The sequence below is a fragment of the Strigops habroptila genome, chromosome 3 (assembly GCF_004027225.2).
Source record: "Strigops habroptila isolate Jane chromosome 3, bStrHab1.2.pri, whole genome shotgun sequence".
Classification (NCBI taxonomy): domain Eukaryota; kingdom Metazoa; phylum Chordata; class Aves; order Psittaciformes; family Psittacidae; genus Strigops; species Strigops habroptila.
The window spans coordinates 44,335,951-44,402,263 of record NC_044279.2 but is presented as its reverse complement, the minus strand read 5'-3'; the positions used below and the strand labels follow the sequence as shown (position 1 = coordinate 44,402,263).

At 39.1% G+C, this 66,313-nt stretch overlaps 1 protein-coding gene across 7 annotated transcripts; it reads left to right on the top strand.

Moving 5' to 3' along the window:
- Positions 1–6,414: 6,414 nt before the first annotated feature.
- SLC6A15 (solute carrier family 6 member 15) lies at positions 6,415–44,772 on the top strand. Of its 7 annotated transcripts, XM_030480093.1 has the most exons (13): positions 6,474–6,681; positions 17,869–18,349; positions 20,281–20,376; positions 27,305–27,462; positions 27,932–28,058; positions 29,760–29,941; positions 31,223–31,333; positions 34,473–34,714; positions 34,802–34,994; positions 36,268–36,460; positions 39,188–39,347; positions 41,797–41,959; positions 43,400–44,771. In XM_030480093.1, the coding sequence occupies exons 2-13, from the start codon at positions 18,061–18,063 to the stop codon at positions 43,769–43,771; spliced, it is 2,286 nt and encodes a 761-aa protein (XP_030335953.1). In that variant the 5' UTR covers positions 6,474–6,681; positions 17,869–18,060; the 3' UTR covers positions 43,772–44,771. The 7 variants fall into 7 exon arrangements, with proteins under 7 accessions (XP_030335947.1, XP_030335953.1, XP_030335948.1 ...); XM_030480087.1 differs by lacking the exon at positions 20,281–20,376 and having other exon boundaries at positions 6,415–6,681; XM_030480088.1 differs by lacking the exon at positions 20,281–20,376 and having other exon boundaries at positions 6,475–6,691; positions 43,400–44,772.
- Positions 44,773–66,313: the final 21,541 nt, after the last annotated feature.

The window sequence follows — 66,313 nt, the reverse complement described above, 5'->3', positions numbered from 1 at the left end:
GAATACACATTTCAAAACGTAACTACCCAAACCCTCAACTCAGTGTTTCTAGAACTGAATTTTTTAATCTCTGTACATGCCCTGGTCTTGCAATGCACTTTGATTTGCCCCAGCCTGGGGAGAAGAAGGTACCTTCCTAATTATCTCCAGAAAACCAAAAACAGTATGTCCAAAGGGATGATCCATGTCCCCCCAAAGGAAAAGGAAAAACCTTCTGAATCCTGACCAGACACCATCTCCTAGAGAACAAAGAAAAGCTGGCACGTGCTGCAATAAAAAGTCATTGTGACTTGTCAGTGGTTCTGTGCCATTCAGCTGGTGCTCCTCAACATGTTTATTATTAAAAAAAAAAAAAAAAAAAAAAAAAAAAAAAAAAACATTGAAAGTAAGCAACATAAAAAAAAAAAGAGAGGGTAAAAATGTTTTATGTAATCCTTCTGCTACTGTTGGAGACAAAGTGTATTTTTAATTCCATAAATAGATCACGAAAGTTGTTAACTGAACAGGCTACATTTAAAATGAATTTTTTAAGTTGAAAATGGTCATAAGAGATTTAGAATTACTGGATCATGAGGCTTTTTAGAAAATACGGAAAAAAATAGGAATGTCAGCTTCTTGAAAACTGTATTTAAGATTCCAATGTATAAAGTGTTCAGAGTTCACATTTTAGCTTTATCCAGGATCAGTGTTTTGTAGTTGTGGTTAATATTTGCATAGCCTATTTTACTTTTTTACTTGCTGTGCATTTGCTGGGGGGTTTCTTAGCTCCTTTATCCGTAGCCTCATTCTCAACCCACTCCACCATATTATTTTTAAAAGTTTGGTGTCTTGAAATTTGATTCATATAAACATAAATTTGTGCAGTTATTTTATCTGTTATTTTATATTCAAGAAAAGATGTAGCCGGGTGGCTGCTAGCTTTTTACATTGCTGTCATCAACCTAATTTTGGTGGTTTCTAAATTATCAAAGATACAGAGAATAGCTTCATTATCAGAATTACATCTTCATTTTCCACATTTTCAGAAGTAGTGTAACAATCTTTTTTAGATAATAACTACTAAAATATGACTTTATTTATGACAGTTTTCCTTGGTTTGAATGCTAATTTAATATATGTTTTACCTGTAATGAAACATGTGGTGCTCTGAGCATCTGTGATTTGCATATGCTTCCAATGATCTGTTTTATCACTCATTGTTTCACATTTGGAAATATTTGTGATGCTTTTTTTCAATTCACTGGGTGAGAGAAGGGCACATTTATTCTGGCCAGATTTCTACAACAGCTCATCACTACCGGCACTTCATTTCTCATGTTAATCTCTACTAGACTGAGGTATGCTACAACTTGCTAAATCATAGAATCATAGAATAGTAAGGGTTGGAAAGGACCTTAAGATCATCTAGTTCCAACCCCCCTGCCATGGGCAGGGACACCTTGCCCTAAACCATGTGGTCCAAGGCTCTGTCCAACCTGGCCTTGAACACCGCCAGGGATGGAGCATCCACAACCTCCCTGGGCAACCCACTCCAGTGCTTCACCACCCTCACTGTAAAGAACTTCTTCCTTATATCTAATCTAAACTTCCCCTGTTTAAGTTTGAAGCCATTACCCCTTGTCCTACCACTACAGTCCCTAAGGAAGAGTCCCTCCCCAGCATCCTTATAGACCCCCTTCAGATACTGGAAGGCTGCTATGAGGTCTCCACGCAGCCTTCTGTTCTCCAGGCTGAACAGCCCCAACTCTCTCAGCCTGTCTTCATACGGGAGGTGCTCCAGCCCTCTTATCATCCTCGTGGCCCTCTCTGGACTCGCTCCAACAGCTCCATGTCCTTTTTATGTTGAGGGCACCAGAACTGTATGCAGTACTCCAAGTGAGGTCTCACAAGAGCAGAGTAGAGGGGCAGGATCACCTCCTTTGACCTGCTGGTCAAATCAGCTGCCAGAGTTGCCTAAATACAAATAATGTGTATATATTTAGGAGACAAAGCCTGAAGGCAAGATTTAACTTTTAGGACATTCCTCTCTCAGCATGGTACACACAGCAATGATGGCAGGAATCACATCAGCCACTGTCTTACTCTGCTATACTCATGTAGCAAGGCCACACAAGACCATGGCTGAGAGATTATTAGCATGCTGTTATTATAAGCAACAGAAACTGCTACAACCACTTTTTCCTGCAGTGCCCTTGTAAAGTTACAGAAATCCTATGCACTGAAATCTGCATGCAACTTCCATCCAAAAACACTGAGAGTGGGAATATGAGATCAGTATCTAATCTTAGATACTCCTTGCCCTGTCACTATGGTTGAATGTGCCACTGGTATACTCAGAGGATTTTTCAACTGATTTTTCACCTTATGTTGCCTAGTTGTTAGTCACTTCTGTGTGCAATTATAAAAACGTTTCAGTCATCTTCTCAAGAGACTCCTTTATATATTGCAATGAAGTTATACGCAGAGTAACAGACGATCTACATTTTTGACATGGAAAAAGACGTGTCTTTCAACAAAGCCAGCAAAAAATAGCAAATCTCTTACATCCATTAATATTTTAGAAAATATTTAGAGATGAAAATGTAAAACACTGAAGAAGCATAGCCACACTTCAAGGGCTCCATCACTACTGCAAAATGTAGGAGCAACTACTGTGGCTTACAGGTGTTCACAGTACTTGGCGATACGTCAGCAGATCACTTGCTATATAACCATTGCCTGATATTTCTTAAATCACAATGGATTCTCACCTGATCCAAGTAGCTCATCACTCATCAAAGAACCACACTGAAGTCTGCAATATTTTTTGTAGATTTGGTAAGAACACTTAGGAATACAACTATTACGCTTGTTTGCTTGAAGGAAGTCTGCTTATGCCATCAGGTTGTTTTACAGTGAGAAGCACTGCAGGGGCAGACTGAACTGTTGCCCTGCCTGAAATTTTCTCATTTTTGAAGGATAAACTAAGTTAGATAAAAAAGTCCAAGATTGTTCTCTCTCTTCGACGCAGCAGCTCCCACTAATGCACTCAGAAATGCGAGCACAATCATTTGGACACATTTTAACAAGCTGAAAAGCTATTCAATTGTCCAGAACTGGAGTTCCAAAGCTAGTTGAGAGTTTCTTCTGATAATTGCAAACCTGAAGTGCACATACACAGACCAAATTATGAGCAGGTTGCACTAAGTTAGGTCCTGAACCAAAAATCACCCAAGGTGGAAAATCTAACAATTTTCTATTTTGACAGCACACTATCGGGTGATGCCATCGAAAACCGAGGTTGGCATTGACAATGGCATTGACATGTTCTATCAACAAAGTCAAGCATATTTTCTTGTTCAGCTTCTAAAAAAGTTTGAAACTAACACAGGGTCAACATTCAGGCTGAATATGACCTGTAGAACAATCTTTTTGCTGTGTAAGCACAAAACTCTGGACTTGCTATTGACAACATATACCTTACTTATTGAGGGGTTTTGTGTGTAGCATCTGCATGATTACTGTGCCTCAAATCATAGTTTAACATCTGTAAAAATAAAGTATTGGTGCAGAGCAGTCTTCCAGAGACTTAGGTCGTCATGGTACAGCTGTAACACAGTGGTCAAATAGCATAGTTGATAATTACTGACGTAACTCAGCTTACCATCCACAATATTCTGAATCGCAATAGCTAAAACTAAAATTCAGTGCTGAGCTAATATGGAAACAAAGAGAGAACATAAACAATAGTGACAGATTCAAAAAGTGCAAGATGCAATACTATCTAATTTCACATTCAGCCAGCATGTGAAAAAGTGCCATTTACATGCACTGAAACATTAACAATACTTTTATACAAAAGACCTATTTAACAAGAAATTGTCATTTTTTATTGAAGCGCTATGCAAGAGATTTTATGAAGTCCAAAACACTAAATGGTTCTGTCCTGGAAGTTCAAGCCCTGGACTATTTACCTAAGGTATGATTTTTAACCAGTAATAATGACAATTCTTTATAATTGTTTCCATTCAAATTAACTAGGGTATACTGACTCATATTTATCCCTGTGTTGGTATGTGCTTGTCTACTTCATTATAGTTACAAGAATGTTATTCCTAACTTTCACCTATTACTGAATGGCACACCATCAATCTAAGGAATACAAAGAGTTCACGCCAGAAGAGACTTTTAAGGAACTCAATACATTATTAAGGTTGCAGTTATTCAATAGTTAAAAGAGGTATAAAAGTATTTTTATTAAGTGGCTTATTTTATACATGTTTACTTCCAGCAAAACTATGAAATAATGTGTTCATTTAAAATCTCTATGCAAGCGACAAGACAGTAAAACCTAGCAGAAAAGTAAACCTGGCATAACTGCTACCAAAAACATTTTCTTCCAGTGTACACTCATTTTCTCTGTGCACTTTTTAATCTAAAGTTTTGACAAGGTAGAGGTTTTATACCTCAGCATCTCAGCTTTCCTTTAGGATGTTTGTTCTCATGCTGGCATTTCCTGCTTTCCACTTAGATTGTTTCTCTCTGTCCTCAAACGTTCTGAGTCACAAGCACAGCCACACTTAAGAGTCTGATCTGCAAATGAGGCTTTCAGTGTGTGTGCATATAGGCCCATAACTCAGCTTAGAGAATGATAGCTCAATCTTATAACAGATAAATCACAAACCTTGTGTCCACCAATGGTTACTTGTTTTTTTGTTGTTTTAAGGCAAAAATTACTTAGTTATTTTTCCATCATATCTTTGTCATTTGTACCCAGAAACAAAAGCGGAAATCCTTACACACTGGAAGTGGAATTGCTTTAACAGTTTTGAAGCTGAAGTGTCTGCACTTTGAAGATTAAACCAATATGGATTTTTAAGATGGTTATTTTAAATACCAATAAACCTAATTAGAAAAGTTTAGAAAGGTTTAGGAAGGTGACTGCAAGCACTGGAGTAAAAGATACAAGAGCTGCAGTAAAAATACCCTAGTCCACCTATTCCGAATGGAGATTGCCTGTTTGCAGAAAGTCTGAAGGGAAGATTGCTACTGGATGGTTACCAATGTGGTATTTTACATTGTACTTGAGGAACTGCAAATTTCTCAAGGAACTGCAAAAAGCTGTAAGTATCTGATGACATGTTTGGCGGACATTCAAAGTTGCATGATACCTTTCCTATGTTAAAATTAGAGGCAGCAAATAATCGAGAACACAATTACAGATCTATGCTCATCAATAACTGTACACATAATTCGAAGAAATCCAGGAATTACCTTTTCCTGTGTCAATTAACTATGCAGTCATGTGACAACATTATTAGTTAATTTACTAAATAAAAGTATCACTCATGACCTGGCAATAGAAAGTTTAAATTCTTCCTCTCATTAGTACTTACTATAAAAGAAGTTCAGTTCACAATTAGAAACTTACTCAAGCTCATTTCAACTGAGCTGCAAATAATACTCACTATGTGCAAAATTAGCTAGTTACAGTACCGTTTTTACACATAACTGAAATACATTGTGGAAATTTTTAAGTCTACTATTAATGAGAAATTCACAATACTATGTTAAGTTGCTTTTGATAATGAAGTAGAAATACGAAAGTAAGTTTGCATCACAGCTTTCTCAGTGAAATATAAAGGAAATGCAAACCAGCTAGGCAGACTAACTTCGTAACTCTCTGAAGAAGAATCTCTCCATGATTCACGTGGTTTAAGAAAGTTATGTATTTTTATTTGGCATGTGTTGAGATAGAAGCTGTTGCAATAATTATTCACAGCATGAGCATTAAAACCGTTCACTCCGTTCCATCTTTCCAACTTTCACCAAAACCAGCGTGCCCTTCCTGCCTGCCTGCCTGCCTGCCGCCGGTTCGAACAGCTTACTCCCTCATCTTTACTACAAGCCTTCCTCCCTAGCCAGGATCCATCTGCCTTTTTTTGTTACAGAAAAATGCCAGTAAAATAAAAACCCGGTAAAAGGGCACCGGACAGACTTCATGACAGAAAGTTTAGGGGAGTTGTTAAAGCGAAACATCATCTTCACGCGGTTGCAGCAGCAGCTGAGGTCTGGCCCACAAGACTTGTGCCCCATCACCACGGGTACAGGTCGGTGCCCTTCATCCCCCTCACAGTTGCCCTCCACCCTTTCAGTCTCTACGGTGCCCGTCACCAGCGCGCCGCTGGCAGCACACAGCCCACGTTCACGGCACACGGGGCCCGGGGACACGGTGACGGCCACGCGTCTTGGCAGCGGGCAGGCGGGCGGGAGGGAGGGAGGGAGGGAGGGAGGCGGCTGGGGACGGGGCACCCTCTGCGTCGGAGCGCAACCGCAGAGCTTTTGGAGCGGCGGCGGCCACTCCACACCCCTCCTCCCGCTGCCGCCCCTGCCTCCTCCGCGCCCGCAGGCGATGCTGCCAGTGCTGCAGGCGGGGGGCGGGAGCGCTCCTCCCTGCGTCGGGAGGTGCGGCTCCCCCGGCCCGACGCTGCCATCCCCTTTCCTCCCCCCCGCCTCTTTTATGTCTGTCTTTAAACGCTGTCGCAGCGAGGGTTGGGCACATGTTTCTGCTGCCGCCTGCCCGCCGCTGAGCCCTGCATCCGTACGGCCCCGCTTCCCGCTCCGCGCCCCGGAGGGCACCCAGCCCCCCCTCTTCCTTATTTCCTTCCCGCAGCTGGCGCCCGGCGACCCCCGCGGGCGGAGGTAAGGCGAGGTGAGGCTGGTGACCGCCGAGACCCGCGCTTCCCCAGCCCGGCTGCGCGGCGGGGAAAGCACGGCCGGCCCGGCGCCTCGCGTGTATCACCAGGCGGGAAGGGACAGCATGGGCCGGGCGCGCGAGGTCCCTTTCCGCCCGGTGTCCGCTGCTTTCCTGCGGGGTGGCTTCCGTAGCTCCCTCACGGGAGGCTGCCTTCGCCCCGGCAAGGAGGGAGCGGCCCCTGGGAGACAATAGCGAGCGCCCGCTGGAAGCTGCCCATGTGTTTTAATTCGGCGGTAGGTTAAAAGCATGTACGGGGCTGTTTTTATAATAATTAGAATTACTGAGGGGAGGTGGGGAACTTACATCCTTTTGCTACCACGAGTGGCAGAAGATTCATTCATTTCCCGCGTGTTGCGTGAGACACCTTGGATGTACGGAAAACGCGTGTTTCAGGGGGAGCGCCGTTCTCATGCTCCTCCTAGCGCGGAGGACTCCGGGCTCGCCGGGAGGAGGGCTCGGCCCGCCGCTCCGGCAGATGAGAGAGCAGGAGTATCGCCAGTCAGGTCTGGAGCGGCCCCCGGGCGCCGTGTGCTGGGGAGGACAGAGCCGCAGCAGGGCGAGGGCTGTGGTGGCCCTGCCTCCGGGCGGAGGCGCAGGAGGTGGGTGCGGGAGACAAGCGGCCGGCCGGCGCTGCCTTGTTGCTGCGGGGGGTGGGAGTCGCCCGGCGGGTGCCGCCGGTGTCTCCCCTCTCGCCCCTGGTACCTCCCTTTCTCTCCCCTCCTCTCTCGCCGCCACCGCATCCCTCGCCCCGCGCAGGCTGAAGCAGCCCCATTGGGCTGGTGGCTGGTGCACCCTGGTGTCAGCCATGTTTGGGTGGGTATGATAATGAAGACCTGCTCTGAACCTTTGTGCGTCTTGGATTTATTTTCTGGTCAGGATTTTAATGGTTGCAGAGCTCTGTGTACTACGGCGTATATGCCGGGTTGATTGACACCTACAGTTTTCTCCCAGTGTTTCTTCCCCCACCCCCCTTTCAGTTTTCTTACTAATTCTTCTTATTTACCATGCCGATATTGGCAGGTATTGCTCAGATTTTGCTAGTATTAAAGTGAACTGGAATTTCTTTGCAAGGGTCTGATGATGGAAAGGGAGATGATTGAAATATGTCTGCACAGTCACACTGACCTGCCATATGAGAGGTTGCTATTGGAATTGTTCTGTTGTAGTGAATTGCACTTTGTTTTATTTGTAAAAGATGTAGTCAAGACCTCATCCTCATCAGCCATTTTATTTTCTGTGTGGTATTGCTACATAAAAAGCTCATTGCTGTAGTATTGATTTCTAAGAGAAGCCTAATTATTTTTAAATAGCATGTCACCATCAGTGTATCACTGTGACATGCTATAGGACAGGGATCCAAATCTCTTATTTCCCCCTCCAAAGAAAAGTATAAATGAGTCTGATGTCACGTACATGTGCGTTGGATGTATCGTGCAGACAGCTTATTCCACTTGATTAAAACATGATGGCAACATACTATCTTTTTTTCCTTCTGTTTAGTAGTGTGTTTTCCGTTACCATCATCTCATTAAAATGCAAACTTTAAAAAATGCCTAGGAAAGATTGCTTAATTTTGTCTTAGTTAATCTATAAGATCTTACGGTTTACACATAGACCATATTAAGATAACAATAGCATTACAGCCTGCATTCAGTGCATATGAGACACTCCCTTTGAGCTCAGCTCTGCACTTCAAATTCAAGAACAAAAAATTCCATTGGTTTTGATCTGTGCATGAAAAAACCAAACCATTTCATAGCTGTTCAGATGTACCACCAGTAGTGAAACCGAGTAAGTGAAACTGCTAAGGCATCTTTAAATGAGTTTTGCAGCACAAGCTGATTCCTTTTGACCTTTAGTATCTTGTCGTTCTTGTAGTTTCTTTTTTCTTACAGGCAAGCAAGCGAAAAAGTAATGGTGCAGATGAGAACCACATAGATTGAACAACTCTCTGCTGTATATTGCAAAAGCCTGTACACACATGACTTTTAAAATGCTGAAGTTCTCAGAAAAGAAAAAAATATCACAGGTTATTCAGAAACACAATCTACTAATTGCAGCTATTCCTTTAGGTATAAATTGCATTGTTAAGATATACTGGAGTAGTTGCTGCTCACATGGTATGGAATTACATTACTTGAGAAGTATTAGTGATAGGAATCTTTTGTGGAAGGCAGATATTTTTTTTTTCTTTCTGAAATTCTCTTGTATGCAACCAGAAGCGTTCACAACACCAAGGATACATTCATCTGTGTCCCCTGCTACTTACCATTGTGCTGACTGCTTTACTCATATCAAGGAATAATGCTCAAAAGAGAAAGTATCTCTTGATTTTTGGAAGAACAGTTTTGGGTTCTTTGCTCATGTAGTTTATGGATTGTCATGGCAATGGATTGTAAAAAATGGAAATACCAGTAGCAGCTTTTCCATATGACTTTAAAGATCTGTGAGTTCTTGGTTACAGAATAACTTTGACAGGTGGCATCTCAAAACTTAAGCAACTCCCTTCTTTCTTGAGATTTGATTCAAAGTAACCTTGCCGTTACAGATAAAATGTTCTCTAATAATTTAGGAAAAAAAATTATCATCGATAAATAATAACTGAGCACTATTCTACTGAAGAGCTGATGCAAAAAACCTGCAAAAAACCTGACAAGCCCATAGAAAGTAGTGTAAAAGAGCAATGGTAACTGCCAGAACAGTTGCTTTAGGTAATGGCAATAACTGGGCTGAGCTTCAGAAGCCTACACTGAAGTAGATATCTTCATTCTTATCCTTAACTTTTAAGACTAAGGGTTCCATATTTTTGATGTAGGAGAAATACAAGAAAAGTTGCATAATGCAGTGTAGAACAATGCCTTGAATCTAAGTCACGGTGCCAGTAGCCTATTTCCCACTTTGAGAAAATATTTTTTTGCAGCTGGCAAGTGATCCTATTTTTCGTATTTCAAGTGTCAGAAATGGTACTGCAGTGCTAATGAGTCAGCATGCTCTTCTTAAGGCAAAATGGAGAAGGGATGGGAAACTGTTATAGGACATTTACCATGTTGGATTTTCTACAGCGGAATTGGTATTACTCATTTTGTTTTTAAAGACATAGGATTTACTGTAACATAACTTGAAAGCATGATTTATATAATGAAATAATTAGATTTGAGGGGAAGCAAAATTTCTGCTAACCTGTCTACAAACAGTTCAGCTTCTTTGCTTATGTATAAAAACCAGGCAACAAAGTAATCAGGTAACTTCTTCGCAAGGACAGCTTGATTTACTTACTAATCCAAAACACAGAGGGCAGAGAATTCAAATCTCCGCGCAACTATACATCTGGTAATGTCTAACTTTCAGTGCTTGATTTTGCAACTTAAATAACTTCAGTACTTTAATGAAATATATAATATAGTTTTATATTCTCTCACTTCTTAGAGGTGTAATAAGATTTTGTAATACAGTGTGGTCCTGTTGTAGTTTATGTGGTGAACTTAGAAAATGGAGATTTTGCTTCAAGTTGCCAGCAGTTAGGCCTTTTGAGCTTGACCAATCAACTATTGTCAGTATTGCTGAGATTACTTCATCAGCTTCAGCTGAAGGAGTGGTAACTACTGAATTTGTTCTTTCAATAAAGTACATGTAAGAAAAGACCGGTTTTCTCCATCTAAATTGGAAATTACAGTTAGCACATCATGTAAGTCTGTGAAGTATTTCAGTGAGGTTGATTTGTGAGAAGAAAATACTAGGAAACCTGTGAATGCAGGTGAGAAACTACAGTAAGGCTGATAAAGTCTTTAGAGATTACATGCAATGAAAAGAAAGAAACTAACATGTCTAGGTTGTAACATTCTCTTAGATATTTCTGTCGGGCCAGTGATTTGGAAGAAATCACACAAGATCAAATCTATTGACAATGAACAAATCTGAGAAAGAAATCTTACTGGTTTTGTCAAATCATTCTGTTTGTCTTACAACAGTAGAAAGTATTCTCCTGTAACTAAAATTTAAGGAGACTAATCTGGGAGAGACATTGTCAGCATTTGAGACTGTGCAGGGCCTTGATGTTAGATAAAGCCAGGAAGAACATTTTGTAGGAACTGAGAACAAATTTCCCAGCAATATGAAACAGGTGCAGTGTCACTGAAGTCTGTATAACTACTACCTCTACTTGCAGCAGGTGTGAATTTAGTCTTGTCTCTCTTGTTTTGCTATAGTCTAAATGATTTAAATGTATAGTGACACCAGAATCAAAAACATTCACTTTTTCTAATGCTTTCAAGTGTCCCATAGCTCTTACTGTTTTACAGTGTAATGTACTATGTGTAACATGCATTAGCATGTCTCTAATAGCATCACTGAAGAATGCAGAGAAATGTGAGTTTAATTGGGTAGAATATAATTATCTTTCACTATTGAGTTAAGTACCTATTGAGTAGATACCTGTTACTGACAGGCTGTATTAAACTAGCCAGGGCAAAATGCTAGATCATGTAGTCCATGCTGAAGAGCAGTATAGTGGCTGCTTCAGTAGATAGATAAAAGTGGGCTTGACTAGGCAAAAAGGCTATGGTGCATATTCTTATTTCCGCCAAAGAACACAATGCTGCATTGCAGCAGTAATTCAGTCTGTGCAGTGAGTACTGTTACACAGTGTAATTCTTGCTGAAATAATTATCTTTACACAGGTTTCCCCCAATGGTAGCCATTCTTCACAATAACAGTACTCCCACGAAACCTGGTTTGCTCCTGCAGTCTTCTTTCTTTCTCACTCAGATATGACAGCCATTAGCTATTCCCCCATCCTGCCTTCACCAGTTGCCTGATTCCTTTATGCAGGCTCACAGTAGTCCTTTACTCCTAATTTTGGTGTTCCTTTTTCTGTATTGGTTGTTTCCATCATGCTTTCTTCTGCCTAGCTCTAATAGGTTTGTATTTGAGATGCATTTCATAGGCTTCCTTCAAGGTGTAAAAGCTCCTCTTCACTTTTCCATATAATTCTCATCCAGTGATTTCATAGGGACTGAAACCTTTGGCATGAATATCAGTCAGGATGTTTTACAAACATACGCCATGGGGAGAATCCTGACTTTTAGTTGTGTCCTCTGCTGACTCATACTGGTTTCTTCACTGGAAGTCTTGGAGATTTTGTGAACTGGAGTGTAAGATGTAAGCTTGTGCGACCGGGCTGGTACACTGCGCTGTCACAGTCTACCCTCAAATCAGAGATTTTAGTAATGTGAACTGGCTGCAGCTTTATATTGCATTTTGTTATCCCCACAGCAGCATGTTGGTATGTTAACTGCTCCATCAGAGAAGAACGCAGACCTCTGAAGAACAGAACATTAATCTTTTTCTCCCTTTAATGGCAAACATTGAACTTTAAAAAAGTATCAATTTTTCCTTTTTTTCTATTTTTTTAAAAATGATGTTACAGTAGCCTTCTAGAAAGTTATTTTCTGCCTGGATATTCTTGATAGTCTTTTATGAAGTATAAACACACTGTTTGGTTTTTTTTCCCTTTCTTTCCTTTCTTTCCCTTCCAATTCAGGCTGAAGATTGAAATAATTTTTGATCAAAGATGTGAGGTTTACTTGTAATGCATTATAATTTGAATGTGCATAATTTTGCCAAATTGTTGCGTTTTCATCAGATGTAAAAATAAGGTAATAAAAGCAATAAAGTACAGTCTTAGAAGAGATTGGAGGGTGTATAGGGCTAATTTTAAAAAGGAACACAATGTAAAAATAATTGTGTTTTAGTTTATGTCAGAAAAGCATTGCTGAAAGTTCTTTAATATTTAGTTATAACAGTTGTTGCAATAGTATTGTGGGATGTTTTAAGCATGAAATTGCTTTACAAATGGCTTTTTATAGAGACTTGTGCTGTGATTGCAGGAACATGGGGTGGTTGTACTCATTATACTTACAAATTTGTGAGATTTTTTTTTTTTTTTGGTACCTATTTTTCTGTACATGCTGTGAAAATCTCCAGCCTCATAACTTTTAATTGTTTACACAGTTGGGAGAACTAGAAGTATGATGTTAATCTAGTAAGTGTCTGTATATTGGCATGCAGATATGTATGGTAGAAATGCATTGAAGAGGAGCCAGACATAAGATTCATTACCAGTGTAACGGTGAAGAGCAGCAAGCAGTGTTGGACAGAACTAGTACCACTCTCTTACTACATACATTACGTATAAGAAAGATTTGGGGAAAAGGGCGTGCAGCAAAATTTTTCAATGTGTCTTTTGGTGCTTTGCCTAATGAAGTCCCTTTGAATCTTCCTGCAAACGTTTGCAGTTTGGTCAGCGCAGGCTTTACAGGTCTTATCTCCCTGTGCCAGCATTTCTGAATGCGGGAATGAAGCTGAAGTAAAAGTTCTAGAGCAAGCCCAGATCTCCCAGGGAGCTAATTTGGGTCTGAATTCGCTGTCGCAAGGGATTATTGCTTAATTTGCTAATAATGTGGCAGTCTAATCAGGTTACGTTGCTTGTGCGTGCTAATGCAGGAAGTCTTGATTCTTCTGTAGAAGAAAATAACAAAATTCCCACTGTGTTCTGAGAAAGCTTGGGTCTGCAGTTTGCTTGTTGTGTCAAAAAAGACTCTCTGATTTATATTTCAGTATGAGAAAGAGAGATTTAAACATATCCAGGACAGTGCTAGTAAGACATTATAAAAATCTAGCTGATTTGTTTGGTTGTTTACAGAAGTATGTTCATGCTAACTGAGATTATTGATTACTCTTAGCTCAGTGACAGAATAATTTTCTAAATGTTCTTCTAAATGAACCGTGTACCCATGTACTGTTCAGCAATTTCCGTTCTGTTAAATTCCCTCAAACAATACAGACACTTGTCAGGTCAGTTTAAGATGGATTTTTTTCTTCTTTAAGAGGATTTTATATAAGAAAAGGGATTCCGTCTTTCTTTGTTCATTTCAGTTGTGGAAAATTCCAGAGAAATGTTATTTTCTCCAGTAAATGTGATTATAAAAATTTCCCTTCAGTGTTTTCACCTGACACATGACATCGTTTGAAGTTATGAAAAGGATGAGTGAGGCTGCCTGGAAACCAGATTAAATCAATTGATCAAATTCCATGATCTGATCTAAGATAGGGGAAAAACCCTACCTAAAACCAAAACAATACCCCAGCCCCTAAAGAGCTTTTAATAAGGCTAAGTTATATTTGGACATGTTATTTTTAATCCAAGGTGGTGTAATAGCATATTAATATTTTAAAATGCATTACAAGATTTAGGACTTGGAGTTTAAAATGGTCACAGTAATGGCTGAGTCTGATACTAAATTCATTAGTTCATCAGTAAATATGGTGGTTTGTTATGTAGATTTTTAATGGTACTTAGGAGGAACATCTCATAGTGCTGTATTGCTGCACAAGGTAGCCAGTAGTGGAACTAACCGAAAGGGGCATGTAACAGAATTTGGCATGTTATTTTCTGATTACTATTTGATGCTAATGAAGAACTTCATTTCAGTACTGGACTAGATTGAAATGATGTGGGGACCTAAAACAGCATTTTATAGATTGAAGGGCTGAAGTTCAATACTGTGTTATTAAACAAACAAACAAAACAAAAAAGAACTTGTTCAGTGTCTTGTGTTTAGGTGAACTATGCTGGTGAATAACTTTACACTTTTACAAGGTATGTCCCTATACTGGTGAGATCACATCTCGAATACTGTGTTCGGTTTTGGGCCCTTCACTACAAGAAAGACACTGAGGTGCTGGAGATTGTCCAAAGAAGAGCAACAAAGCTGGTGAAGGATCTAGAGCCCAAGTCTAATGAGAAGTGGCTGAGGGAACTGGGGTTGTTTAGTCTGGAGAACAGAAGGCTCAGGGGGGATCTTATTGCTCTCTACAACTACCTGAAAGGAGGTTGTAGCAAGGTGGGGGACGGTCTCTTCTCCCAAGCAACAAGTGATGGGAGAAGAGGTAACGGCTTCAAGGGAAGGTTTAGATTGGATATTAGGAAAAATTTCTTCACTGAAAGGGTTTTCAAGCACTGGAACAGGCTGCCCAGGGAAGTGGTCGAGTCACCATCCCTGGAGGTATTTAAAAGACGTGTAGACATGGCACTGAGTGACATGGTTTAATGGTGGACTTGGCAGTGCTAGGTTAGCAGTTGGACTTGATGATCTTAAAGGTCTTTTCTAACCTAAATGAGTCTTTCCCAACTTCTATGACTCTATTCAGTCTTCACTTGGGAGCATTCATATCTAGATGTTACTCGGGCTGAGTAGTTTAGCATCTGCCTTCTGTGAGGGTTTCATTTGGATCAAAGCAAGAGGCTTCTGTGCATGTCTTAGAGTGTGTTCTGCGAGTGCTGAGCACAGAATGGCAGAGTCCTTGCACAAACTAGCTGGGGCCATGCTTTGAGCATTTGTACATGATGGTAATGTCTGGTAAGGTAGGACTTCATTTGGTTTGATACTGACTCCTTTACTATCGAGAACAAGTTGTTAAATCTGACAGTCAGAGACCACCTGTGGATTTGTGATGTATCCTGAAGGGCTGTCCTGCATCCTTGGTGCAGTTTGTACAGTGATACATACTCAGTTAGAAAACCAGTGCTGGTAGAGCCAAGCACCAGTGTGCTGGGCATGCCTCCCACATTTTCTCAAACCCTGCAAGTACTGCACTCTATACAGTAATAGTGCTATGGATAACATCCTGCTTAATGGAAAGTTAATGAAAGGGAAGTTAATACTATTCTGTGCTAGGAATAAAAGTATCAAGCCCAGTCTATTCTGAAGTGTACTAATGCAATGTTTAATGCATGACAGGACAGAATGATGCAATTTCTGTTGGAATTGACTCATCTGTTAGAGCTCCAGATGCTGCCCTGCAAGCTATGTTATCTAAGATAATTAATACAGATAAGACCTTTTAAAACATTTTTTTAAATACTGATGGGTGGCTTGTGCCTTTCCTACTGAAAATATCTTTTGCTTATTACATTAGAGAAGGATTTCAGACCTACAGAGAAATACTCATGTAGTTTCACTTATGCAGCTGTTACATTTATTGCAGAGAGAAAATTGTTCCATTTTAATGTACTCCCTGAACTTATTAGTAATTACTGGAACTGAGAAGCTGCTCTAATTTACATCAGTGGAACAAAAGGAAAAGACAAGTTTCAGATGTGACTGAAAGTAGTAGCTGAAGTACCAGATGCTGTGGCTTATAGTCCTGAATCTCCATTAGGACTGCTTAAATGCTTCAACTTAGTATATTATTGGTGTTTGCATTCTGGTTCTACCTGCATATCTCAGTCACAGCTAAGAGCTACTGAATCATACATAAACTAGAAGAGGGTGTAGTCCTTTGAAGAGTTTACAACCCAAAAGACAAAACGGATAAAAAGAGGCCTGAATAGACATTAATTTAGCCCAGATATACAGGATATTGTATTAGGATTTCTCCATTGTCTTTACAACTCTCTTTCCCCATTATACTGTTCTGTGTATAGCCCATACATATAATTTTTTTTAAGAACTAGTATCAGTCAAAACAAAGCCTGATGCTACTTCTTCAGGTGTCAGAAGGAAGGTTTATAGGACCACGAACCTTTCCAGTGACAGTGGTGAGGATGAAGCAGAGCAGAAACTGGTAGGCTCTACTGTGCGTAAAACATTTGGGCTGACTGCCAGAGGTGGAGTTGCTGAGAGGAGGCAGTAACAGGAGGGAGTGAGATGTGAGAAGGCAGTGATGGGAGCCGAGGGAATGAAGGAAGGAGGTTACAGTGGAGTTCAGTAGGCAACTGGAGTGAAGTTCAACTTCCAAATCCTTAGAAACTATTGAAAAATGTAATTGTCCTGTCAGCCACGAGGCTGGTTATAGTACTTGCAGTGACAGAGGTTTTACTTCTGTGTTGTGCAGTCTCACCTTCATAAGCTGTGGGCTGGGTTCCAATGGCTTGAATTCTTTCCTTCTGGTCTGTCACTGAAGCAGCTGTGACGTGTTTGATCGCTTAATTATTTTACTAACAGTCCAGTAATACCTTGCAGTTCTCAGCTACGTGCAAGCTGATCAGAAGATGATACAGCCTTTGTGCTATGGACCAGATGTTGCAGCAAGTCCATAAGCAAAAGCTGAAAGCTCTCATGTATCTTGGAGTAATTTCTGATGCTCATCAGTTAGCAGTTCTTGTATATTCCCTCTTCAGGGTTTTCATGAAGCTTAACACATAATCTAAATCCCTTTTAAGACTCTTAATTGTGCAGATGGCTTTGCACATACTAGTTTTATGCCATGTGATTAGTGAGGAATTTCTTGAAAAACATTCCTCCCCAAAATCTTATGGTTACCTTCAGTGTGGCAGCTGCAAAGCAAGTTTGTGTGTCTTTTTAAATGATTCATTGTGTTAAAGACAAATATGTATTCAAATGCAGGCATTTTTGTGTCTATACATACACAATTGAAACAGCAGGCTTTTAAAATGGACTTGGTTACAGCTTTTCAGATGTTTCAAATATGTTTAATTATTTCCTATTTATAAGAAACTAACTAAAGCATCAAACCTCATAAGTGATGAGCATCTCTCCTTTGAAAATAAGATAGTGATTATATTTTGCTTGATGAAGAATACAGAAAAATAAGTCTCCCTTGCTTTTGAAGCACTAATTGCATCCTATATATCAAAATCTTGGTTGCTGCATGACTTTCTGAAGTGGTCTGAAAACTTCTTCTGTTTTGTTTAAAATCTATTTTTAAAAACTCAAGTACAGCTGTTAAATCAGGAAGTAATGGAATTGGGCTCCTAAATTTTCTATAAAGTGCGTACGCCATTATGCCTGATAAAAGCATCTTATGTTGTCAAAATATGAGCAATTAGCTTATCAGTATTTAAGACATAAAAAGCAAAAATGAAACTCTCAGCAAGTGAATGAAATGTATTCTACAGAAATATTTAAGTACAAACAGTGAACTTAATTCCTACAATTTGGAAGTGGGTTAACAACCCTTTCTTATTTTTTTTTTTTTTCTCCTCCTGTTAAATCATTTAGATAAGCAGAAATGAGTAAACCAAAGCATATGATTTCTAAATTGTTTCTTCTCATTAATCCTTCTTTATATATATATATTTTTATTTTATTTTATTTTTTTTTTTCCCACAGATACTTTCAGTAGAACAAACTGTCAGGAAGAGAAGTCCTTACTCTTGATTCCCTGGTATCAAGGACTCATCAGGCAGCATCTTCAGTCTATTGCTTCAATATTCTTGGCCAAGCAGAGGGAGAGATTTCTTCAGTGCTTGTCCATCTATCTCAGCTGAACTCGACTTCCTTGCTGTTTTTCTCATATTACAAATGCCTAAGAATAGCAAGGTAGTGAAAAGAGAACTAGATGATGAGGTCATTGAGTCAGTTAAGGACCTTCTCTCTAATGAAGACTCTTCAGATGATGCCTTTAAGAAAAGTGAACTTATGGTTGATGATCAGGAGGAAAAAGATGTTGACGTTGAGGAAGGCTCAGATGTAGAAGATGAAAGACCTGCTTGGAACAGCAAACTCCAATATATTCTGGCACAAGTTGGATTTTCTGTGGGATTGGGGAATGTGTGGCGATTCCCATATCTGTGTCAGAAAAACGGTGGAGGTAAGTCTTGTGATAGCTGGTCATATCTAAATGATGAAGCTAACCTATCAGGTTTCAAGGTTAGCAAGGGCTTCCACAGTAAACCTACTCCAGCATGTCAGGTTTTTCCTTTAATTTATACCAGAACCTATGAGGAGAAACCCATATTCTCTTTATTTAGTGAGACACATCTGTTAAAGTAAGTAGCAGATTATTCTAAGATTCAGTTTCCTCATTTTAGGGAAGAAAGTTCTTGATATGACTTTAACTAGTGGTCAGACTAGTGACTAACCAAAACACGTGTTTATGGAGAGTTTGCATTATTTAGGACCTAGCTATTGTTCTGCTAAAGCGTTCTTCATAGTACTTGGACAATAAATCAAGGCATTATATCTGCATCCACTTCAAAGACTAAAGCAGCATTCAGTCTTCAGTATTTAGCAGTACTAAGCTTCACACCTTTACTTTTTAATTACTTTTAATTGCTTTTAGCTCCTTGGCCAGTTGATCATGATTTATTTCCTGCAAGAACAACAAAATACTGTAGGAGTGAAAAGGATTTTTTTACTAATAATGAAAAATATAAATCATAAATGTTTTGTGTTGTTACATAGTTAACTATTTTCCTAAACAACAAGTTACCTTTCACTTAGAACAATAACACCAAGCTATTTGTTTGTTAGCTGTCCACATCTGGTCTTGAATGTAGTATGAAGTATGAGGCTGGAGACCTCCCTTCTTCTATGAATGCAGGATTAGCGTTTTATCCTGTGCTGTACGCTACTATACTGTATTAACACACATCCTATTGTAGCTATTTACTTAGCTGAATTCAAATCAAACTTGTCACTTTTTATGATTCAAAAAGTGAATCTGTACTACAGAATAGAAAATACAGAAAAAGATTTTATTCATGCTGGATTTTAAAAGTTGAAGGACAAAACTGATGTGATTGAAGAATATAGAAATGAGCCTAGAATATGATCAGAGTATAAATCTTTATTTGTTTTCTCTCAGACAGTTCAAGCTGTAAAAATGAAGGTTATACTTTGAAATATTCTATCTCCAGGATAAAGTTATTACAGAATTCTTTTATATCTAGTTATTTTAAGATTTTTTTTTTTCTTTTTTCATTCTCATTTAATTGCATTTTTTCTCCTTTATTCTGGAGAGAAAGTAATTAAATGGTTGATTTAATGATTCCCATGGAATCTAAAATTTTCTTTATCTGTAACTGTAATATTAACTGAGAAAACTTCTTAAATGTAGTTTCTGAAAGCCCATAGCTTTTCAGTGGATGGCAATCTCATCTAGTCTACTAGACGCAGTATAGAGTTGATCAAGTATTACTGCTAGATGAAAAAATAACACATTTGTTAATTAACAATTTTAAACCAAACTGGTTCATAGCTGAAAGGTGTAGCTATTAAAATATTACAATTTCATCCCAAGTATGGTGTCAGGATGTAGTCTCAAGGATAATGCACTAAAGCAGTTTGTTTTGTGTGGTTGTGTTCCTTTTGAAAGTCTGTGTTTGATGTAGTTAGTTCCTAATTTTGCAAGACAATTGGATTGTCCTTCGAACCAACATTAAAGATCCATTGGTATGCTCCTTAGGCTGTTGGATTCTTACCTTCAGGAGCTTTTAAAGTTACTCTGCCAGCAAGTGTAAATTTAATTCAGATAAAATATAAACGTACTTAGTTAATAATTTCACATTTTGGGAAAAACAAAACCAAAAAACCCCCACTAACCTTCAGACATTATGGCACTTCATTAATCAAACTTGAAAAAAATAAAAAAACCCCCTTCATTTCAGGTTGAAGTTAAACGTTTTCCCCTGTGCTGTGATTGCAGGAACTTGGATGTGGAGTCTGTGGAGAAATAATGTTTTCTGCAGTCGCTGAGACAAGGATATATTTGGCTTTAACAATAATTTTTCCCCATTTTAGTGAATTGCAGCCTTCAGAGCAGCAGAGAAAAGCAAGTGATCATTAGAGCTAAAGCCTTCTTGGTTTTCAAGTTAACCATAATGCAAGATGGTGAAGGTGACACAAAATGCTGAAACATAAAGTATATTGGTGCCTGTATATGTGTGTGCAGATGGACAGATAATTCTGACAAGTGCATAAAAGAATAGGGGAAGGAGGGAAAAATCGAAATGCATGGTGAGAAAATCTACATCTACATTTTATGAGGTTCTAGTTTTCTGCTACATGTTTAATTCTAGGTAAAAGAGTGGTTTTATACAACCCATTCTAAGTATCAATGTCAGAACTGCTCTGTAGTCTTTTGCTGAGAGATCTTTACTATAAATACCTGTTGGAGTCTCTGAGTATAAGGCAAACAGTCTTTCTGTGGATTTTCATTAGACCTGTTTCAGTGAAACATGGCTAGGTCTCCACCTTCAGTTTTGTCCAAGCATATTTCATTTTCTTCCCTATGTTTAAAGAACTTATGTCTGGCAAATACCATCAGGCGAGGGGAGTATAATAAAAAGTGGTAAACCAATAAATATACTTAAAATTTAAACCAAAAAGGAGTAAATCCCATAGTTACTCATTATTTTCCTTCACAAGTTTCTTTCAACATTGTGTTCCAAAGCCACCAGTAAAAGAGAAGGCAAATCCTAACCACGTAGTAATTTTCAATTTTGTCTTTAAAAAAAAAAAACCAAACAAAAAAACCAAAAAAACCAACCTTTTGTAAACAGAAGAACAAACCCAACAAAATATACACAGAAAAGACACAGCCAGGTTAGCCCAAATGGATGTATAAGAGGATTTTGTGGAGAAAACACTAGTTGTTTACTGCCCTGTTTCCTATAGAGATTAGGTTTGTTTATGGTTATGGCCTGTGGTGTGCCAGCACGCCTGACTTCAGAGCTCTTTACTGCTTCAGTAAATTATTCATGATACCGTGTTTAAAAGTAACTTGTGCATCACTACACTGCACTGATGCTTGGACATCCATAGGTATTTTTCCAATCTCTGTTTCTGCATCTGGTCTGTACCACCAAAACAACTTTGCTTTATTTCTTGTGATCCTTTAACAGTTTTCTCCTGTTGTTTTCATTTATATAAACTCTGAAATATTTAGAGTAATACCTGTTGGGGTTTTATTAGTGCTCAACTAAGATACAGCTAGAGCGCATAGCTCTTTGCTGGCTTTCACACTTATCTGGGAGAAGACTGAGCACTCCAGGGTGCTCATTCTCTAGACTTGGAATGAGATAGAGGGTCCAAAGGAGTTTTAACCTTGGTGAATGAGGGTCTGAAGGTGTTCAGTAAAGTTTTGAGGAACTGACTGTAGATCTCTGCCTGCTTCACCTCTGTCCTCACCACAGGTCCTCATTACTCCGGTAGGCAATGCCCAGTCCCCATCTGGCACTTAAGATACCTATTCCACTCGTTTTCAGTGTGTTACTAATTAAAAAGCTGTTTATTCCTTGATGGCAGGCGATTTGCACTGGACCTGGGTAGGCTCTAACTTAGCTTTAAAAGTTTTTTATATTTATCATTTTTACACTATACAGTTTATTCATTGCTCCTTTACTATATGAAGATAAATGTGTTTGTTCAGATAGGCACAGTTACTATACAACAATTTCAGAACCCATGTTAGCATGCAGTAGGTTCAGAGCTGCCCCAGCTTCCTATGAAAATAAATGGCTCAGCTCTACCCAGTCTTGCCATGAGCCTAATAAACAGTGACAGACTTGGCCTATATTTGCCTGCTGCTTATAGCAATCACCTGGTGAGTAGCTTGCACACCTTGCACTTTTTTTCAAGAGCTGTTTAAAGTTTATTCTGTTTTGTTATCATTTTCCTTTAGGATTAGAAGAAATAAAATGGTACTTTCACATATTAAAAGGAACAAAAGCAAACAAAATTAGCTGTTCTGCTAGATTGATATTTTAGCAAGTGTTATTATGAAGACAAGTGAACACAGTTATCTAAGAGGTGCTTCTAGTGTTGCAGGTGTTACTTGGACTCTACAAAGTACTGTACACCCAATTGTGTTGCATTTTGATGAGCATTAACTTAATTTTCCTGATTTTTTTTTTTTTTCTTTTTTTTACTCTTTTTGGGGTCAGTCTTTAATATCTCTGTGATGTAAAAACTCGAAAGAACTAGTAAGAAATTATAAACAGATAAAAGCTGTGAGCAGCATAGTGGAATCTGTAGCAGATTATCTTGCCATTATGTTTTGGAGGTAGACATGGGTAAAGTCACATCGTGAGTCTTTACATTTAAGTATTCTGTATTTTATACCAAAATACAGGCAGATTGAACAGTTAAGTTCTGTGGTCTTACAAAAAGCACAGCAGCTATTGCTGAGAACTGCTGAGAAAATAATATGGAAACTTTAAAGACAGGATAGTCATTTGAAGCTACAGTCTGATCGTCTAATACAAAAGCAGAATGGGAGCAAAGCATAAATTCCCTAGTATTCCCAACACTGAGTATGAATTCAGTGGCTTCAATTTATTCAGTGGCTTCTATTTAGCTTTTGATTAATAATTCATAATCAGTGTCTTGAATTCACTGATGGCTTCAGGACTATTCTGTGAGCTCCAATTTAAACTGTATTATCAGACTTGATATTCAGTTGTACTTCAGTGTGCCAAAAATGTCTATTTTTATTGTAATTCTTCACTAAAGCTTATTGGCTAAGGGCTTTTTCATCCTTTAAGCACAGTTTTGTAAATAGGCATACCTGAACTTGTTTAAATCATGAAAGGCTAGTGACAGGAAGACTGTCCTATCAGTAGGATAGACTGCAAACCTACAGATAAAACATAAAACCTTTTATCAGATTTTCCTGATAAAAACAATTTCTATTTTATAATCGTAAATAATTTCACTTACAGGAGCTTAGCAGACTGTAAACCTATATTGTTTCATGCTTCTGAAGTTATTTTCCAACTCCTTAATCACGATGAATTATGCCATTTTATGTTATTTCCCCCTCCTGCCCTACCCCCCCGAGCTTTAGAAGACCTTAAATCAAAACCAGTGTTAATATTCCACTTCTATCAATAATGTTGCCAAATTTGGTAAATATTGTAATATCAAGAGAGACAATTTACCAGTTATCCCATTATGGTGCTTGATTAAATAAATAAATAAAATAAAAAAAATCAAAGCAATGCTCTGTGTGCAGTATTAACATTCACAAGTTCCTAGAATCTTTTGTATCTTCGTTATTCATTCTAGTGAAGAAGGATGAGGTATTTTTATTTATTTATTTACTTTCCTTATCAAGTTGAGATAAGTTTTTTAATATCAAACCCAGTGTTTAAGGCAAAAATATGCAAAAAAGTGCCTTTACAGTAGAATAATTTTGAATATGTAGAAGTGGAGACCTGGGGATCCTGAACTGCACAGAATTGTAATATTCAGAAGGCTGCATAGCGGGTAGATGTAGCAGATGATGTAACTAATTGTAGGATGCTGTTCAAGGCCAGCATGTATAGTTTATTGTTCTTATTCACATAAAAATGATCCTTATCCAATATTGAAACTCCAAGGACACATGTTATGCTCTGGCAAATTAGAGACATACTGATCTGTTTCCATAGTGATTCTGGTCGATGATGAAGTGAAGACATCTTACATTTTTGATGTCTAGCTTCAAGGGAAGACTAAACAAAATACTTGTCTAGAGGTGCAGTGGTTTCATGTTGATTATAGGACAAAGGAGCCCTTTGCAGCTATGATATACTGTTGTATAGTCCAGCAATATTCAAACTGTATTGCATTGAAGCTCATAGGTGCAACTATTTTCCATTATGTCCTTCTTTTGGGGAGGGGCACAAGATCAGAAGGGAGCTCAGCAGGTTGGATTGATGAGAAGACCAGCGCTTCAGGTGCTCTGCACAAGCCCTGCAGTATAGAGGTGAACTCTGCTGGCTACACACACTGAATTATAGGATTGTGTCATATGTAATGTGACGTGGATTTAACACCACATTTCTGTAAATCATTTAGTTGAATCTAACTGATAAATCTTGCAACTTACATTGATACTGAACCATAAAACACCCACGTCAGACCAGTCTTTAAACATGTGTTTAACTTTGCAGCCTTGTGATTAAGGTTGTGGACTGGGACACTGAAGAGCTGGGTTCAGTTCCTGCTCTAGTACAGTCATCCAGTGGGATACAGGGTAAGTCACTTAGGCCCCAATTATTTTGAGCTGTTTAGGCGTGTCTCTACTCAGCTATGCAACACTTGTCTAATTAAGACCTCAGGTATCATTCACAGTAGCGTTATATGATTAAGAAACTATTCACTGTTGGCTTTCAGTTAATTGTATGACCAGACTTTTAAAGCTTGTGGTGCCAAAGCTTCTCATTTGCAATATGAATTAACAGTATACTTCTGTCTTGCAGAAATTTTGAGAGAATGTTGATGATAAATCAAGGGTGTTTAATGGTATTATTTGTCTTATACCTTCTTAAACAGATGGTCTCCCTCATTTTGGAATGTGGTTGTTGCTCAGTTTTCCTTACATATGTTTCCTTCTGTCTCTGTTGTCTCTCTTTTCACAGTGGACAGTAAGTCCTTTGCGTTCTTTCTGTTAAGTGCACATACAAGGTGAACCACAAAACCCAAAATACTGGACGAGAATGTAGTTGCTACCTCAGTAGAAATAACACTTAAGCGTCCTGCAGTGAGTAGATAGACCATGATGTTTGGTTCTATGAAGAGTATATTGTAACTTCAAAACTGGTGTATTGTTCAGAGCCTGGCATAGGTTTTGACCAAATGCTGCTCAGTGTCATAGTTTATCATATTATCATGTCATGAAAATAAAGCACAAGGAGCTATTTTGTTCTAACAACAGCCTGTAGATTGTGAGGTAAATAAGATCAATATTCTTTGTCTGGTCCAGCAGTGGTTTTTTTCAGGTTTTATTTACTCTGTGTTTTTTTCCTACTATTCTTAGACTTAAGGCTGTAGTTACTCCATGCTTAGGATCTTTGTAAGATCTTTGTAGTAGAAGGTGATGTCCGGTTTTTCTGTATTTCATGAAGAGCGAAACAGCAAGTGGACCCAAGTAGGAGTGGAAGGTACCAGAAAATCTGCGGCCTCCTGCACAGCTTAGGAGAGTTTAAATTTTCTAAAATAAACTGTATTCCATGAGATAAGCTACCTACTAAGGATATGCAAATGACAGTGTATTTTGATAGACTCCAAAAAAAAAAAAAAAGCCCTAGAAAGTTGATGTTAGATGAAGAAACTTGAAGTAGGACTTAGCTGGAGTTGTGGATAAATCCCAAATTGGTTTCTGAAATTTGCTCAGCTTCTCTCTCATCACAGAGATGAACGGACTGATTATACAACTTAATAGCTCTGAGTCTAAGCTCCTGAGGTCTTTAGATCTTTGCTTTGTAGCTCGCTCTGACATGCTGCAATCTGCATCTCTCAGGTGCTTTTCTTTAGACTTACAGTGGTTGCAATCGAAAGTCCTAAGTCTTGAGAATTAGTTGGCCAGCACAGTGCTTTGTGTTGCAGCACAGAGCCAGGCATTTGAAAATTAGGTGCCATGTTGCTAATTGCTGATGGCTGAATGTTTAGTTAGCTCCAGTGCTAAATACTCTGCAACACCAAGGAGTAAGTTAGGCTCTAAACTTTTCAGTGTGCTTACGGTATGGATATCACAGAATCATAGAACCATAGAACAGGGTTGGAAAGGACCTTAAGATCATTTAGTTCCAACCACCCTGCCATGGGCAGGGACACCTTGCACTAAACCATGTGGTCCAAGGCTCTGTCCAACCTGGCCTTGAACACCGCCAGGGATGGAGCATCCACAACCTCCCTGGGCAACCCACTCCAGTGCTTCACCACCCTCACTGTAAAGAACTTCTTCCTTATATCTAATCTAAACTTCCCCTGTTTAAGTTTGAAGCCATTACCCCTTGTCCTACCACTACAGTCCCTAAGGAAGAGTCCCTCCTCAGCATCCTTGTAGACCCCTTCAGATACTGGAAGGCTGCTATGAGGTCTCCACGCAGCCTTCTGTTCTCCAGGCTGAACAGCCCCAACTTTCTCAGCCTGTCTTCATATGGAAGGTGTTCTAGCCCTCTTATCATCCTTGTGGCCCTCCTCTGGGCTTCCTCCAACAGCTCCATGTCCTTTTTATGTTGAGAACACAAAAAATATATTTGCTTCCAATTAGTTTTACTGAAATAAATGAAGATACATGCTTAAGTTAATACTGTATGACCACTTCCTAGGAATAAGACCTTGAAAAAAGGTGTTATGCATATGTACGAAGGTGAAATAACAGTTGTATTTTGTGACTTTGCGAGTAATGCGAGATCTGGACCTATAATACCTATAATTTCCACCTCATGTCCCTAGTCTCTTTGTGGAGCCTGGTAGAAATGGGCTGATGCAGTGTTTTTGCTCAGCTGGGTACAGTCATTATTCTGTATATTGTGAAATCCTCTTTCTGAGCATCTGAAGTGCACATGGAGAAATTAACAGGTGATCTTTTGAAACCATTTTAAGATTGAATGAAATTCAGAATGTTGTGTGCACGGTATTTTCTGTATTTCCTTTATATATTAAGTCGTGCTGCTCTGTTAAAAGCCAAGGTGTAGAGTGATGTTTTAAGAGATGTTGATTCAGTTCCTGACTGCCTCACTATGTATCTTAAAAGTTTGATCAATTGTCTAGAATTTCACACAAGTGAACGACTAGTTTAGATAATAATTCACTTTCAGTAGGGCTTGCCTCACAATGTTACAGTGCTTTAGAAATTCAATGTCTCTGTTTTTTTCCTATCTTAGAAGATGTATGGCCAAGATTCAGGTAAAATTACTCTTTGCATGTGATCAAAAAAGCTTTGCTAATTCAAACACTAATTCAAATGTGAAGCTGTTAGAAGGTTTCACATTTGTTGTGTCAAGTTCTGACTTTTATTCCACTCACTCTGTTTTACTCTTTATTCCTTTCATAGGTGCCTATCTTGTGCCGTACTTAATCTTGCTACTAATAATAGGGATTCCACTCTTTTTCTTGGAGCTTGCTGTGGGGCAGAGGATCCGCCGAGGGAGTATTGGTGTATGGAATTATATCAGCCCCAAACTTGGAGGAATTGGATTTGCAAGCTGTGTAGTAAGTTTTTAACATTAATTGTGTGGTTTGTTTTCAGACTTTCTGTTTTGCTGCAGGGAAAGGCCAGTGATCTGTACTTGATCATCAAAGTTTGTTTACAAGGTTTTGGAAGATCTTAAAACTTAAATTAATACATTAATTAAAAAATGTTCTTATAGATGTGTCTGTAAAACCACTAACTTGTATTTTGTGATTCTTTCAAATTAGCAACTAGGAACAGAGTAGTCTTCTGGAGAAAAAAAGCCTGTAAAAGTAGAGGTGTTACATGATAAATACAGAGAAAAGTGAAAATTTAGAAAATGGCAGGTACTTTAATGGGGCAAGCCATTCAGTTCTTTTTCTGACTTAATTAAAATGAAGTTCAGTGGCTGATGTGCTGAAATATGCAGAAATTCAGTTGGAATTTTTTTCTTTTTTAATTTGCAAATGTAGTTACATTTATTAACTTTTTTATCTGTCTTTTTAATAGGTGTGTTTCTTTGTGGCCCTGTACTACAATGTCATTATTGGATGGAGTCTGTTTTACTTTTCCCAGTCTTTTCAGCATCCATTACCATGGGACCAGTGTCCTTTAGTTAAAAATACATCTCATACCTGTAAGTCTACATTGATGTTCTTAAAAATTCAAGCCAAAAGGAGGAAAAAAAAACCCCACAATTCAAAGAGAAACTTGGGGGGAAAGAGTGTTGCATGCAAAGCTGGTTTTCCGTCTTAATACAATGTCACATTATTAAATTAGAAAAAATGCAATGGAAGAACCCTAATTTAAGATAAATATACTGTATTTTGAAAGGAACATTACTGTCAACAGGTTTTTAAAGAGTAATGAAATAAGGAGAGTGCTACTTAGTGTGTTGCAGAAAAAAAATAAGTTCTGATTACTCTTTTCCTGATGTTCATACTGCTTTTTATGTTTACTTGCCAAAAAACAAAGGTGGAAGGATATCAAAGTGTAGCTTCAATTGGTAGGATACTTCCTGGCGAAAAGCAAAAAGTGTTGCATTACTAACAAAGCAGAAAATTGAAAACTGTAAACATCAATGAAATGCATGTGATAAAAGCATCGTTTGCTTTGTAAACCAGTGGAATTGAGATAATTGGTCATTGGTTTATCACTATAATGAGGTGGTCTTACATGGACATATTATACAACAGCATTAGAAGTTCCTTATCCCTTGGTTTTGGTTATCTCGTAACAGTTATACACTTTGCATTATCCTTGCTATTGAAATACAAAATGCTTATTTTCATTTCTTTGTATTTCAGATTTTTTTTTTTTTTTCCAATTACCTTAAATTTGTTTTTTGTTTGCTTGGGTTTTTTTACTGCTTTAATAAAGAACATAACCAGGGACACTTAAAAAGTTGTATGACGTTTTTATAGTGTCTCTGCTGGAGTTCCTTGCTTCAGTTGTTTGAAATAATCAGTATTTGTGAATGTTGGCACGCAGTCGAATAGACTGTGTTTGACAAGCTATTGTCTATTAATTGAGCCACAGTGGTTGTTTATGTACTCTTACCCTGCCTAAGTAATAAGATACAGTGTGTCAGCCTAACTTCAGCAGAGCTCATCTGAACTATGCTTACACAAAGTATGACGTGATAACTTCCTATAATTTTTGACAGTTTATTTCAGTGAAGATCTGAAACTTGTGTTAGGTTTCTTCAAATGAGTGTATCTTTCCCTTCTTTTCATTAATTACCTTGACTCAGGATAATAAAAAAAAAAATGCTTCTGGAGTGCACACAGCAACTTTCATTTAACATTGCTGTGTAGGAGCCATTTTTTCATCACTTTGGTGATGATGATGTAATTGTTTGTAATAGTAATTAATTGCTTGTTGATTTGAGTGTCATATCAAAGCAGACACAAGCAAGAATTTATTTTCCGTATATTTTCAAAATGGTGTTCAATTTCAGAGAGATACTTTTCATAGTATATAAGTCACAGTATCATACGCAGGTAATCTGATGTGTGGTAAAGAGAATGTATGTCTTCATCTAGGCCTGCCTACTTTAGTAATTAAGTGAAAAATTCTGCCTAGGACTCTGCTTGACCATATGCAAAGAAATACCTTATCCCAGAAGGGTGTTTTAGAAAGATCTACACACAACCTTTCACCAATAGCAATCACTTTCTCTTTTAGACAACATCTTAAGACCGTTTGAGTTTAGTTTCTCAGGAAATGATGGTGGCACAATTACAAATATTAAGATTTGGTAAAAGACTGTTATGAAATGTTGGGAAAATACTTTTGTTCTGAGCCCCATTATTCACTTGCTAACATCTCTTGACAGTTGTGGAGCCAGAGTGTGAAAAAAGTTCTGCAACCACTTACTACTGGTACAGAGAAGCGCTGAATATTTCCAGCTCTCTGTCAGAAAGCGGAGGTTTAAACTGGAAGATGACTATCTGCTTGCTGGCTGCCTGGGTCATGGTATGCCTAGCCATGATCAAAGGCATTCAGTCCTCAGGCAAAGTGAGTATACTGTTTACCTAAATGACAGTATTTTACTTTGAAACATTTCATGACATTTTTGTTCACCACACCCTCTGTTTACTCTCTCCTGAAATCTGTAGGAGCAGGTTAGAAGCTGTGACTCACTCCAGTATTTGTATGATCTCAGGTAGAGGAATGTTGGTAGTTGAGCATTAAAATTGTAGTAATTTTAGTGGGAATTGTAGTAACTTAGTGGGAGTTGAGAGCTCAAGAATAATTTCTGTTCCCATCAGCATAACTGTTATTCATATATGTACCTCAGCTTTATTGTGCATCAGAAGTCTGTGTGCTTCTAAATGTCTGTGGAATTAGGTTCCCATGTATACTCACATTATGTTTGCAGTGTACCCAGGTCCTCAAAAGGCCTTGCCATTTTTGTTATTGTCATTGGTATGCATGCTTCTGTTGTTAACACAGCTGCTTTTTAGGATTCTGGATTGTTTCTTTTGACTAATGACTGCCATCCCTTTGCATCTGAGTACAACACCCTGTCTTCTTTCCTTACCATGCAGCCAACTTGGATTGGCTAGTGAGTGATTTGCTAGCTCCATTGATCTCCGTGGGATTCTAAATGAAAAATAATCTGCTGTAATAGCAAAATTTTTTGCTATTAAAAAATCTGGCACTGAGGTGGAAATTTCTGTGACCTCTGTAGTGTGTTTCAATTAAAGAACTAGCAAGTTTAGCAAGAGAATCATTTTGCTACAAAGTGCAGAATACATTTGCTTTTCAGTGATAGAGAATGAAAGATTGTATTTGATTACTATTTTTTTGTTGTTGTTGTTTTGGCATTAAGCATTACTTAATGGTTTGAATCCACTGGTTATGTACTTCAATTGACTCTTGTCATCTCTCCTTCTGAAGACTGAATTTCTATGTGCGCTCCATATCTTTACTATACCATGTACTTGAATCAAAGTGCATTTGTAAAGTGAAACATTTCTGAAACAATCTACTTCTGTCCTTCTCATCATCATCTCATTGAATTCACAGTGAACTTCCCTGGAAGCCCAGCTGTTTTCAGTTAGTCAACACAATGACAACCATATTGTTTTAATAGAGAATTTATTTTACAGTTGTGATTTTGTTTTCTTCTGCAGATGCAAAGGGAATGGGAAGTTCCCCTACATGTTCTGTATATTTGTAACAGCATATGATTATCAATTCAGTCATATATTGAAGAGATACTGAATAGTGAATGAAGCTATTGAAAATAAAGTGCATGGATGTCATATTAAATTTCTTCTTAATGTCTTTCAGATCATGTATTTTAGTTCCCTTTTTCCTTATGTGGTACTTTTATGCTTTCTGATCAGAGGACTACTCCTTAATGGGTCAGTGGATGGAATTCGTCACATGTTCACACCTAAGGTGCCTGCTTAATTTCTGTTTGCAATGTATGCAGTGACAATTTGTCCATTTTTGAATGCTCTCATTTAAGCTTATTGTCTTCATAGAACATTTGGCCATATTTCTGTTTGGTTAAACTGGATAACAAGCCCTGAGGTCCAAAGGCTCTAAGTGTTCCAAGGGCCTGTGTAGAATTACCTCCTTTAGGTGAAGGGTTGCCAGAGTTAGATGCCTTTACAAAGCTAATGACTGAAAGTGCTGTTTACAGGATTCAGGATGTTCAGATCAGTCCAAATACTGAAAAGAGAAGTGAATCTTAAAACTTGCTATTCTGTAGGTTTGAAATGCCTGATTCTGGGATGTCACAGTGAAGTGCCTTGCCTTGAATGCTCTCATGGCTTTACGTAATTAACTTACTCCTTTTGAAAAAGGACAAGTTTGTTCCTTTTTAGAAATAAGTTAATGCTGCTTGCTTAGTAGCCCAAAGTACAGGGGAATTATCTTTAATACTAAAATAGTGTAAGTACTCAAGTACTCACCACTCAGCTTTCCTTATTGTGTTCCTTATGGTTGTCTTGTAATGCCAAGATAGCAGCAGGTCTAATAATTTTCTTTTTTTTTTTTTTTACTTTTTCATTCTTTTTTTTTTTTTTTTTTTTTTTTCTGTCAACATTTTTACGGGGAATGTGTTTTAGAGAGCTTTAGATTTTGTAACTACGGAGGTGAGAAAGGATTTTACAAATCATTGTTTAGCCTGAAGATCTAAATTCTGCCGCCCACACCCATCTCAAATGCTTGTAACTGTATCTAGACTACAAGAACAGCACATTTGAGTAGTCAGAGTCATACTCAGCAATGTGTAATGCTGAGCTTCATACTGTATTATGAAATGAACTTTCCAACAAGTCCATTTCATAATACAGTTAAGCAGGACAGGAGTGACGTTTTAAAAACAAAAGCCAAATAATAGGATTATTAAAATCAATGTGCATAGCAGCTAATGCCAGATGACAGGTTGTTGTCAGTTGTATTGATCCCAGGTGTTTTGAGTCTGTGGAGAATTGTAATCTTATAAAAATGACCTTTGTTAGCTATCACATTGTTATTTCTTGCATTGTAATACCTAGTCATGCTCCACTCACTGTCACAGCTTTAGAGAGTTGTGGTTCTTCAGGAACTGGTAGGCTGCTTGGGCAAATTTGGGAAATCTGAGGAACAGAGAAATGTAATGCTTACTAGCAAAGAGAAGGTCTGTAGCAGAGATGGCGAGATGGAATACAAACCTCTTGAGGTTATAATTCGGTTTCTCAAACACAGTGTTAATCCTTTAACTAGAAAAGTCACTAAATACTGAAGGAAACATTGAAACACCCCTTGAATACCAATACCTCTTCATCTTTCATAAGTCAGACCTAAAAGAAGTTGCAGCTGATGCTTACTTTAAAGTTACGTTTTAACTTAGTTATACAGTTGTTCCAAGTTTTTAATTCCTTCTACTGGTTTCCAGTTCTGTATCTCAAAATTTAAGTTGTGGTTTAAATTTGAGGTTAGGAGGCCTGTATGTCATATACAGTATATGTGAATATAAACCATCAAAAGTATTCTCATTATAATGTCTGATTGGTTCCGTACTTGGATACTAGTTTGGAGTGCAGATGTATATGAAACTACCTAAAGGAATTCAGACTCCCCCACCTGTTGCTGTTTCCATTCATTCCATAGTGCTAACAGTTTCTTTGGGGAGGAAGACTGTAGAAAAGATTGCTAAACTGATCTAGGTTGAAAATGATACAGTTAGATAGGCATGAGAGGGGAAGGAAATCATCTTTTCACCCTCAATTAGTTCAGTTGTACAGCCACATTTAGACCACCACCATCACAACATGCTCCCACAGAATTGTGTCAGTGCAGCAGAGGACTAGCACACATTGGTGCAGGTGTGAGAACACAGGGCTCATGAAGAGGGGGAGAATTTCTCTGTTTGGTGTGGTTGATGAATAAAGCAGAAATTCTAAATAATAACCTTAATGAAAAACATAAAGGTACATGGAAAGCCCACTGAAGTCAACTGCTGCAATGAAACTGCAGTAGGACTATATGAAGCTTAAATACAGAGCCTCCAAAATTTTACTGAAAAAATCTTATATAGCAAATCAATTACAAATTTATTTTGAAATGCTTAGACAATGTATGTTTGAGAGCATACTGCCTTCCATGGTACTCATTGATACATTGCAGAAAGCGAGAAGTGTTTTGATACCTAATCCAGTTAGAGTCGGCAAAAATTAAGAATAATCCTCGAGCTCCCTCTCGTGGAAGAGCTCCAGCATGACTCTGTAATACAGGTAGCTAGAACTACGTGCAATAGCTACTTGTGCATTGTGATTAAAACAAAAATTTGTTATAAAATGACTTATAACTTTGTAACAAAGATATTTCTTGAAGTACGATCACCTGACTGAGCAATACAGTTCAGTTTTTTGATAAAAGGCTTAGTTGTCTCTCAAATACCTGACCCATTTTACTTAGGGTAAGTTCAAGGCATCTGGCTTAAGGGGCATTTGACTCATGAACTGTAGACATTGTGGTGGCCAACGTTTATTTCATCTATTGCATTTTGCTTTACATAGTTGCATGTCTAGAATCCCATATAAGCATGTTCACTTTTTTTTTCTTTTTTTTGAAAAGTAACAACAAAGCAGCTTTCAGCATCCTTAATTGCATTTATAAGAGGGTTGATCATCCCAAAATACACTGTAATTCTAACAACTGTCAATACATATACTGTTAAAAAGGACAGTAAATACTGTCAAATTAAAATATATAATTTCTGTTTTATTTCTCAGTATAACTAGCTGCTCTTTGAATTATCATAGCTCCAGTAGTGTGTCATTATTGGGAACACAGTATACAGCATGTTTCTCTTTAAGGATTATATCACTTAAAATTAAGAGAATTTCTAGCCCATAAGTTCACTCAACTTTAGGTGTCACATGCAGCTTTCATTCTATCATAATGAAAATACATTTGTAGTTGAGTATTAGTATTTTATGATGTAGGTTGTCTTCCTGTTTGTTATTTTTTTTTGTTTTTCTGTTATCTTTTCATATAATAGAAATGCATTTTATAGCTGACATATATTATATCTAATTTCAAACAGCTTGAAATAATGCTGGAGCCCAAGGTCTGGAGAGAAGCTGCTACTCAGGTGTTCTTTGCCTTAGGGCTTGGATTTGGTGGAGTCATTGCCTTTTCAAGCTACAACAAGAGAGACAACAACTGCCATTTTGATGCTGTACTGGTGTCCTTCATCAATTTTTTCACTTCTGTGCTGGCAACTTTGGTGGTGTTTGCAGTTCTGGGCTTCAAAGCCAATATCATAAATGAAAAATGTGTTATCCAGTATGAATTTTTTTTTCTTTAATTATTTCACGTATGTATTAACACAGATCATTGAGTTTGATTTCTCTGTTTTATTATGTTTTGCAGAAATTCAGAGAAGATTTTAAAACTTTTGAAAATGGGCAGTCTGAGCCAGGATATGATCCCACATCATATCAATTTCTCAAGCATTACAGCAGAAGATTACAATTTAGTTTATGACATTATTCAGAAAGTTAAAGAAGAAGAGTTTGATTCTCTTGGTCTGAAATCTTGTCAAATTGAAGATGAACTTAACAAGGTGAGGGTAATAAGTAAGTCAAATACAGAGATGATGAGCAGATGAATATTTGTAAGTCTGTGTAAGTATACTTCACAGTTTATTTCAGACTATCAGTACAGTGTACCTGTGAGAACTACACCTATAGAGATCCAAATGAAAACATGGTTCGGTGCAGGGTTGCATTCTAGCTTATCTAAGGACCTTTGAGTCAGATGTCTTAATATAGTCTTAACTGATTTATAATATATTTTGATCCTTATATCGCTCTCCTCAGGAGGTGATAAGTTTTTAAAGTTCTTTTCTTTAGAAGAGTTCAGGAGGAGAATCTTTCCAAAGACTAAACAGAAATGTACCTATTCAGTGTCATATTTGTGTACTATTTGTACCTATTTGATGTCTTCTAATGTTAAGATACAATTATTAAACATAAATATTGTTTCATTAGAAAGTAAAAAAGTTATTATTTACTTACTAGATAATTGTTTAATGAATATCATCCTGGTTTGAAATCTTTACTGTAAGCCAGATCTGTAAAAGAACAGATGATTTTCTAGCTTTTTCAGAGGGACTTCCAGTTACAAGCACAGACCTCTGTGTTTGCACACAGCATCTGAAACTAAAATGTAAAATCAGTGACTTAGATATTAAAAGTTTCTGTACTATTCCTGCCATTTAAATTTGAAATAAATAATTATAAAAATGAAGTCCTTTATATACTTACTGGAGAAAACCATATATTTTGTAGCAGTCCTGTATAATAGCTCTCATGCAAAATTATTAATGAAAGAGAGATAGAAGTTCCAGCTGGACACAAGAGGAAATTTTGTCACAATGAGAACAATCAATCTTTGGAATAATCTTCCCAGGGAAGTGGTGCATTCTCCAGCATTGAACATTTCTATGATTCAGCAGGACAAAGTGCTGGAACATCTTGTCTAGACCATGCTTTTGCCAGGAAAGGTTGGATCAGATTATTCTTGAGGTCCCTTCCTATCTGGTATTCCACAATTCTCTGAAAGAAATGTGTTGTTAATATCATTCAACTTACAGATTCTCAGCCAAATCCAATGTTTCAGTAAATTCAGTACTAATTAAGTTTGAAGGTTTGGAAGAATCGCATATTAGCTAGCTACCTTTAAGATTTAATCAATCAATAACATTGTATGAACAGGAAGTCAGACTATCAAACTACAAAAAAAAAAAAAAACCCAAAAAACCAACAAACCAGAAAAAACCCCCAAAACCAAAATACTGTCCATGAATAATAATGTGGATTTTTTCTTACTGACAGGCAGTTCAAGGAACTGGTTTAGCTTTTATTGCCTTCACAGAAGCAATGACCCACTTCCCTGCTTCTCCATTCTGGTCAGTCATGTTCTTCCTCATGTTAGTAAATTTGGGACTTGGAAGTATGTTTGGAACCATTGAAGGCATCATCACACCCATTGTTGATACCTTCAAAGTCAGGAAAGAAATTCTTACTGGTGAGTTGCACAAACTTTCTGTTCTTACTAGAGAGTTAAGCTAAGATTTTTTTTTTTGATCGTATGATCATTTCTTGGTTTTTGACATGAAAGTTTTCAGTGCTGACATTTTACAAAGCAGTAAATCACTGTATTCCAAACTGTATTTTCAGTCTTAAACAAAATGTCTTGTTGTTTGGGTTTTTTATTTAAATGCCTGAAGTTATTTGAGGGGTAGCCTGTCCATGTAGCTGTGATGATCTTGTAGCAATTTCTCTTTTTGAGATAGAAGGGCAGCATAAACCATGAAAGTTAAGTTTCTGAAAATCTGCAGAACAGCTGCAAAGGACTTGGTGTGTTATGCACAAATTCCTGTGACAGGAAGGATAGAAAATTAAAAATATAGTAAGCTGCTTTAACATTATCTAACTCTATGAAGGAAATAATAATATATTTTCTAAGAGCTAACCCTGGATGCAGCAGAGCATTGCTCCCTCCTGACTGCTTTCCTTACCTTACTTATATTAATAAATAATATTTAACAGAAGTTTTTTTTTTTTTTTTTGCTTTGCTAAAGGAAAATTCTTCTGAAAAATCAGTTGATTTATCTTTATGAAGTCCTAACCTATTGAGCAGTTGTTTGTTTGGTTTTGTTTGTTTTATCAGCTCTTTAATTCTTACTGAATAACCAATAACAGTTAGAAACTAGCTGTTCTTTCTAATTTTATATGCAAGTACTATGATATATAGCCATTACTCTGGCGTAAAGGAGTATTCTACAGTAATTCGTTGTAATTGCGTTGAGAAATAAACCTATTAAGATAAAGGTATATTAAAGAACTGCCTTTCTCTTGTAATTTTTTTGGGTGGTATGCATGCATGGTTTTCGCTGAACTCAGTTGTACTCAAAGGATTACAACTCTATATAGTGTTTTTATAATTAACTTACAAAACTAAAGTGCCTGGGTTATACTTCATGCAGTATTGGTGGGATTTAATAAGGATTATGCCGGCACTAGAGTTTGTGCTTACAACCCACAAATCTTCAATTTTTACAGAAGTGTGAGCACATCTGCAATTTTTTGCACTGTGGTTCCAGTTCAATCCCTCTTGAGCTCAGGGAAACGAACTCATAAGCTTAAAGATTTTTTGCGTTCAAGTATTTCCAAATCAGATAAAGTTCCTCAGTCTCCAATGCAGCTATACTGAAAGCCCACCAGTCCCCCTAAGACATCCTTTACTGAGACAGTCTGTGCCAAGGATGCACGGAGCCTCTGAACAAGTCACAATGGGATACTTTTCCCACTCATTCCCAGGCAAGCTGATTTCAGCCTCCAGTACAGTCAGCTGTTGGGATCCTCCTGTCACTCCAGAAATACAAATGGGTTCTACCCCTTGATAGCTTGATGGCATCAGAGTACACTGTGCACTGGTGTCTACTAGAGCCTTTTACTCCTGTGGGACTCATGTGCCAGGCCATCTGATCCACGCAGTCCAGTAAGCCCGATTGTCCCTCTCCTCCACCTGGCTTGAGGCAGGGCCCTTCTAGTCCTGATCATAGAATTCTACATTCACTTCTTGTAAAAATGGGTTAGAATTCCTTTCCATAGGATCAGGAGTCCTTCCATTGTGCCTGCGGCACTGCTCACTTGAGACTGGAGCAGCAATTTTCCTGGAAGAACACCCGTTTGTGATTGGTTTTCCTTGCAATTCATGTAGCTGTGGCTTTAGGGCTGAGGTAGATTTTCCATCTCACTTCCTCATGTCTGCGTGGGTTGTGCGCATTGGACTTCATCTGGATCTGTGAATTATTGTGTCTTGTTAGGGTTATAATAAATCATCTCTAGCACAGCTATTTCCCTCAGGTACTGGATACCTCTCTCTCTGGTGGTCCACTTGCCTGGGTGACATAACATCTTCCTTCAAGGGATACTTTTTCTTCGCACTTGGCAGGAGACTTCTCCAGAGGATGAGGACTTGTGTCCCTTTTCCAATTGCCTTGTCAATACCCCTTTCCCTAGAAAGTGATCCCAGCTGCTTGGCTTCCCTGTCCTCTAATTCCAAACTGCCAGCCCCATTATCCCAGCACCAGAGCAGCTAGGTGTTAATGCGTTCACCTGGATGACAGCTGAAATCTTTTCATGTATTCGATTAGTTGTCCCTAAACAAAAGAAGGGGCAGAAATTTTGTTGCTTTGTGTAAAAATGCATTTAGACTGATCCTAATGGAACTTAATTCTGTAAGTAGCTAGGGGAAGTCTGTTCAGCCTTTATACTTTTTAGAATTATAGTCCTAAACTTTTCAACTTTTTAGCTTTTTTTTTTTCACTTTTTCACTTCTAAGTTATTTTCACTTCTGAATTCCCAAAAGTTATCTGTTGACCAAGTAATGTGATGTATGACGTTTAGCTTGCCAGTTCTGTTTGTTTTAGCCTTGCATTCACATTAAGTTGAACTTTTAATGAGAAATAGTCACTTGATTAATCTCTGCTGCGTAATCAGTATTGCTGCAATATGGCAATTCCAGTAATTGTAATTTAACAACTTGTCCGTTATGTAGGGAATAGGTAGGATTCCTAATACTCTTAAAATTGAGACCCCCTAAAAAACAAAGCATTTCAAACTTTGATTCTATGAAATATAATGATATAATGAGTTAAAGTGTATCTTTGCTGTTTTGAACTCTCCTTATTTCCTCTTTGTGGAACTTTGTTATAATTACAGCTCATATTTCTGTCCTTTATTCCAGTCATCTGCTGCTTGGTAGCATTTTTTATTGGCCTGATCTTTGTGCAGCGCTCTGGAAATTATTTTGTGACAATGTTTGATGACTACTCAGCTACTCTGCCCCTGCTTATTGTGGTCATTTTGGAGAATATTGCAGTCACCAGAATTTATGGAATAGACAAGTAAGTGAAGGAAATGTATCTCCCCGTGCATATCAACAGTATTCATTACAATAGCAATTACTATTTAAAGCATGAAGTATTTGCTATGTATGCATAAATACAAGTAAGCAGAAAGTGGGTCAATCTGGATGTGACTGAAAACAGGTTTGGAGCAAGATATACTGCGTTTCACTGTAGTAAAACCCAAAGAGTAATTGCAACAGATCCAAAGAGAGGAGAGCACAGAAAAAGAGGCAGAAGAAGAGAATTAGAAAGGAGGCTGGATATGCAAGTATGAGGAATTTATGTAGAAATAAGACAGCAAGGGTCATAGCAATTAACTGTTCTTTGCATTAGTTGTGAGAGGAAATAGAGAAAATGATAGGAAAGGACAGGGTCAAAACTTACTTGGAAGCAGCCCAGTTGACAGTGAAGTTAAGTGAGTTTCTATCAGTGATGGCTGAAAAGGCCATCAAGTCCCTCTAATATTTTTACATTTTAAGACTGCAATCACCAGAGTGTGTTCACTAAGTGAGATTGATACGTGCCCCGCTTAAAGAATAGAACAGTTTATATGAAAAAATAACTCATGCAATCCACAGATAAACAGAGTATGCTATACTAGGTGTTGAAGTAATTTAAACATCTGTGATTCCTTTGCATGTACAAAGGGTGCACAGAATGGGTGTTTTTTCATTTGACTTTTTGCTGGTTCGATCTAAGTAATCAGCCAGTCCTTCACCATAATGAAATAAATGATAATAAGAAAATTTAATTTAATGGTTTCCAGATGTTGTTTCTGGTCTGTGCAATTAGTGCCTGTGTCTGCTTACTCATTAAAGGAGAATTCCCACTTGGGCCACATATGTAATTCTATAATTGATCATATAAATATGAAAACACCATGTAGATGTTTTTACACATGTAAATGAAAGATGAAGCAGATGATCAGGTTGGTAATGTCCAATCAAGTAGAGTTCCACTGTGAAGGGAGGTAGACATGCCAAAAAGCAACTTGCCTGTGAAGAAGTTGATGCTAAGGAATAGCTAAAATATGGTACTATTTTGCTTCTGAATTAGAATATGGTTGATTGAGGTTTTCAGAAAGGGTTCTGACAGGATAAAGTGAAAAGTTAACAGCCAAATTTCTCATTCATAATGGTCACCTGAACCTCCCTCTGGAGTATTCCTAATACTTCTTCTGATGTATATTTCTCCAGAATATCCTTCTTCAGGAACCCAGCACTCTTCTTCACAAAAAATGCCAGAATCAACAGCTTCAGGTTGTCATCAGCTGTGATAGCACTGAGGGGTCCTCCTCGTAGATGAAAATTCATACATATGTTGTATTAGATTATTGGTTTTGATCAGATAGGAAAAGACCGACACATTGCATCCAAAGGGATTACAGCCAAAGGATAGGCAATACCTTTCCTGTAGCCAAGAGGGAAAATCTACTATGCTGGAATAAATGCTAACGGAGCCTGCTAGCTTTTAAAAGAGGATAAGTAGGATGGAGATGGTGGAAAACTTTAAAAGTGAAGATAATAGATTTATGGTCAACTGGATGAAGTACTGGAGATCCCAGGATGAAGAGGCTATCTATAGTGGAGCACAATCCATTTGTAAACTCAGCTTCTTTCTAATGATGTGTTTCATTGCAATGTAAGCAAGGGATAGAACACCCCATACTATGCAGTTCAGAAACGTTTTTGAGTTTATATGACAGCTTCACATGTGTAACTGCTTTGAAAACATATTTGTTTCTATAAGAGCTTTTTTGAGAGGCACATTTCAAAAAGGAGTGGGATCACAAGGGAGTTAGAACAGAATCAGTGCTTGTGTACACTCCAAAATAATTAATTCTAAAAATATTCTCTCTTTTTCTACTGGCTCTGGAACCATGTACTCCTCCGTCAAGAGTACAAAAATAGGAGTTTTGTTCGTATCATAACTTGTAATTTTGAGGCACAAGGAGGCAAATTTAAAACATCACAAAGTTTTATTTCAGCACTTGCATGATGCAAAGCATAGCTTATGCATAAAGTTATTTTTCACACTGCACCAACATGTGGGTTTAAAATTAATTTTGCAGAATCTGTAAGATGTGCTGGTTTTATATGTCCTCAAAAGTAATGACACATGCCTTGGTAAATAACCCTGTAGATAATGTAAGAAGATGTAAAAAAAGAATCTTGTAAAAGGAAGGTGAGTTTAAATATCTTTCCAGCACAGTCCAGCAAGCACTTCACTAAGTCACTGCACTGTGTAGCAATTCCACCTGTTTGTGTGTTCTGAACTAGAAATATAAACTCTTCAGCCCATTAAGTAATCTAACCTTCAGCCTTTTCTATACATGCAGTTTTTCAGGGTTGGTTCCCTCAAATTAGGTGCTGTGTATCAATTATAGCACTTAAAATTCAAGTATTTCAGTGCATGCACTAACAATAAACTTTTATTCCCTCCACAGGTTTATGGAGGATCTGAAGGATATGCTTGGGTTTTCTCCAAGCCAGTATTATTACTACATGTGGAAGTATGTTTCACCTTTGGTATTGTTGTGTTTGTTGACAGCTAGTGTTGTCCAAATGGGATTAAGTCCTCCTGGCTACAATGCTTGGATTGAAGATACGGTATGTATATAACAGTTGCCATCGCTATCATAGCGATCATATCTGAAGTATTTCAGAAATACATGAAAAGACAAAAAAATTGCAGTTAGAAATTCACAATCAGTATAAATAATGACATGGTTGTTTTTATCTCAAGTGACATTAATGTAAAATTAGCCATCTTTTAAATTTTAGAGTAGTTCTGCTTTAAAATATAACTACTTGACATGAACCTTCATGCTTTTTGTGACTTTTTAGTTTGTTAATGCATGTTGAAGAAATTCTTAAGGTTGGGAGAGTTGTTCATTTCCTGAAATCTTATTTTCCTAGAGAAAACAGTTGGGTGATAACACTAAATAAATAATTTCAGATGTCTTTTTCTTTTCTTTTTTTTTTTTTTAATGTATTAAATACTATGATTTAGCCATGTCATAAATTTTCCCCTTTGGGAACACATATCACATTGTAGGCAACAGCTGCATTAAAATCTGTGTCTAATAAGAATGTTTGATTTGTACAAAACTTGTCTATGTGAACAGTACAGTCAGTGCTGCGTGTTGGCTCCAAAAAGAGATTCAGTCAAGGTAACTCCTAAGAGTTCTACTAGCTCAACAGCCCCCAGCTATTTCTACAGGCTTGTCATACAAAACACAGGGAGACGAAAATATCAGAGAAATGAATCTTGGGGACCCTTCTGAATGGACAATTGTCTGAATTAGCTGGGGGAAAATTGCAGCAAAGATAGGTAAAGCATAAATACAAGAGGTTGGATTTACAGTAGGTAGACATCTACCTCTAATGAGACAACCACTGCTACTTTCTCAGGATTCTCAGAAAAATGCTCTCGTTTATGTTTGATTCTTGCCCTCAAAAATTAGAAAGAGAAATACTTTAGAATAGCAAACATAACATTCCTTTCCATGTATATAAAGTCAGGCAAACTGAATTTGTTGGCCAGTGAGTCATGGATGCACTAGAGGTGTGGGGTGCAGTCACTGCCCCAGTAAATTCTGTTATAGTTTTCATTAAGTTTATAAGAAGTGGAACAATTCCACAGTGTGAACTGAGACAGTCCCTGTCTAGACTAGCTGTTGGCCTACAAGGACAAGGACTTATTTTTCAGGCACAGTTACAAATTCTACTGCACACTTGTCCATTCTGAATATCCTTTAAAGAATCAGAGAATAACTGCAGACAAATGCGCTAGAAAGCCTAATGTGAAAATCTTGATTTGGGTTCTGCTGGAGTGCTCTGAGCATCTCAGAAACTGGGGGACAGTGTTTAGGTCCTACTCAGTCACAGAAAGATAGCAATCCTGTATCTCCATTTGAGATCTGTAGTGGTGCCCACATTGTGGGTGCAAGGTGACAAGAAGATGAAAACAGGAGGCCTTGGTGAGGACTGCAGGTTTGCTCTTTTTCAGTAAAGACGTATTAATTGTTTTTCTCTTGGGTTCGTCAGGCTATGGAAGAGTTCCACAGCTATCCACTATGGGGAATGATTGTCTGTATATCTCTGATGGTGTTGGCCATACTGCCAGTCCCAATAGTCTTCATGGTGCGCCGTTGCAACCTTATTGATGACAGCTCTGGTAGTTTGGCATCTGTATCCTACAAAAGAGGCCGGATAATAAAGGAACCTGTTAATTTGGAGGGGGATAATACAAGTCTGATTCATGGGAAGAGTCCAAGTGAAGTGCCATCTCCAAATTTTGGCAAAAACATATATCGAAAACAGACAGGATCGCCAACTCTGGACACTGCTCCAAATGGACGTTATGGTATTGGGTACCTGATGGCTGATATGCCTGATATGCCAGAGTCTGATTTGTAACTGCAGGAAAAAAAATGCTGTTAGTTTCTCCTCTCTCACTGATCATGGCTCTCCTACGAGAAGTGGTCAGCTTCACTTAGTAGGGTGCGATCTCAGGTGCTCCATAGCGACAGTCTTTAAAATGTCATGACTGTATGTACAGGTTGAGAAAACTGGCTTTGGATTAATCCTCTGGGGTTTTGTTTGCACTGAAAGGAACGCATTCAAAATCAGTGGCAGCCTACATCTGCCAGCATAGCCAAGGATTTGATTTTTTAAATTAATTTCTAAATTTAAAGCTTTCTGTCTCCCAAGCCCAGGTCTTACTCAAATGAGAAAATATTTCTGTGGTAATATCACTGAAAATCCTTTTTTTCTGCTTTCAGGTTAACTCCCCAGTATTAAAAGTGAGCTCCAAAGTAGTTCACCAAGCCCGTGTTTGTGTAAACAGTTGTAAATACCTTATGTAGATATGCTGTACTTATTTTGTTAGCACTGATAATTACTTAGGCTATTAGCTGTGTAAAAAAACAAACCTGCAAACTATTTTCTTATGTAATAGCTGTATAGAGCAATAGGATTAGAAAATCGAGGAGTAGACTTACAGGAAGGTGAGGAAAGATTCCCTGTTCACTGGGGACTGCGTAAACTGTGGCTGTATACTTTGTGTAAAATACTTGCTTTTTCAGTGTGAAAACAATGTTAGAGTGAGTCACTCCAAGAATCTTAAGGATTGTGCAGATTCTGCATTTTTTTCTATGCTGTGTGCCTAAAAGAGACTTTCTTGATATTTATTGTGGTTACAAGATTACATATATATTATATTTATATAATATACTTGTAATGTAAATATGTATATTATTCTGTATGTAATCATTTCAAAAGTTGAAGCAAGATGGCTTTTTTAATTAGTTTCCTTCAGTTTTGCTTCTGTTTTATGCAGGTAATTTTTTTCAGTCAGTAATCATTAAGAACTGTATGGCATTACATTTTAACCTATGAATAAAGAGATTGACAAGGTGTTTCTCTGTGATTTCCTAATACGCTTGTTATAGCACAGCCTGCTTTTCCCTCAGATGGACTATCTGAAAGAATAACATTTAACAGCTGAATAGAGATGCTAAAAGAACCTGAAAACAAAAAATGCTACATCAGTTATCTTAACAAACTATTGGACAAGGGCTTTCACTGTCAATACAGTAGTTGATGTAGCACTGTAAACTGGCATGATACTCTGGAAGCTAGTACATGATTTATTCCTTAGCTTAAGCATTTTTAAAGTTAGGTGTAAGTTCTGAGTTCACTACCTCTAGTAAGACAAGGACAGAACCTAGTTACATTGTCCCAGCATCAGACGAAGAACCAAATTAATTTGAGGTAAATACAAGTCTCAGAAGCTGTGTGCTTCAAGAGTACAGTTTTGAGTGTGTCAAGTGTGGGAAAGCTATGCCAAACAAATGAAAATTATGAAAACCTGAAACAAATCAAAACGCCGTAGCAACTTGATAAAATTCCTTAGGAATAACTTGGTTTTGGAGGATAATCCCAGATCCTTTTTCATTTCTAACCTGGAGATTTTCAAGTAATTTTCAATCATCACAAAGTTGAACTAGTAGCATTAGTTGAGAAAGTTGTATTTAATTAACAGGCTTATTTTACCTTTGTTAGAAGTTGTGCCCATAAAATAGGATTTCAAGTAGTCCTCTAAAATGCGTATATTGGAACATGTGGAAGAGAGAGAATTTAAGCAGGTTGCTCATTCATAATGTATCAACTGTCAATACTAGTATTGTATAATGGATCACTATTATAGACAGAGCAAGCATGTTCAAAGTATTCCTGCTGTAGCAGAGCAGCTGCAGGTTTCCACTGTCTTATCACATCAGGCTTCTAAAGTGAGTGACTGCTCAGGTATTTGTCATGCATGCCCTCTGTGCCCAGTCCACAGAGTGCTGAAATCTGTTATTACAGACTACTTGCCTGTAGTGACATCTGCTCTTAGTTATACAGATGCTAGTTTTAAATGTGAATTGGCGGTCAAATATCTGCTGCTACACAAGACCTTTTTTTAGAAAGAATGCGAGCGAGAGCTTACTATCAAAGTGCAATAGGCTACTTCTGTTTTGAAGAATCATGAAGGGGACTAATGCTACTTTTGCAGACTGCTGAAGATTATTCTGCTATGGAATAAATATGTCTTGTTTCTGCCTTTTTGCATGTCTCCTTCAACACTGTTAATGAGTATTTAGATTTTGCACGCATTTAAACTACTGCTTCTTAATCAATTGTTTCCTAATAATTCCAATTACCATGTATCACCTCAGCTTTATAAAAATATTCAGGCTTGAGAAAGCCCAGAATGTATGTCTTGTCTACCACCAGATGTTTGATTCTTAGTTTGATCTTACCATGATTGAACACCCTGAAGTGCAGAAGTTCCTTTAACATGATTTAGTCTGATGGGCTAAAAACGAATGTGCTGTCTTCCGTAAAGAAGCAGGACTGGTCCAAAAAAATAGCTAGATGAGGAGGTTTAAAAACATCAAAAATAATTACTATAAAGTGTAACATCCAGGTCCTTGGATATTAATGAAAAAACTGCTGAAGCAAAGTATGAAATTGTATGTACAGTTGCCATTAAAACCAAGGGAATTCACACTGCTTTTACACTTCAGCTTTGGGAGCCAGTAGCTACTTGCTGTCTTTATAAATAGAAGAGTAAAGAGCAGGAGAGAGAGGTTTCAGATATTTTATCTCCTTAAGAGCCAGAATGTATGTGTGTTGTGTCTGTCATAACCACAATTAATTTGTTCTTTTTTTTTTTTAAGGAAAAGATCATTGCAAAAGGCAGTCATGCTTCAAATTAAAGAAAAATCTTATTTGTGTCTTACACAATCAGAAATAGCCTAAGAACAGACTCATCCATGTGGAAAGTAAAAATAGATTTCCAATATTATTTATTGCAGAAGGCCTAAGGTTTCTGAAACCAGTATGCTTTGTGAGATCTGATTTCCCCAAAGATAACAGGATTAGTCAGCATCAGTATGGCACAAATGGAGGCCATGTCCTTACCTCCATATTCTTCGATGAAGGTTCTCAAATTCAGTGAAATATATGCAGGACAGTTACTACACAGTCTTGTTGCCTGTTCGTCGTCTTTTCTGATGTATCAAAATTTTACCAATACTGTATTGAGTTTGCATGGCAAGGTTTTGGTAGCAAGGGGAACTAAAGGGTTGATAGGAGCTTCCTTTGTGTCTGACAGAGCCAATGCCAGCTGGCTCCAAGATGGACCTGCTGCTGGCCAAGGCTGAGCCCAACACCACCACTGGTAGTGCCTCTGGGATAACATATTTAAGGGGAAAAAGAAACCTGCACAAAAGCAATTGCAGCAGGAGTGACAATATATGAGAGTAACAGCTCTGCAGACTCCATGTCCCCCTGCAGCCCATGGAGGTCCATGGTGGAGCAGATCTCCACCTGCAGCCCGTAAAAGACCCCACACAGAAGCAGGGCAATGCCTGAAGGAAGTAGTGACGCCATGGGAAGCCTGCGCTGGGGCAGGCTCTTGGCAGGACCTGTGACCCCGTGGAGAGAGGAGCCCACACTGGAGCAGGTTTGCTGCAGGACTGGTGACCTCACAGGAGGCCCACGCTGGAGCAGTCTGGTCCTGAAGGACTGCACCCTGTGGAAGAGGCCCACGCTGCAGCAGTGTGTGAAGAATTGCAGCCAGTGGGAGCGGCTCTCACCTGTGGGAGAAACCCCAAGCTGGAGGAGGGGAAGAGTGTGAGGTGTCCTCCGCTGAGGAGGAAGGACTGGCAGAGACGTGTGATGAGCTGACCAAAACCCACATTCCCCGTCCCCCTGAGCCACTCTGGGGTGAGGAAGTAGAGAAATCGTGAGTGAAATTAAGCCTAGGAAGGAGGGAGGGGTGAGAGAAAGGTGTTTCAAGATTTGTTTTTTTCTCATTATCCTACTCTGATTTGATTGGCAATAAACAAACTTATTTCCCTGAGTTGAGTCTGTTTTGCTTGTGACAGTAATTAATTCATGAATTACATGTCCTTGACCCAGGAGCCTTTCGTTGTATGTTCCCCTCCATGCCAGTTGAGGAGGGGTATGACAGAGCAGCTTTGGTGGGCACCTGGCATCTAGCCATGGTCAGCTGACCACAGATAGCTTACAGTGTATCATGCAGAGAATTAGAACAAAGAGATGAGATTAAAAAAAAGGGGGGGGGGGGGGGGAAGAAAAAAAGTTGAACAACCATAACCCTATTATCAGGGAACAACTGATATATGCTAGCTGATGAATCCTTGTGCTGGCATAAGGGTTCCAGTGACCTTGTCACACTAGAAAGGAACCAGTTATGTTTGTGATAGCAGTAGCAGATAAAAGAAGGATGTGTTTGCAAAAGGGTTTTAGATACTCTGAAAATTCTTAACTATATTGACCACCATGAAAGACTAACATGCAGTGTTCAGCTAAGATGCAGTGTACTCAAAAAAACGCTTTGTACTGCTACAACATTTTTGAGAAATTAGCAGAAATGTAGTTATGCCAGTTTTAAAAAATGCAGCATATTTAATATAAACGTTTAAATGCCTAGTTAGATGCTGTGGCTTGAGGAAAAAGAGGAAATCAGAAATACGAGATGCGATTTACTCCCTTTACCACTGGATGGTGCTCATATTTCATGTGTGTTGGTAAAATGGCATGTTTAGGAGTTTTTAAAAGGGGAGAATGCTGTATTTTTATTCTTTACCAAGACAGAGAACTGTTCAGAATGATCATGGTCTTGTTAAAACTCAGAACTTTACTAATTTTCTGTACCTTCAGCTGCTTTCATAGATAGTTGATTTTTTTATATCCAAGAAAGAAAGATGCATTGAATCCTTAATGCTAGTAAAAGCAGCAACACACTGTCAATATCCCAGTGCCAAGTAGTACACTTTTGGGTCTTGGAAGCAAGCAGCAGCTTCTTGGTTCAATATTTTGAAATCAGTAATTTTCTAACATGCCTTTTTTTTTCAAATATGCTATCATTTGCTATTCTCATTTCTTAAATTAGCAAATTAGTTGACAAATTAATTAGTGGAATAAGGAAATCTCAAACTATAATATTACTACTAACACTAATAATATTATTAAAGAGTTCAGCACTTCTCACTGCCACCGTCAGTAAATGCTGAAAGTTGCAATGACATGAGAGTCGTAGATGAGAGCTGGGGCGCGCCAAGAAGCACTGAAAAGGGACAGCAGCTCAAGGAGCAACCGAAGCCTTCAATTTTGCTTCTGAAGAAAGAAACTACTGTGATACCTGGTAGTGTTTTAAAAGTAGTACAGCTACTACTTGTACATGTACATGTACTACTACATGTCTTGGGCAGCTCTTTAGCCCTCTTGGTAAAGAAGATGGGAAGCATTTCTCACTAGCTCTGACACAACCACTATGCCTTTCATCTGTATTGTATTCATCACGACTTAGTACTAAATGAGTGAAAAATATTAACTAAGACACTCTTCTCAAGTCAGCATCAATATATATTTCTTTGTTGTTGTTGGGGTTTTTTTCCCAACGAAGTACACAGAATGGTAATGAGAGCTCCTATGCCATAGTCTTTAAATTATGGTGTTCAGATAAAGAATTTATTCAGAGAAAAAAAACCCCAGATTTAGACATTCTCCTTTTTTATTCAGTCTCATGTCTTTTTCTGCTTTTGAGATATTTCCTGGATGTCTCATGTTCAATCCAAACTCAACAGGTGGAAAACAAAGAATGTGTTTTCCAACACTAGAAATGCAAAGATAAGAGATACTCTCTCAACTAAAAGCAGAACTGATTAGCAAAAAGAATAATTGTATGGAAATAAAAAAGAAATTTGCTTCAAGGCACAAATAATTTATTTTCATTTTTTTTTCTATTCAAGCAAAAAGGAAATACATGCAAAGGAAGAGTCAGGTTTGCAATCCAAAGAATAAGGAATTAGGAAAAATGTTAAAAGAGTCATGAAAGGGGGTGGAACTGAAATGGAGCTCATTAAAAGAAGGAAGAAGAAAAAAAGATACTGAGGAAATTAGACTCAATGAATGACAAAGTGTAAATTAGGCAGAAAGATAACAAGATATGGGGAAAAAAGAAAAAAGGACTTCAGTAAGAAAATAGGTTTTGATGGCTACGTGAAGTATGGTGTAATCAAGCCTTTAGATGAAATAATCTACAGTTAGATACAGCTGCTAAAGAGAGGAATGAATCAAAGGTGGTTGAAGTTTTGTTAGCATAGGAGGAGTGGGAAAGAAGAGGAATGAATCAGGACAGGGGAATGCTGGGCTGGGAAGAAAGACTTGGGCTGTGTCAAAGTCGATTTCCCTTTAAGTACTCAAGTGCCTTTGACATACTGAAAAGTTTGGTTATTTTTCATAAAGCATTGTGAAATGTTCTGGGGAAAGATGTTAAAGAAATGCAGCCTTCCAAAATTATTTTATTTTAGCTGTCTGATTTAAGGACAAAACTATCAGGGTGAAACAGCAGGCAAATTGTGCCATGGATTTAAGGTTTAAGGAGAAAAATAGTTACTTAAAAGCACAGAAAACTCAATGTATGAGGATGTGAGGTGAAGAAAAATGAGAAATTGTGACTAAAAGCTCAGAGTCAGAACCACTGTGTTGCTGTGATTTAACATTGTAGTAAATCTCCTGAGCATTTGCCTAGCATCAAGGATATGAATAGTCCCAGCCATTACTCACAGACTTGAAATTAGCCAAAAACTCGAAGCACCTAAATGATATACATTTTACTGCCTGATCCCTCGAATGGAAACCAGATACCCAGCCTCCCATATGCAATGCATCTGGACAGTGAAGTGTTCCAAAATTATAGATTTTATAAATGGTCAACATTTGGTGTGGGACTTGAGTGTGACAGAACCCCTTGTTCTCAAAAAGGAGAATCTGAGGCCAAATCAGACAGGTGAGACATGAACGTCTGTGGGTCTTTACGGAAATTGAGCATTCAGCTCTGTTCAAGTAAAAAATACTTTGAATAAGTGTTTAATAACATGGATGTCATATTTAATGAAGATGTCATGAGTGTTCTGCTTGCCCATAGACAGCAAAACTATAAAATACAAACTGGTTATCTGACTTAAAAAAATAAAGCAGCTTGCAAACATGTTGTAAGCAATATATGTACACATTACTTATACCTATGCATAAACATACCGCTACAATTCAACTGGCTTTCTGAGAGAAGAGCAAAATACGGATGGAACAGGAGTCATTTAAGGATCTGTCTTTACTCCTGCAGAAGATTTACTTACAAATGAATTTAAGATTAGTTCGTAAAGAGTCTTGCAAGTGGTAAATGGCTGAAAGTAAGGTCACTACATAGAGAAAGAACTTAAGAATCAGAGGAATAAGAGGCTTCTTGAGACACATTTTGAAATTTCCTTAGGTCCTCTAGTGTCATTTTAACAAGGCCTCCATAGATCTTGCAGACGTCTCAGTGCAGGGTCAAGCTCTCATACATCTTAATTCACACATTGTTACAAGCTTCCTTTTGATTTTGATTCCTCTCTGATGCCCCACGATTTCTCAGATGGTTTCCATTTTCACCACAGGCTGCACAAGCAGCTGTGCTGGCACAATGGATGTGGTGGATGTGGTGGTGTGGAGGCAGGAAGGAAAGGCTGAGAGCGGAAATTTCTTAAACCTCCACTGCCACTGAAGAAAGAAACGTGGAATTTTGCTTTCAGCCTTAAAAATACTAAGTTCTTTCTGTGAAAACGATGTTATGAACAACTGAACAATAACAAAAATATCCACAGTCTGTCTCTTAAAGGTTTTACTTAATTTACTGGTGACAGGTAGCCGAAAATTAGCCAACAGATGGTGTAGAGATACATGGCCACATAGGTATATAAAAAATGCTGGTGACACTAAATCATGAGTTTATCACAAACACTAAAAAAAACCAGAACGGACTGAATTGCAATTCTTAAACTTCTTTCCATAGCCTTTTCCTTTTGTTTTCAGGGGTAACTTTTTCTAGCCTTTTGTATCTGTCTTTTCCCCGTTACACAATCACCAGCCTTCAGGACTCACTTAACAGTTTGCTGAAGTACCTATTTCAGAATTTGCAAAATCAGCCTAACTATTTATCACACACATAGAAATTACATTCTAACTATCTGCATCAGATTTCTTCACTGCATTTGCAGTTTGAATGCAGAGAAGCTGAGTCTAATACAGACTATGCTGCACAGAAAACTCTTGTGCCAATACTGCACAGGTCAGAAGGAGTCTGGTCCTGATCACGCTCTGACTGTGCACACATGCTTACCTCTCTCTTTATCGGCTGTGTAAAGGGCCCAGGGATTTCATTGTCATTCTCTGAAACACTTTAAACCATTCTTAGGTGAAGCACCTGTTGAGGGATGTTTTGCTGTAAAACCCAACTGAACAAATCTAGCAATCTCGGGAGGAGGAGGGCATTTTTTTATCTTCCTACACTCACTCCTGCCCACTTTGTCATTCATCAGACCTTCACAGACAGATCCAATTCATTAGGCCAGCAAAATGCTTCAATTTTTATTCCAGTCTGGTTTTTATTGTGAATTAAACTGATTTGTCAGGATGAAATGAGGGCAAGCACAGATGCAGGAGGGAGGAGGTGACTTTGCAGTTAGGAAAGGAATAGACACTTGTAGTGGGATGGGGAATGGATCCCTCTTTTGGTAGTAATGAAATTGTTGTATCTTCTCAATCATGTAACATTAGCCCAAAATGGAGATGTATGACTGGATAATCTGAATTTTGGCCTAGCAGGAACAATTCTTAGATCCACTATATCATTAAAACCCCCATATTATGTGTACATGAACTTTCACGACATGTATTACTAATTAAATTCGTAAAGCACATTCTTATTAAAGCAGGTTAATAATATTCTAGAACAAATTGTGAGGAAAATGTTAATGTCTTATCATGTCTTTAATGTGAATTTAATAATTTGCCACACCCTCAGTTTTTAACTTTGCTTGCTTGCTGCTGCTGAATTGACTCAGTGGTTTCCCCGCCTTGATGTATGTTTGAGTGTGCTGTTAACTTCTCATCATCACACCCATAATACTGAATGGCTAATTTTATTTTACAGAATATCATTACTTAGCTATGGGAACCCATTACTTCAAAGGCAATGCAAACGTGTCTAAGTCAGATCTGAGATTTGACTCCCAACACATTTACAGACATATATGAGGTTTTGAGTGCTGTCTGGGCAAAACACTTCAGAAGCTCAGCATGTGGTGTAACAGATTTTAAGACTGTGTCTAGAAATGAAGAAAAGTACATAATGAAAATGAAACACTTCAGTGTCCTTGCTGGCTCTATGAATAATTATTTATATGCCATACAACATGTAGAAGATCTAATTTCAAGACACAACATCAGGAATAAAAACGGAAGGGTTTGCAGCTGTGTTAGACAGTTGAGTTCCTTCAGATGGAATATTTGAAGAAAAATGGCAACAAATATCACACTGCTTTCAGAGACATAAGCATACACTGTCTCAGCAGCTTCAGGAACAGGTACTGGGCAGAAGGTTAAGCCTTTTCTCATCATAGAGCAAAGCAGCTCCCCATGAATATATTATCTGTGTGAAGTATGCAAATAGCCAGAAACTCACTGAGCTCACAATACGGTGATCACTTTAGACAACAAGATGTCCTGTACTAATGAAGTTAAAAAGTACTTAACTAAACATTCAGGTGACTGGACAATGTCAACTAATAAAAGGGAAGCTATGGAGTGAAGTTGTGGAAAAGAAAATGCAGAGGAAAAAATTATGTTCAGACATTAATACCACAATGATATAGACCTGAAAATAATGTGCTTGAATTTGATAATTAAAGAGAAAAAAGAAATAATCCATTGTTTTTAACTTTTGTGAACATCAGGAATGAAGAGTATTTTAGAAGTATTGCTTGCTTGGAACAAGAAAACAACAGACAGGGCAAAAATGTCTTTGTGCTCTGCCTTTGTACACCCTCACATATAGTGCATATATGATGCACAGTGCATGCACATGCATCAAAATGCCGCCTCACAGGGGACAAATGGATCCAGACAGCTGTTTATTCATTCTGCTAGCACATCCCAGGAGCATGGCTAAGGTATAAACTCCTCTGTGGAACACTGTATAAAGCCTGAAATACCCCCCAACACACACATGCACAGAGATTAGTCCCCAGTCTGCTCTACTAATAAAGGATTGTAGCTTGTAGTTTGAAATCTGGCCTAGCAGACAGTGGTATAGATAAACGGATACAGTGGGAGATACCAACCGTTCCCTCAAGATAGTGTTTTACTGAGCAAGGAGAAATGAGTACGCAGTGTTAGTGAGACTTGGATGTAATTCTTTAGTGAGAATAGAACAAAACACAAGGAAACCTCATCCAGTCTTAGACATTTCGAACATTCTTAAAATTGCCTTTTCTGACAGAAGCATCCCTCTGTCCCTGCAGCCTACATCTCCCTAACCCCAGAAGATTTATTGTTGAAACAGGGAGAAAAATGCCATAACAACAAAATGAGATACTAAATACATTTTATTCCTGTCCACTTTCCTTTTTTTAACAAAGTACAGGAGTAAACCCCTCCAAAAATGAGAAAATAAGTCCTCTGATCAGTTTTTTATTGTTTGCATAATGTTAAGAATTTGAGTCAGGTGGTGTATAATAAACCAAACAAACTAGCCCCTCATTTAGTTAACTGCAGGTCTTAAAGGGAAAATGTGATATTTCATGCTCTGTATATGCTACGATGAGGAGAGTCTTGAAAGTAGGACAGAAGATTTAAGCTTTAGATTTCTGTTTACTTTAATGGGTGTCATGCAGCTTAACCCTGTGAAAATACATCCCTGTGCAACCATTAAGGATAAAAATTTTAATTTTTGAATATTTCATGTACTACACATTCTGGCTCAAATGTTACATATTTGAGCTAAATCGTGCAGTATGTGCCAGTATCTTTTTCATTTTCAATGCTCTGGACCCAAATTTAGGTTGACAGTCTAGTCTCAAACTGACATAACTGCACCACCTGCATTAGAAAGAATTCATCCGTGCTGGCAAGTGCTTCCTTTCTGCATGGAGGAGTCAGTTCTACTCACCGATAGGTGCTATTTAGACTAAATTATTCTATTTGTAAAAAAAAGCTTTTGCCAAGACTATATGTTATAAAGGAAAGAGGAAGAGTATGACTTGTAGGTGGCTGTATATGTTGTATTTCCCCACCTTTAACTTTTCATTTCTACCTTTTTTTTTTTTTTTTTTTTTTTTTAAATAGATAGGGAAAAAACAGGTTTGGGAATTTATTCCAGTGAAGCCAGATTGTTACCAGAGCTGTGAGATTGTCATCCTTGTTATGAGTAATGTTTGGTATGTTATAAAAACCTTCAAACCAGCATGGATGAAGATTTTTCTGGTGCAGCTATAACTGTCCAACTTCCACGAGATGCACCTCCTTCTCAGAAAGTACGCTAGCCCTGGAAAGGTTCAGGTACCAGCCTACAAGAGGCAGGGCACTGTCAGGAATAAGGATTGGGAGAACTGCTGGAAATGGTGCAGTGCAAAAGGGATTGCACAACCTACAAAGAACTTTACTGTTTGCTGGAGTTATGACAACATTGATACTCCAGCAGTTTAAGTCTGGGAGAGTGCAAGAATAAGTTAGATCATTTTAGCACCTTTCCTGAACTGCGAGGCCTGTGATGTACTTTCTTTTTTTTAATTATTATTTATGTTTTCATTTTTAACTTTAAATGTGTACTTGCACAAAGCTTTCATGAAATAGCATGTGGGATCTCCATTTTGCAGGGAAGACAAGGGCTAGAAAGATCACAAATGAAGTCTATGACAGATAGAATCAGAGAATCATAGAATAGTAAGGGTTGGAAAGGACCTTAAGATCATCTAGTTCCAACCCCCCTGCCATGGGCAGGGACACCTTGCACTAAACCACGTGGTTCAAGGCTCTGTCCAACCTGGCCTTGAACACCGCCAGGGATGGAGCATCCACAACCTCCCTGGGCAACCCATTCCAGTGCTTCACCACCCTCACTGTAAAGAACTTCTTCCTTATATCTAATCTAAACTTCTCCTGTTTAAGATTGAAGCCATCACCCCTTGTCCTACCACTACAGTCCCTAAGGAAGAGTCCCTCCTCAGCATCCTTGTAGACCCCCTTCAGATACTGGAAGGCTGCTATGAGGTCTCCACACAGCCTTCTCTTCTCCAGGCTGAACAGCCCCAACTCTCTCAGCCTGTCTTCATACGGGAGGTGCTCCAGCCCTCTTATCGTCCTCGTGGCCCTCCTCTGGACTCGCTCCAACAGCTCCACGTCCTTTTTATGTTGAGAACACCAGAACTGTACGCAGTACTCCAAGTGAGGTCTCACAAGAGCAGAGTAGAGGGGCAGGATCACCTCCTTTGACCTGCTGGTCACGCTTCTTTTGATGCAGCCCAGGATATGGTTGGCTTTCTGGGCTGCAAGCGCACACTGCCAGCTCGTGTTAAACTTCTCATCAACCAACACCCCCAAGTCCTTCTCCACAGGGCTGCTCTGAATCTCTTCTCCGCCCAACCTGTAGCAGTGCCTGGGATTGCCCCGACCCAGGTGTAGGACCTTACACTTGGCTTGGTTAAACTTCATAAGGTTGGCATTGGCCCACCTCACAAGCATGTCAAGGTCCCTCTGGATGGCATCCCCTCCCTCCAGCGTATCAACCGAACCACACAGCTTGGTGTCGTTGGCAAACTTGCTGAGGGCGCACTCAATCCCACTGTCCATGTCACCAACAAAGATGTTGGACAGGACCGGTGCCAGCACCAATCCCTGAGGGACACCACTCATTACAGGTTTCCAACTGGACATCGAGCCATTTACCACAACTCTTTGCGTGCGGCCATCGAGCCAGTTCTTTATCCACCGAGTGGTCCATCTATCAAATTGATGTCTCTCCAATTTAGAGACAAAGATGTCGCGCGGGACAGTGTCGAACGCTTTGCACAAGTCCAGGTAGATGATGTCAACTGCTCTGCCACTGTCCGTCAGTTCCATGGCTCCATCATAGAAGGCCACCAAATTCGTCAGGCAGGATTTCCCCTTAGTGAAGCCATGTTGGCTGTCACCAACCACCTCGTTGTTTTTCATGTGCCTTAGCATGCTTTCCAGGAGAATCTGCTCCAAGATTTTGCCAGGCACAGAGGTGAGGCTGACTGGTCTGCAGTTCCCCGGGTCTTCCACCTTCCCCTTCTTGAAAATGGGGGTTGTATTACCCTTCTTCCAGTCATCAGGAACTTCACCTGACTGCCACGATTTTTCAAATATGATGGACAGTGGTTTAGCAACTTCATTCGCCAGCTCCCTCAGGACCTGCAGATGGATTTCATCAGGTCCCACGGACTTGTGCACGTTCAGGTTCTCAAGATGGTCTCGAACCTGATCCTCTCCTAGAGTGGGCCTAAGGTCTTCATTTTCACAGTCCCTGCATTTGCTTTCCAAGACTTTCGTGGTGTGGTCAGAGCATTTGCTGGTGAAGACTGAGGCAAAGAAGTCATTAAAAATCTTAGCCTTCTCCAAATCCATGGTAGCCAGTTCTCCTGATAGCTTCCGGAGAGGGCCCACGTTGTCCCTAGTCTGTCTTTTATTTGCTACGTATCTATAGAATCCTTTCCTGTTATCTTTCACATCCCTTGCCAAACTTGATTCTAGCTGGGCCTTAGCTTTCCTAACCTGGTCCCTAGCTTCTCGGGCAATGCTCCTATATTCTTCCCAGGCCGCCTGTCCTCGCTTCCACCTTCTATAAGCTTCTTTTTTCCCTCTAAGTTTCCTCAGCAGCTCCTTGTCCATCCATGGAGGTCTCCTGGCCCTCCTGCTACACTTTCTTCTAGACGGGATGCAACACTCCTGAGCACGTAGCAGGTGATCCTTGAATACCGACCAGCAGTCTTGGGCCCCCCTGCCCTCTAGGACTATATCCCATGGAACCTTACTCAGGAGGTTCCTGAAGAGGCCAAAGACTGCTTTCTTGAAGTCCAGGGCAGTGAGCTTGCTGCATCCTCTTCTCACTGTCCTGAGGATCTCAAACTCAATCATCTCGTGATCACTAGAGCCAAGGCTGCCCTGGAGCGTCACATTTCCAACCAGTCCCTCCCTGTTGGTGAGCACGAGGTCAAGCATGGCACCTCTCCTCGTCGGCTCCTCTATTGCTTGAAAGAGGAAGTTGTCTTCCACACAATCGAGGAACCTCCTGGATTGCTTCTGCCAGCCCGTACCGTCCCTCCAACAGATGTCAGGATAGTTGAAGACCCCCATGAGAACAAGGGCCTGCGAGTATGAGGCTGCTCCTATCTGTCTGTAGAGCACTTCATCCACAGAGTCCTCTTGATCAGGCAGCCTGTAACAGATCTCCACCGTAATGTCCCCCATTGCTGTTCTCCCTTTGATCCTGACCCACAAACACTCTGTTAACTCATCACCCGTCCCCAGACAGAGTTCCATACTCTCAAGCCTATCACTGACATAAATAGCAATGCCCCCTCCCCGTCTGCCTGGCCTGTCTTTTCTAAACAGCCTGCAACCTTCCAATCCAACACTCCAGTCATAGGAGCCATCCCACCATGTTTCTGTGATACCAATGACATCAAATTCCTGTAGCTTTGCACACATCTCTAGTTCCTCTTGCTTGTTCCCCATACTACAGGCATTTGTATAGAGGCACCTTAGCCAAGCTCCAAATGAAGCCGACTCAATGGCTGGAGCAGCTGCAACATCTTTACATCGCTCCAAGCACTTGTTACAGGTGCTGGCAACTGACTAGGAGTGTTGGGATGGATCAATGCTCCCCTCCCCCAACACATCTAGTTTAAAGCTTTCTTGACCAGCCTGGCAAGCCTCCTACCAAAACAGCTCTTCCCCTTGTCAGACCAGCTCCACCAGCCTCCAGTAGACCTGGCCTCCCAAATGGAGCCCCATGTTCTAAATAGCCAAACCCCTGACTATGGCACCACCATATGGTTTGGCATTTAGTAACCTGCCAAACGTGCCTAGCTTTTTCAAGGTCCTCCCATTTGTCCTGGAGAATCGATGAAAAAACTATCTGAGCTCCAGAGCCCCTAACCATCTCTCCCCTCTCCCAGGGCTCTGTAGTCCTTCTTAATGTTATCCAGGCTACTACTATCTATATCTCTAGCACCCACATGGACCACTAGAAGGGGGTAATAGTCAGCAGGACTTACTAGAGCAGGCAGCCTCTCAGCAACATCCCTGATCCGAACCCCTGGCAGGCAACACAACTCCCTCGAGACTGGATCAGGCCGGCAGATGGGTGCCTCTGTGCCTTTCAAAGTAGAGTCCCCTACTACGACCCGCCGCTTTTTCCTGGAGGCACCAGTAGTGATCCTCTTTACTGGTGCATCAGCAGGATGCTCATTAGGTGTGGTGGGTGCTTTCTCGTTAGCCCTCTGCAAAACTGCGAAGCGGTTCTGGGTGGGGACATCAGATTTAGGAGGAAGCCTCTTGTTGTTAGTTGTCCTGTTCCTCCTTTTTTTGTTAGTTTTTCTCATTGCTAATTCCCAGCTTCCTGGCTTGCTGCCCTCCTTCTTTCCTATCTGAGCAACGCTGAACGTTTGCGGCCCCTGTACAGTTTGGGCCTGGAGCAAGCAGCCCAGCTTCCTCTCAGCTTCCCTGGCATCTTTTAGCTCTCCAACAGCCTCCTGCAGCTCAGCCACCTGCTGCAGGAGGACCTCCACCAGGGCGCACCGAGTGCAGCCCTGTCCATTGTGCACCCTCGCCTCAAGAGACCAGTCGAGGCACTCTCTACACTCCCAGATCTTCGCCGCAGCCTCCCCTCTCATCGGCTCTGTCTGGGTGTCTACGCTGGCCACCACCGGAGCAGAGTGCCCAGAGCGGGTCCTGGTCCTCAGTGGAGTCCACACCACTCTGCTCGCTGCCCGCTCGCCCTGCCTGCGCCAACTGCCGCGCCACGCCCCGACTGCCACGCCACGCCCTGGTCGCCACGCTCCCTGGGGTGGGTTTTTACCCACTGAGGGCTGGTGCCGCCACTCCTGGCACCGCCCCCTGTGAGTCAGCTGCTCGCGTCAGCTGAGCTGCCGGCTCCTGGGCAAGTCCTGTCGAGGACTTGAGGCTCCCTCGGTCGCTCTTGCCGCTCCGAACTGAGGCTCCTGGACGCTGTGCTTCCCCCTGCTCCGGTGTTAAAGGCGTCCTCTCTGGAGATACTCACCTCGGATACAAAGATCAGATCACGCTCACTGGAAAGGAGAGGAAGGAACTGACACTTCCCGTATGAAGCCAAAGAAAGAAACATGTCCTTACTTGAAAACATATTTTGTTGGGATTAGGAGATGCTGGATGCTGGTGCAATTCCACATGGCTAGTGCAGAGCTGGGTACCACTATTAGCCAATGTGTTTTCCTTAGGTTTTCTTCTGTGCTTGTTCTGTAGCTTTTTTGAACTAACAGCAAGAGTATGCAGCTATCTAGTGTAATTGAGGCTTTTAACTACCCTTCACCCCATTGCTTTTGCTTTTAAGGTGGAAGAAATTAATTGGGGATTTTTGTTTTAAAAGTAGAAAATTCAAATGCTTGTTAACATTTCCTGATGGTGTGTAGTTAATGTGTAGCATGTGAATGTCCTTTTGGAGAATAAGATCATGTGACAGCAGATGATGTATGGACAAGGTACATGAGGAGCTGTGACATAAGGTGAATAAATGTCCAAACACCTGAGCACCAAGAATGTCATGACAGGTACACAATACAAGCTTCGAGCGTGTTTTGCAGGTGCAAGAGCTATCTACAATTGCTATAAATAACTGACAGGAGAGAATTTCTTAGGGTTCCAATACAGAATTATGCATTGGGGAATAACAATTCTAAATGTAAATTTGACACAGATTTATTGTGTGATATTGTTTAATTTATCTTTCTTCATATCTGTTATTTTCTCCATAAAGTATTAAAATGTTGCAACCCATATCTTAGCATTCCTAGAACAATAATTTTTTTACATGTGCATTGAAGACAGTCAAAATATGTAATGGCTATTCTTTTTCTACTTAATAAAAGTTTTCTATTTTTAGGTATAAGTTCCTTCTCAAGAAGACATAAGGGACTGTAGCTGCACTCAAGTGAAGGAAAGTTATATCAGATCAGCAGTGATAGGTATTTCACAGTCTGTGTTAGAATTGGGCAGCTCCACAGGCAATAGACATTACATTGATTTTTTCTCTCCACAGAAAACATTCACCACTATCTAACTTAGCCAAAAAATAGATTTCTCATAGCCTCGGATCTCAGGTAATGCTCAGGTTGCTTATATCTTAAGCCAGATATCCTGTGGGTCACTTGGAGAGATAAACATATGCTCTTTCTCTCTCTGAAGGAAACTGGCATTGTAATTTTGTGATTTGGTGTATATTTAATTCCACTTTCCTTTTTAATTAGGCCATGGCTGGTCATGCCAGAAATCCTCTTTATAAGGGCAGGAATCACTGATGTAAAGTTCCAATTTTCTACCAATATTACTACACTAGGAGTGGAATAGTTCAACCATGAATCCTATCATCGTAATAAAAATAATAACCCGATCTGCAGAATTTAGGCCCCTTCATAGGCAGAAGGAAATTCAGGTAAACTTTAAAACTTCAGTTAAAAGTTTGCTCACAGATTCAAACCAAAATAGTAAAATACCAGCAGAGCTTAACAGATTTGTTAATGAAAGTACATTTTAATTTCTTGAGTCTTTCATCGTATCCTGTTAAAGTGCTTCTAGCCGAAAGATTTAATGATAAAAGCACTGATTCTAATTTGTACAACACATCTGGTGAAATACTGCATAGCTCTTAGGAATTAGATTAATGGAGACAGAAATACAGATCGGTACAGAGATAGGTAGATCAGTCAATCCCCTTAAAAACCGTTCCTATCAATGACAGAAATGCCTCAGAGTTGTCTATGACACTGATCTGTTTTCTCCATTATGGCAATATAGAGCACTATATTCTGGACTGAGTGTCTATCCATTTCATTCAAGTGTAGTCAAAAGAGTGTGATCCAGCCCATTCAGTACAATGTGGTGCATAATATTTCAGTTTCATGGAAACAGGCTTGAGGTAATCAAGAATAAAGTGGGTTAGACAGAATGATACATAATGCTGCCCCATATTGAAAGGGAGCATGAAAAAGCATCCATCAAGGACATTAGATGGAGCTCTTCTCAAACAGTTTAGCACCATAATTTGGCACTCTTAGGCCAGGTTTGATTCAACATCACATAGAGTGAGGAGAATGCAGGCAAGGCTGTTTTCATTCAGAGCACTACAGAACAAAAGGACAGGCTTACATGCAGGTTTCAAGTAGGGTTTGGGATTTTGTAATAATTTTGAAAGGATGACAAGCTGAAATTGGTAGTTGCCTCGAAATTCTTTGTGGAAGAAAGATGCTCATTTTTTCCAGCTTGTGCTGGTAAAAACCACTCCAAGAAACAGGGTGAGAACATTACATTCTGCAACCTTGTACTCAAGCCTGATTTTGGTCATAATGGGAAGATATAGCAATCTTTTTTAGAAAAACTATACCATGTGTAGACCGATGCAAGCAATTTTGGTGGCTTTTGTATTGAGTGAAATAGTAGCTCTATAGTTAATGTACATGCAGATGTTGAGACCTTGGTTGGAGTAGCTCTTCTCAGACAACTGCAGCCCGTATCAGGACTGATTTTCTGATCAAGACTATTATATCAAGGGGAACCGTGAGTACTCAGCTCCTCACAAAACCAAACCAGTTATTTTCTTCACAGTGTTGTGACTAATAGTCATATTTAGGCTCTGGGAGGTTATACAGTCATAAAACATGAGGCTATTTTTGGCAGCGGGGATGTTCTAATGCTCATGGGAATGAGGTGTTTTGTTGATAGTTTTCCTCAACCCACTACAGAAACTGCCGGTGATGGGTAGGTCAGCCAATCGGAGACACTTGCCAGAGCTGCAGATTTCATGAGGCTAAATTTCATTTGAAAGTAAGTTTTCCCTGTCCTCGTAAAATGTGTTTGTTCTTCAGAATGATTTCATTCTAACTGATAGGCTTGGACTTCAAATAAAAGTATCAGTGTATTAGTAATATCCCTGCAGATAACTTGTCAAATGACCACCCACACAAAGTAATAGGAGTCAGAAGTCAAGACTCAAATTCATCACGAACCACAGAAGATATTGCAGGTTGCCATTTCTGCTGCCTGTGCATTTTAATAGCTTCTTTGAATCAGACTTCTGAGCTTTGGAAAGATCCAACGCATGGACAGAAAAAAGACACAGCACAGCATAGCCACATAGCTGCTGAAAGTGTACAGTACTGCTAGCCAAATAAGTTAAGCAGGGAAAAAAAAAAATTATATGTAGTGCCATGGTGTGTCATTCTGTCTGGTAACAAGGAACTAGAGAAACCCCTCAAAACACACAAAAAAAGCACCAATTATCAAGAGATCTTCAATTTCTTTGCTCCACATACAGAAAATAAATTTTATTTTAATATTTGAAGGGCAACATGTTTCTAAAGGTGAACACCACCCTCACCTTGAGAGATTTGCAGCTGTTTATTTCAATCCACAAGCATAAGGAGATTTCATTGTCTCTGCTTCTGTAAAGAAATACATACTTACCAGGTAGTCATATTTTGCAATAAGCAAAACTCAATTTTTCTAGATTGAATGTGTGTTCTGTTTTGCAACTTTTATAGGGAAATAGCTTTTTGATTTTGTGCAGGGAGTTGAATGATTTGATATAAGAAAGGTCTGTTCTGGTTTTATACTTGGAAAGTACTTTTTATCCTCATGTACAACAGCAGCCAAATAATAAGTCATTTGAAGTAAGCCAATTCACTGCTTTGTGTTTTCATATAGCCACCCAATGAGAATCCTAGCATATCTTCTTACATTTCACAGGTAGTGTTGTACTTTCCCCCCATTACCCCCACATAGTGAAGATTTCTTTCTTCTCCTTTTTTTTTTTTTTTTGATAGGAAAAAAGATATTGGAAATCAGGTGGAACAGGTTGCCCAGAGAAGTTGTGGATGTCCCATTCCTGGAAGTGTTCAAGGCCAGGTTGAATGGGGCTTTAAGAAACCTGGTCTAGTGGAAAGTGTCTCTGCCCATGGCAAAGGATTGGAACTGGATGATCTTTCAGGTCCCTTCCAACCTAATCCATTCTATGATTGATTCTATAATATATAATATGAATGCTAAAAGATTTCATGATGGTGTATGAATCTGCTTGGCGAACATGTTTTACAGGGTAAATATTGTCTAGAAGTGGGATATAATATTGGAACATGTCAACAGCTGCCACTCCACAATGAAACCACCAGCTCCACTTGTTCAAAGTAATCCCTATATTCCAAGGGATGCAGGGATGGGGGTTTGGTGCCGTGTTAGTTAAGAGGCAGAACTGGTGAGCTCCACAAGAAAACAGAGAATCAAGTGGTACTTATTGTAAAATTACACCAGACTGCCTGTATTTGAGCCTACGTTGCTATGGTTTGACACAATGCTTTTTCCCTGCAGCCAAGGAGAAAATGAAAAAAAGGTTTAAGGTTGCTGAACCCATGCATCTTAGTTTAGTAGAGCGAGACATACTGATCGGTATCCAGCTCTGCCTATTCTTAAAAGACCATCCAAAATCCATTTAACAAAGGCTCTGGAACATTTGAGCTGTCATCCTGAATTCTGAGAAAGGAGAACAGTTCCAAGAACCTCTATTCCAATGTGGAGGTGAAAAACGAGCTGCCTGTAAATGCCATCCAGAAAAGGAGGGATCACATTTGGCTAGACCAGGTAGGCTGCTAAATGTCTAGGGGGAAGACAAGGAGAGGAAGAATTGAACCAGCACTCTCTGAAAATGGATTTGATACCAATTAATTTGTGCTATATGTGACTCCCAAATCTGAACAGCTCTTATATGAGCTAGGAAAAGCTCTCATTTCTATTTGTCAGACTAGGAACTACATAGTAGGAGGTCAAAAGAAAGATTCAGTAAAACTTCAGATGCTGCTTTTCCACAAGACACAGCATCCTTAAAAGAAAGGGGAACCATATGGATCAACTTGGTCAGCGCTGTGACAGATGAGCGGTGTGCAGCTTTTGTGTGCGCAGGTGCTATGTGAAGAGTTTGGCCTTCCTCTGGCAGCATTCCTTGCTACTCCTACTATGCAAAAGCAAGCTTTAAGGGAAGTAGAACAAAACTGTTGACAATAATTCCTGTATTTAAATTGAAGTATAGTAAGAACCACATGGTAGCATATGGAACAATGTCTAATCAATCATTAATCACTCTTTCTGGAGCAGAACATTATGTTAATAACAGCATATATTTACTCCAGGGTAACAGGTAGACTGGAAAGCAAGAAACAATTTGCATGGTGCCAGCCATAACAGTATATTAGGGTTATTTGCTTAACTGTAAATCAGCTTCAGGTTTAGACAGCTTATTTTTGCTGTTTTCTGCTGCTGCTACCAGCAACTGCATAAAAGTCATCTTGTTGGCTAAAAGGTCAAGGAGAAATACTGCACTAGCTAGTCAGAGCTGGACACATTTATGAGCAATTTCTTCCATATCTACTCGAAGTGTTCTGTAAACATCTCCAAAAACCAGTGCAACTTTCAGCGTGAATGGGGTCTGTGTCTATCTAGAGCCATAACAAATGATCTGGCATTATATATGTGATATAGTTGGCGATAAGCATGAGGCTTCACCTTTTTTTAGAGCTGTTTCCCCAGTAAATCCCACTTGGATTATGAAGATTGAAGAGAACCAAAATCTGGACATGCTGAAATGCTAGTGATCCTGCTTTGAAACCAGGTTTGTGAGTAATTATAAACTAAAAATGGGTTGATGATTATCCTAAACCATCTTATCTTCACTTTCTTTGCCATTTGTACCCGTTTATACAATATACATTTACACAATGTACATATTTGTACATTTAGTACCCTTTAAGCAGTTTTCCAGTACCTAAAGGGGGACTACAAGAAATTTGGAGAGGAACCTTTTTCAAGGGCATGTAGTGACAGGACAAGGGGTAATGGCTTTAAGCTGAAAGAGGGTAGATTTAGATTAGATATTAGGAAGAAACTCTTCACTATGAGGGTGGTGAGACACTGGAACAGGTTGCCCAGAGAAGTAGATGCACCATCCCTGGAAGTGTTCAAGGCCAGGGATGGGGCTTTGAGCAACCTGGTCTAGTGTCAGGTGTACCTGCCAACGGCAGGGGGGTTGGAACTGGGTGATCTTTAAGGTCCCTTCCAACCTTATCCTTTCTATGATTCTATGTTTTACTAAAATGTTACCATTCAGACATGTAATGTACATAATGAAATTCAAATACATCAATAAAAAAAAGAATCTTGCACCTATGGAATTGCTGATTTTCTCCAAAATCTTTCCAGTTTGTCTTACAAGGTAACACCCAGAATAAGATGTATTGAAAGGAA

Excerpts from the sequence above, each read along its gene's own strand:
- SLC6A15 (XM_030480093.1), top strand. The coding sequence starts at position 18,061 with ATGCCTAAGAATAGCAAGGTAGTGAAAAGAGAACTAGATGATGAGGTC. Across the intron at positions 29,942-31,222 it reads GCATTCAGTCCTCAGGCAAA|ATCATGTATTTTAGTTCCCT; the intron begins GTGAGTATACTG and ends AATGTCTTTCAG. Across the intron at positions 36,461-39,187 it reads CAGGAAAGAAATTCTTACTG|TCATCTGCTGCTTGGTAGCA; the intron begins GTGAGTTGCACA and ends CCTTTATTCCAG.